The sequence below is a fragment of the Cornus florida genome, unplaced genomic scaffold, assembly GCF_030987335.1.
Source record: "Cornus florida cultivar Cherokee Brave unplaced genomic scaffold, ASM3098733v1 CherokeeBrave_3.0.0_Hap2_Chr01, whole genome shotgun sequence".
Taxonomy (NCBI): domain Eukaryota; kingdom Viridiplantae; phylum Streptophyta; class Magnoliopsida; order Cornales; family Cornaceae; genus Cornus; species Cornus florida.
The window spans coordinates 106879264-106950760 of NW_026775571.1; the positions used below are offsets into that span (position 1 = coordinate 106879264).

General features: G+C 34.5%; 8 protein-coding genes across 11 annotated transcripts; 4 read left to right on the plus strand and 4 right to left on the minus strand.

The window, feature by feature from the left end:
• Nucleotides 1–3471: 3471 nt before the first annotated feature.
• LOC132279885 (berberine bridge enzyme-like 23) lies at nucleotides 3472–5025 on the minus strand. The gene has a single exon (XM_059781940.1). It carries the CDS (start codon nucleotides 5023–5025, stop codon nucleotides 3472–3474), a length of 1554 nt encoding a protein of 517 aa, XP_059637923.1.
• A 4868-nt stretch (nucleotides 5026–9893) lies between these two features.
• LOC132312363 (berberine bridge enzyme-like 8) lies at nucleotides 9894–11748 on the minus strand. Its single transcript, XM_059810709.1, has one exon. The coding sequence runs from the start codon at nucleotides 11704–11706 to the stop codon at nucleotides 10093–10095; it is 1614 nt and encodes a 537-aa protein (XP_059666692.1). The 5' UTR covers nucleotides 11707–11748; the 3' UTR covers nucleotides 9894–10092.
• A 5993-nt stretch (nucleotides 11749–17741) lies between these two features.
• Nucleotides 17742–23058, minus strand: LOC132312374 (tetrahydroberberine oxidase-like). The gene is made up of 2 exons (XM_059810720.1): nucleotides 22909–23058; nucleotides 17742–19504 (listed from the first exon to the last, which is right to left on the minus strand). The coding sequence occupies exons 1-2, from the start codon at nucleotides 23053–23055 to the stop codon at nucleotides 18032–18034; spliced, it is 1620 nt and encodes a 539-aa protein (XP_059666703.1). The 5' UTR covers nucleotides 23056–23058; the 3' UTR covers nucleotides 17742–18031.
• A 4111-nt stretch (nucleotides 23059–27169) lies between these two features.
• Nucleotides 27170–28729, plus strand: LOC132279893 (transcription factor bHLH52-like). The gene is made up of 2 exons (XM_059781953.1): nucleotides 27170–27823; nucleotides 28493–28729. Exons 1-2 carry the CDS (start codon nucleotides 27170–27172, stop codon nucleotides 28727–28729), a joined length of 891 nt encoding a protein of 296 aa, XP_059637936.1.
• Nucleotides 28730–30277: 1548 nt separating this feature from the next.
• Nucleotides 30278–34854, plus strand: LOC132312380 (pentatricopeptide repeat-containing protein At4g20770). Of its 3 annotated transcripts, XM_059810748.1 has the most exons (3): nucleotides 30278–33164; nucleotides 34164–34234; nucleotides 34300–34854. In XM_059810748.1, the coding sequence occupies exon 1, from the start codon at nucleotides 30376–30378 to the stop codon at nucleotides 32857–32859; it is 2484 nt and encodes an 827-aa protein (XP_059666731.1). In that variant the 5' UTR covers nucleotides 30278–30375; the 3' UTR covers nucleotides 32860–33164; nucleotides 34164–34234; nucleotides 34300–34854. The 3 variants fall into 3 exon arrangements, with proteins under 3 accessions (XP_059666731.1, XP_059666722.1, XP_059666713.1); XM_059810739.1 differs by having other exon boundaries at nucleotides 34164–34854; XM_059810730.1 differs by lacking the exon at nucleotides 34164–34234.
• Nucleotides 34855–37279: 2425 nt separating this feature from the next.
• On the plus strand, nucleotides 37280–39714 carry LOC132279902 (uncharacterized). The gene is made up of 3 exons (XM_059781965.1): nucleotides 37280–37758; nucleotides 37965–39081; nucleotides 39196–39714. Exons 1-3 carry the CDS (start codon nucleotides 37280–37282, stop codon nucleotides 39712–39714), a joined length of 2115 nt encoding a protein of 704 aa, XP_059637948.1.
• A 1929-nt stretch (nucleotides 39715–41643) lies between these two features.
• LOC132312410 (non-specific lipid-transfer protein D, cotyledon-specific isoform-like) lies at nucleotides 41644–42117 on the plus strand. Its single transcript, XM_059810780.1, has one exon. It carries the CDS (start codon nucleotides 41770–41772, stop codon nucleotides 42115–42117), a length of 348 nt encoding a protein of 115 aa, XP_059666763.1. The 5' UTR covers nucleotides 41644–41769.
• Nucleotides 42118–43096: 979 nt separating this feature from the next.
• On the minus strand, nucleotides 43097–49291 carry LOC132312398 (uncharacterized). 2 transcript variants are annotated; one of them, XM_059810759.1, is made up of 6 exons: nucleotides 48980–49291; nucleotides 46549–46701; nucleotides 46131–46224; nucleotides 45872–45954; nucleotides 43651–43807; nucleotides 43097–43565 (listed from the first exon to the last, which is right to left on the minus strand). In XM_059810759.1, exons 1-6 carry the CDS (start codon nucleotides 49139–49141, stop codon nucleotides 43330–43332), a joined length of 885 nt encoding a protein of 294 aa, XP_059666742.1. In that variant the 5' UTR covers nucleotides 49142–49291; the 3' UTR covers nucleotides 43097–43329. The 2 variants fall into 2 exon arrangements, with proteins under 2 accessions (XP_059666742.1, XP_059666750.1); XM_059810767.1 differs by having other exon boundaries at nucleotides 43651–43804; nucleotides 48980–49288.
• Nucleotides 49292–71497: the final 22206 nt, after the last annotated feature.

The following is a 71497-nucleotide window of genomic DNA, read 5'->3' on the forward strand; positions in this document are numbered from 1 at the left end:
TAAAAGTCTTAATTACATTCATCCAAAGATAAAATTATATTTATTTAACCTAAAAACTTCATCCCTGACCCAAACATACATTATTATCCATTCACAATTATACATACATCATCATGTATCAATAAATTAAATCATACATCAATATATATATATAATTTGGTTCCATGATAATGATTTTGATAAAAACATGATCTCTAGTAATGAATCAAACCATGCTCTAATACCACTGTAGGGAAACGTGCAAGTTTTAAAAATTGTTTGAGGGATTTTGATTCATAGATCTTGATTCATCACATAGAAACAAGTTTTATACAAAAATAAAATATGATGTATCATTCAAGTAACAGATTGAATACTTATATCAAAGGTCTGAGTAAATCTTTAAATCTTTCCTCTAAAGTGAATATTCTCACTTATTGTAGATCCCTTAGCAAGATGCCTTCTCCTTGGATCTCCATCTTCTTGGTAATTGTTTTGCCTTTAGGAATCACTCATAAGCCTCCATGAATGACCTTGGAAAATTAGGCTTGTGGGAGCCTCCATTAGATGAGAACATAAACCTTAATTTTCTAGAGAGAGAAAATATATTCCTTTTTCCTTCAACTAAAAAAACACACCTAAAATATACATAGACCATGTATATTTATAGGCAACATAAAGATAAAGAAAAGGAAACAACAAACCATTCTCAATCTCTAATTCACATGTCTCAAATCTAATATGATTCCAATATCAAGTTGGGCTATGAGTGAGAATCCATTGGGCCTATTATTTTATTGGCTACAATGAATTAATAATTGGCCCGGTCCATGGACCCAATTCAATTAATCCATAAATTAATTTCTACTCCACTAAAAGAAATTAATTGATGTCCAATTAAATAATAAATAACCTCTAAGTCAATATTGCACTTTGATCCCTCTATACATAATTAGTTATCGGATAAATAAAGCCATCAATCCGACTACTTAATTAATATATTTATTTTGGTACCATTGATTATTTTTGGCTCGATCGCAATAAAACATTTGTTTGACAAAAATAATAATTTAAATAAATAAATATATAATAAATCATTTTGTCTAAAAACATACGAAGGCCTTCGAATTTACTTTGTGATCAATCATAATCAATACAAAATAAATACAAGTAGCAATGATGCAAATATTGAAAATATAACCCTCTAACTATTAATTACATAATTACCCAAGGTGTCGGTCTAAGGATCCCGAAGTATCCGCCGAACAAAACAAAGTAATTATTAATTAATAAAAGAGTTTATAATTTTCTCATACTTAAGAGTCAAATGCCATGATGGTGATAGAGAGCAATTGCATACGACGGCTCTCGCAATATATCTTAACCTAACGTGGATTCAGTTGAAGTCTTAATTAATTATGAGTCCATCCATAATTACCGACTATGAACTATTTATGATTACTATTTATATTCATGTATTGATCGCCATCACATACATATATAAATTTTTCTTATAATCAAGTGGACACTATCAATTCTATAATGAATCGAAACATAATACATTGAATTCACTAATTGTATAAAACATAAATATTTCAGAAACGTCAGGAACTTATGTCACTTTAATCTAAATAGGAATTTGCTATGTTAGGGCATATAAATCCCAATAGTTACTACTAGAGTCCAAGAGTTAGATGGACTACAATTGGCAAGGATTTAGTCGACTACTACTTCTAATAACTTTTTCATTCCGTGACTGGGAAGCCAAGAGGACTAGTTCCCTAGGTGGACATTGTAAAAGGAATATCCATGACCCCCTATGAAAGGAGGGGTCAGACAACCTACTAAGGTAGACCATAAATTTCATATTTAATCAATTTTTGGATATTCAATCATCAAGCTGTTGACCGGCCGGTGCCGATCACTATTTCTCTTGTCTTGCAGGAAACGCTCCTTACTCCAAACCGTACAGATTTTTGCATCTAACAAGGCTATTGTCAAATTGAGCTTCTTGTACAATTTGGCAATAGCCTTATCTCAACCTACAAAAACTATTGTCAAATTGTTTCAAATATCATTGTGGTTGATACCTTGCCTTGGAAACTGGAGGAGAACAATGCCCTCTACCAGAAGCCCTTGAATTTAAAAATAATCCATCAATGAGAGAATTCTAATTGGGGGTTGATGTTGCTTCTACACAAAATAAAAATATTTAATTAATTTTTTTTAAAAAATTAAGTCTTAAAATAATAATACTGTAGGTGCCAAAAAACACCAGGACACTTACATGAATAATTATAAAAATCGAAGCGATAGAACTATGAATGAATTGAAACAAGCTCGGCAAAAGAAGTATGAGCAGATAAAAATTGATGTTTTTCTCTTCTCATTGATCGCTTATTTATATATTCATACAGAGCCTTTCTTGGGGCAGTTTATAACGGTTTTAAATGTGGGTAATCATGGTCCCTAATTTTCTGCGATCCCTTATTCATGACAGACGTTACGGGATGTTTGAATGTGCTTGGACTGGGCCACGTTCTTCTATTTGGGTTGGCTTGAAGATTTGGTGTCTTCTTTCATGGGCTCTTAACTGCATTGGGTTTCTGGACTAGTCATTCCAATGATGGGCCTTTCTTATCTTGTGGACGCGTGATGTGCTGTGATAGGTAGGAGAATTTCCCTTCACAAATATTTAATTAATTATATTTTTATATCTCTTTGCATGTTTGTTATGATTGGTGTTTCTTCCTGGCATTATCCTAGATAAGTAACATGTTAGTTTGCTTCATTAGTGAAATTGGAGATCTTTGGTCACATTAATAAGCAATCTTAGTCTGTCCTCTCACACACAATACTTTCATTTTGATTCTAATTTTATTATTTATTGTCTTTCTACACATCTATCTCAACATCCCATACTATGATCACACTCATTTTGTAAACATAATAGCTCTTGCCTAGCTAGGCAAGAAACATAATATATTACAAAAGTTACCATATGGTTCTTCTCAACCTCCAACCTTTTGTCTTATGGAGCGATTGGTTATTTTTGGGCATACATGTGATTGCATATTACATTAGAATACTTTGAAATATTCGGCTTGATAAAATAAGTATGTGGTTTGATGAGCATAATAAAGTACGGCCGGTTTCTCAATCATATCTTCTATATTTATTTTGTTTTGAATAGTATATTGTAAGCAAAAATGCTTGAAAAATAATATACAAGAAAAAAAAAAAAAATTAATTTTTTTTATCTAGTTATTTATTTTTCAAACTTGCAACAATTTTTTATGAAACATGTACTGTTTTTGCTTTCAGAAATCTTACAACAAATATACATATAGTATCAAACATTATTCTTAATGATAGTGGACACACTTCAAAATGTTTTGGGTCAAAACAAAGGCAGAAAGCTAATTCGGTTGCCAAATAGACTATGATCATTTTTCTGGTAAGAATTCTCTCTGAGTATTGGCCTATTCTTGATTAAGGAAGAATTGGAATACTCTGTTCATTTCTGAAGAAGTTGGTTGGATCAGTGTTTGTCTTCACTCGAATCAATCTCTCAAAGTTACCCTTGAAGTACTTTATACCCCAAACCTTTGCTTCTGCATAGCTTGCGTTACCCTCCTGGTTGATCCCCAAATCCAAATCTTTATAATTGATATAAGCAGCTCTAGGAGAGTTGGAAACAAATGGCTTCATGTACTCGTAGATGTTTCTGATCCAGTCTACATGTTTCTTAGTTGCTGTGTCGTCGTCCACGACCCATTTCACCATGTGTTGTATGTTGTACAGATTGCCTTTTCTATGTGGAAAGGGGAGCTCGGATTCTGAAATATCATTCATCCTTCCGCCAAAAGGATCCATTATCATGAATGGTAATTCTTCTTCCAAGAACCTTTCCCATATCCCTTCCAGTCCACTTTCTGGTATTGGTTCCTTCACAAAATCAGATTTTGCCTTGAAAAAGCTTTGGTACTGGTCAGTTCTGCTTAGCAGAACATCCAGGGAATTGCTTTTAGGGTACCCTGCAGAAACGAGAACAGATTGAATCCAAGTCATTTCGGCGCAGTCTTGTGCCCTCAAACCCAACTCGGGGAAGCTCTTGTTCATCAATGGTATTAGCTCCTCTATTCTCCCAAGAAACAGCGATTGGAATTGAGCTTTGACTTTGTTTTCTCCGTCACTTTGGATCAAAATTCTGACGAAGAGATCTTCAGGAAATTTATCCGCAACATATTGCCACCTGTGGACAATCTTGATGGCACCTTGGTCCAGCTTCTTATCGAGAGTGAAAGCTGTCACTGTAGGTGGGACTTGAACCAGTTTGATTCTCCATGAAACTATGACTCCAAAGCTTGCTCCTCCACCTCCTCTGATGGCCCAAAACAAATCTTCACCCATTGTTTCTCTGTTGAGAATTCTTCCATTGGCATCAATCAAATTGGCATCTATAACATGATCGGCTGCAAGGCCGTACTTTCTCACCAGAGTCCCAAATCCACCTCCACTGAAGTGCCCTCCAACCCCTACGCTAGGGCATAGCCCTGCTGGGAACCCGTGGACCGAACTTTTCTGTGCAATGCTATAGAAAAGCTCTCCGATTACAGCTCCAGACTGAACCCATGCAGTTTCATCCTCCATGTCAATGCTGATTGACCGAAGGTTGATGAGGTTGATGACAATGAATGGGGTTCTGCTGCGGTATGATAGGCCTTCATAGTCATGTCCCCCACTTAAGACCCTGACCTGCAATCCATGCTTTGTGCTACAAAGAATGGATGCTTGGATTTCAGCTTCGGAGTTGGGGGTGATGAAGAAAAGTGGTTTTCGGACGGTTGAATTCAACCATCTGGGATTTTGTTGAGAAGATTTCATGAGAGATGAATATGAAGGGGAGGTTGGGGGATAGATGTAGTTTAAACTCTCGTCGTCGCCGGTCGACATGCACTGAAGAAAGTTTTCAAGGGCTGCATAACAAGTTGTCCATGAAAGTGAAAACAGGACCAGAGAAAGTAGTACTGCAAGGCAACCCATCTCTCTATCTCTCTCTTGTTGTAAGGGTAGAGGTTAAGTTTTGTTACTTTGCTTGCTTGGTTTTATAGCTACAAAATGCTGTATGTCACCAATTGATAGTTCCAATGTGTTGATAGCTCAAATCAAACAATACTTTGTTGTTGTTGTGCATTTTATATTTAGTAACCTTTGTCATGCTAAAAAATAAAAAATAAAAATAAAAAATAAAAAAAGCCTATCCATTAACTCCTTTCCTTATATGGAATGGAGATAACAATGGATGGATGGGATATTCTTAGAGAAGACGTATTTCTTTCTTTTTATTTGGTTGAATAGAAAAGAAAATAATAAGCTCATAAGAAAAAGTTTTAATTATTTTTTCTGTTATATCCAATAATATTTATAATATTGTCATTTATAAAAAATAATATTGTAACTTAAAACTTGTAGAATTTAGAATAATATTTAATTTAAAACTTCGATAATAAATTATTTGTCTTCGTTCATTTCTTCCGCGCATTTTTAGACAGATAAAAAATTGTAATGGAGAAAGGATGAGTCATCCTTCCTATTTTATTTTCTTTCCTTGTTATTTTCTCTGCACACATCTTTCTTCTTTCTTACCGAACATTTATGAAGATTAATGAATTATGGTAAATATGAATTAAGATTATGTATTGTGATTTAGAAGTCACTGGTAGTCTGGTTCCAAATGGCAAATCATCTCTTCCTAGTTTTAGATTATTGTTTCAAATTAATGGAGTGTAACTCCACCTTTATAAATGAAGGTTTAATGAAGACTTAATGAAATCTTAAATCTGTGCTAATTAATTTAGTTTATTATTATTATTATTATTTGGTAAGTAAGTATATTTATTAATATGTTATTTATGAATTTACTTTAAAGTTTATTAAATGTTTAGTAAAATATCATAAATATGTCTTTTATATATTAGTATAAATAGATATCTTACAAAAGTCTACCAGACTTAAATTTGAGTGTGAGTATTATACTTTGATTTAATTGGATAGTAAATTAATACATAGCTTTATAACGAGAATTGCAACTTTCTTCATACTCAGTATATGAACTTAGTTGAATTTCAAAGATAGTATTAGACGGTCATATATAAGTCACATATAGGCAGCTGTAGAAGTGAGAACGTTGTCAAGATATTTAGTGGTTATATTATCCTTCCAGGTCCAATTGAACTAACTTCGTGATAAGGATGGGTTTAAAACCTATGCTAATTTATTTAGTTTATTATTATTATTATTATAATTTTTGGTAAGTAAGTATGTTTATTAATCAGTTATTTATTAATTTAGTTTAAAGTTTATTAAATGTTTAGTTAAATATGTCTTCTATATATTAGTATAAACAGATACCTTACATAAGTCTAGAAGACACACGTTCAAAACAAGTGTTTAGGGAGAAAAAGAGTTTTGCAAGAACTTTGAGAAAAATATTTTTTAATTATTGAATTTGATTGTGAGAATTATACTTTGATTTGATCCAACGCAAATAAATACATAGTTTTTTTTTTTTTTTTTTTTTTAATTAAAAAAATTGTAACTTTTTTGAACGTACAAATTCAATATATGAACTTAGTAGAATTTGAGATTAGCATGTAATAAAGATTTTAATTATTTTTAAGAAGTGAGTAGATTTTACATTCTCATGTAAGTTAAATATAGGCAATGTGTGTTGTAACGACCATATATATATATAAGTTAGATATAGGAAGCTGTAGAAGTGAGAACGTTGAAGCTATTTAGTGGTGGCTGCCAAGGAAAAAATTGAATAGAAAAAAGAAGCTAATTAGTGATTATTATCATTCTAGATGATGGCTCCAATTGGACTAATTTTGTGATAAGAATGACGAGTTGTGCAATGTGGTTCTAATCTAGGGACAATATGATATGTGTGGGGAAAATAAGAAAAAAAAAAAATAATATCATTGTTTGAGTAGATGGATCATAAAAATTAATGTTGATAGCGAAAGATTAATTATTTAAAAATTTCTAGATAAAATTATATAAATTAATCACAAGAAAACAACGAACCCTGAAACTCAAACATGGCAGCGCCCACCATTATTAAAAATAAAGCCAGTGTACCCACTCTAATTAACTAGTAAATTATTGTTATTATTTTTATTTTTATTAGATTAGAAATTCTTTTTTTTAAAAAAAATATCTAATATTCACATGTACGACTTAAACTCCCACCCTCTCTCTATTAGATAAAGAGAAATTATACCTTTGGATTCGAATCACTTTGATAAACTAACTCTTAAATTCAAATGCGTAAGACCATGCTTCGTGCATTACCAAGGGTATACACTAATTCTTATACTCCGACCTTTTTGTTTCATATAGCGACTGGTTCTTTCGGCGCATATGTGAATGTGATTGCATATTACTTGCATTAGATTCTTTTTTTTTTTTTTGGCAAAATTACATTAAAATATACGTTGGAATATGTGGCTTTGATTTGGCCTTCTGATAAAGTACTGATTGGTTGAGTTAACAGAATGAAATACATAATCTCAAATTTAATTTTGTTATTTAATAATAATATTATTTAATACTAGATGAGTTGTGATCATGATCCATTTCACGCTTTCAATATTATTTTTATAATTTTTAAATAATAATTATAATTTTCAATTCAGTATTAATTAAATAGTAATGTCAAATTTGACATTTCAAAATTCATTTATGTCACTAGTTTGAAATAACTTGATAAATTTTATTAGTCTAAGAAACTTTTTAATTTTACAAGAGCTTTTATTTTATGCACGATTTTACAAGTTAGGCCTTTCTATATCAATATGAGGGCCATTCTTCTGGTACACAAAGTGTTTCTCTATGTGTGTTGCGTTTTTATTGATAGAATACTTTGTTCAATTCTAAAGAAGTTGGTTGGATCACTGTTTCTCTCTCACTCGAATCAATCTCTCAAAGTTACCCCTTTTACCCCAAACGAACCATTGTTTGTGTAGCTATTGTTACAACGGCTCTCTCTTTGAATTGTAAGGGTTGGGTTAGCTTCCTTGTGGGCTTGGGCTACTACTATGTGGAGTCTTAAAGGTTTGTTGAATTTTAAATGCTGTAGGCTAGTCTTGGGCTAGCCCACAATTTCCTTCCATTTATGGGCCTGTACATGTGTTTATATATTTTTATATACATGACATTGACATTTAAATAAAAAAACGAAAGAGGACTGTCAAATTTTTAATTTTTTTTTTGGAATTTCAGATGGAGATCGAAAATTCAGTTGTTCCCAATTAGTAGTTATTTTAATTTAGTCATTAGGATCTTATCCATATTTTTGCGTAATTTTTAAAAATAATGCCAATTTGTGCTGTCAATTTTTACTATTTTTGAAACTTTAGTTGGAGGTCGAAAATAACTCAACATTTTCCTAATTAGTAGTTATTTTAATTTTTTTTTTCAAAAGAAATGTTAAAAATTAGATTAGTAAATTACTAGACGTAGAGGGTCAATATTTGACAATTCAGATTGCACGGGAGCCACTAATTCACCAGGCTATTGAGAAATCTAAAAAGATTAAAATCTTATTCCTATTTTGGAGTAATTTTAAAAAATAATGCCAAATTCGGCCTCATTTTTTTTTTTTTTTTTTTAAATAGTAGTTGTGGTATTAATTAACTATTAAACAAATTACTCTCCACCTCCTATTTAGAGACCAGAAATCATCACCATTCAAGTCAATGTTCTGGTGGTAATTCATCAACTTATCATTATTCATAAAAAAAAATAAAAATAAAAATAAAAATCAGATCAAGTTTGGTCGCTTAAAATTCTCATCCCACGAATACCATAGGATGAGAGGTTTAATTTATATGTCAAAGATTTAGCGATTAATTAATCACAGCAACCAAAGTTTTCCTAGTCAACTAAACCAGGTTTATGAGACTAAAACGGCTTTGGTCATTAAACACATGCGATGTGAGTAAATGGTTTATTCCCACCGTATTCATCGTAGTTTGTCATTCGGAGTCTAGCTGGATCTTAGTATTTTTGAGCTCAAAGTTAACGTCAAATAAAAAAATGATTCATAGATTTCAACTTTGGTTAGAATATAAAATATTTCTTAAAATGAAACTTAAAGTAAATAAAATCAAGCCTAAATGAAACTAAAAGTAAATAAAATCAAGTCTAAGAGTATCTCCAATAAAAAAATTTTGAATTATTTATTTTTAACTCCCTATTGTTATTTTATACTTTTTGTGTAAAAATATATTCCCAATAACAAATTTAACAACCAACCAGTGCTATGCTCGGATCTCACATAAATTTTACAAACGTACTCAATGTAGGGTTGATTAGTTAACAAACTATTGGAGATAAAAAAAAAAAATTACAAATCTTACGTAATAGTGTATATTTTATACAAAAATAAAATGAACATGATAATACTCCTCCATCCTGTTGTTAATTTTGGATTTAGAAGTTTTACGAGGACATGCAATAAATGCATTGCGCTTTTTTAAAAATTTTAATTTGTTCTATTGAATTTAAATATGTATATAACCAAGTTCAAAAAAATTTCAAATTTTAAAGAATGATAATATAAAGATAACATTATTTTGTTTTGACTTTTTAAATGAGACAATTAATTTCGGACATTCTAAGTAGAAAAAAATGCATTACTTATATACAAAGGAAATATGAATTAACATATACTAAATAGTAATAGCATTATATCCATTGATCTATAGTCATCAAAAATTGACTGAAAATGAAAAGTCCAAACAAATACAAACCCTGCTTAATTTTTTACCGACAGAGGTAGGTCAAAACCGAATTTTAAAAATACTTGATGGATATGTAACAAGACCAAAAGATGAAGACGGAACTAATAAGAAGAGAAAAAAAATAAACATTATTCAATTTCAGATTTCGTATACATAACAAAGCTTTGTTTTGAAATACAATAAAAAAGCATCAACTTATTTTTCTAAAAAGCAATACCTTTCAAAAAAAAAGAAAAAAGAGAGAAGATGAAAAGAACAATCAAGGACACAAATAAAATAAGCTATATATATATATATGTAGTTACTTCCTCCTAGAAGGAAGAACTGGGATACTTTGTTCATTTCTGAAGAAATTACCAGGATCAACCTTAGTCTTCACTTTCACCAACCTGTTGTAATTACCCAAGAAATATTTAACCCCATAAACAGCTCCTTCCAAGAAACTGTTAGGACCATTGTGATTGATACCAATATCAAGATCCCTATAATTAAGAAATGCTTGCCTTGGAAACTTGGACACAAAAGGTGTCATGTAACCATGAAGCTTTCTTGTGAGGTTTACGTAGTGATTGGCTATCTCCACTCCATCTTCATTCCAATTCGTAGCATACTGTATTTTTGCTATGTTCCCTGCTCGATGTGGGAATGGTTTTTCAGACGCCGGAATCTCACTCATCCTTCCTCCATACGGATTGAACGTCAAAACCGGCCTCTCCAATTCGATCATCTTCTGAAATATGAATTCCAACCCATCTTTTGGAATTGGTTGCTGCAAATAATCAGACTTTCTCTTCAGATGCGTGAGTACTTGAGGAGTTCTACTGAGCAGTATATCAACCGGTGTTCCGCTGGCGAAGCCTGTCCAGTACAGCACCGACTCCGCCCAACTCATTTCGATGCAGTCTGTTTGGTTCAACCCCAATTCAGGGAAGCTCTGGTTCATGAGAGAGAGCAGTGTTTTGGAGTCTCCAAGAAACAAGGAGAGGAATGAAGCCCTTATCGTCTTCTCTCCGGTTTTCGTAGTGCTGTTCACAACATCAATGATCATTCTAATGAAGATGCGGTTGTCCAATTTGTCTGCAACTTGTTGCCACCTGTAGACTACATCTGTTGCATGTTGTTCATAAGTCCTCTCCACTGTGAACACAGTTACTATACTTGGGACAACCACTAGCTTGATTTTGTATGCTAGAACAACCCCGAAACTTACTCCACCACCACCTGTGATGGCCCAAAACAAGTCTTCTCCCATTGCTGCTCGGTCTAGAACTCGTCCATTGACATCGATTATCTGAGCATCGACAATGTTATCGACAGTGAGGCCATATTTCCTCATCATATTACCATAGCCACCTCCACTCAGATGGCCTCCAACACCGACTGTGGGACACACCCCAGCAGGGAAGCCATGGGTATTGCTTTTATTAGCAATACCATAATAAACTTCCCCTAGAGTTGCACCAGATTGAACCCAAGCAGTCTCATCGCTTATATTGACATTAACAGATCGGAGATTGAACATGTCAAGGATGAAGAAGGGGCTGTCAGACCAGTACGACACGCCCTCGTAGTCATGGCCTCCGCTTCGGACTTTCATCTGCAGGCCATGGGTTTTGGCGCACACAATGGCTGCTTGGATGTGAGACACATCCAAGGCTGTGAGAATGAGCAATGGTTTAGGGGTTGTGGTCTCATTGAATCTGAGGTTTCGTATGTAAGATTGTAAAACAGATGAGAATGAGGAGTTGTTTGGTGTGTAGAGTACTGCAGAGATAGGGTTGGAGGGTTGAGATTGGTCGTAAAGGCATTGGAGGAAGGCCTCATGAACTGAATCATTAGAAGAAGTTGCACATGGAATAGATAGTAGGAGGAATATTGAAAGCAATGAAGCTATTGCTAAGATTGAAGTTCTCATTTTGGTGTCTGATTAGGGTTGATGTGATTTTGTTTTTTTGATCCATGGGGAAGCAGAATTTATAAGGACATGTTAGGGCATATAATAGAAATAATTTTTTTAAAAAAAATTAAATGGATAGGAAGATTGTGTACAAAATCTCCACATCATCTGGCCTTTGAAAATTCAAAGTAAACTGAAGAAGCGTGGCAAAATTAGCAGTTGACATTCCGGTTGGTAATAATAGTTAGTTATTTATAAGATGGTCCACCTTTAATTTAATTTAATTTTTTTTTTATTTTTGGTCACAAAGTACTACTTCAATTATTTTCTTTGTTATTATCTATTATAATTGCTGTTGTTATTGATGAAATTCTTAAATAATTGGTTAATGATGATATTACATAATGTCAAATAGGATGCATTAGTTGTTGATGCAAAGCTGGCCTCAGGTTAGGAAAAAATTGACTTGTGCAAAGATAATGTCAAAAGTAAAGACAATCACAAGCCAACCCCATCTCCAGCTGGACAACCACCGCCAAACCCAAACATAAAAAGAAACCCACCAACCCAAGCCATATATCATCAACAACAAAATAAACAACTTACAACCTAAAAACCAATTTTATAGATATGATTAATGTTACATTGGTTGCCGAGAAATCCTTAAAAAAATATAACAACCTAAATTTGTTAGCCCTGTCTTTTTTATATTTAGATGCATTCATCAAACAAGCTTATTTCAATTATTAATTAATTAAGTCTATGACAAAACATACAACATAGATATACATTTTGGCCAATCAGTGTGCTAACCATCTTCCAAATGACAACTTTTGACCTTTTTTAGAGAGTCACGTAAATCTATTGGATTGATTAGGCTATTCATTCGAAGCGGCTAATCGAATGAGTCGAAATGATATAATTGGACTGACTACTACTACTATTATTATTTTTTAATGATAAGATGATAGAATTATATATACATTAATTTAGTAATAGCAAATGCTTTAAAAATCCGTTTCCTTGCTAATTGTTGCAAGTCTGTTAGGGACTGCCATGCGGCGAGCACCACTCCTATTCAGTGTGGTCGTCACAGCGAGCCCCTGCTTGCCAGAATGTAATCATACCGACGCTTTCAAATTATGCACGTGTTACAAGATGACATCATTATATGAGTCATTAGCTTAATGGTATAATCTCTCCTCTTTCAAAAGGCTGTAAGATTTTAAGTCCCATAACGGGTAATTGTATTAGTACTAGTAATTAGCTAACCCAAAATGAAAACTTCATATATGTACGTCCTTGTAAACTCATTTTCATGCAGTAGTATCTTGCAGTGACAATCTGAAAAGCAGGCTGTAAAGCTACATAATCAGCTTTGTACAGTAAAAAATCCAATTTTTTTTGAAATGACAATCCAATGAATAATGGTAAAATTGATATGTTAAACCTCCTCACCAAAAAAAAAGATCGATGTTAAACTGTCATGGGCTGAAATGCCAGGTACTGGATATATTCTTTACCAGACAAAGCACAAAATGGACCACCACCATATACAATCAAGAGTATATAATCCAGTATTGATAAAGGTGTGTTTGGTTCAATTCTTTCTGTTTTTACATATATGAAAGATTTTTATTTTTATTTTTTATATTAAAACTATGTGTGTTTGTTTTTTTTTTTTTAAACTTTCTTTTCAAGAGTAAAGTTAATATTCAAACAAATGCTAATGGAATTAATTTTTGAACTTAAAAATAAATTTTCCATTCTTAGAGAACCAAAAACTCTAGCTTCTATGAAGATGATAAAAAATGAATATATCTAATTTTTATGCTATTAAATTTTATGACAGAAGTAAAATTATACGCTAATGATTTGACTAAATCAAAGATGTACCTGTATCATAGTTTAATGTTGACGTGTAGAGACGAGGATCAGAAGATCATTTTAGACCAATTAATTATTGTTTTAAAAAACAATCTGTTCTTGAAGGGAGGTCAAAAGAATTAATAGGGTTTGCCGGCCAGCTTGACTTGGTGACCTTAATGAGGATTGTGTTTATCAATTCTTATCACAATTTTTAAGAAGATTGAAAATTTGGAACAAAAGTCTTGAAAAAAAAAAACCTGGTCCACAATTTGGTGCTAATTAAATCACTAGCTTGCATTATCAAGCAAGAAAGATTAATCATATCGTTTTTGCTACAAACACATTTACACAAAATAGTCCAGCCATAGTCTAGAAATTCTCATTTTATGTACGTCTGCGTGTAAGTGTGTGTATATATCTATACACATCAAATATAATATTTTGATATATAATACATCAAATCTTTTAGTTGATCTACCAAGTTGATTTAGTTTTCGCTATTAATGTATCTATCCGTTTATTCTGGATTATGAACAACACACACATATAGATTGTTGGAATCAAAACGGAAGTAGCTTATTTAATTAATTTAAATACAATGCAGACAGCAAAGAAGGTTGATCTTTAATGTCATGATAAATTAATTCCAAGTGATTTTTTTTTTCTAATTTAACAGTATTCATTTTTGTAGTAAATATGATAAAAAATAAATCAATCTTCAATTTTTCTCATTTAGGGCCTTTTGTATAGACAGTTTTCCTAATTTATTAATTTAATTTACTTTTACATCATATGTTTAATTACCTTCAAAAATTCATTCTAGTCATGCATATATACGTCTCATGTAAAACATTTATATATATATATATATTCTATGCTAAATCCGTATTTAAATGGTTTAGGTATGTTTTGACGTTTCAAACACGCAGTGGCAAGAAAGAAACCATTTGGAAGATTTGATGGGTACGTAACACTGTTCTCTCCCATGTGATGTGGCAATCTCATCATCCCTGTCTAATTTCTCTTCTGTTTTCTTTTGTATTGCAGCCTTTCTTCAACATAGCTTCTGCCAAATGGAATTCAAACGACTGTTTATAGCTCTCTCTCTCTCTCTCTCTCTCTCTCACACACACACACACACACACACACACACAAATATTAATATCATCATCTCATGATCATGAGATCCATCTGTATAGAAAGAGAGATTATTTAATTGTAGACCAAAAAAAAAAATCAGAGAATGTGAAATGAATTTTCAATTTCTGTAAATGGAAGAAAATGTCTAACAGTAGTCATTTGATATACATATAGATATACATACTACTAGCTAAGTCAAGTCAAGGCTTTAATTGATGAATTTTTTTATGTTTTATTTTTATGCCATGTTGTATCAGCATTTTGTTGAAAGGAATTTGTTTAGTTGACTAATTGAAGCACATATCTAGATATTGATAATACTCTAATTTATAATATAAGATGGTCAAATCTAGATATTGATAATACTCTAATTTATAATATAAGATGGTCCAAAGGCAGTGCCTAGCTAAATGATAAACCTACAATACAGTATTGATTAATTTCCACACATTAAACATTTTTGACATTAATATTTACCTGAAGTTCGTAGCTACTAATTACTTCAATCTGAAATTATTGTACACAATCGTTTATAAAAAATAAAAATATAGTTACACCAAAATCATCTAAAAGGACTTATATATAGAGTTCATGTCAACAACGTACATTATAATTGAATAATAGTTAATCCTTTAAAAACGATTCACTCCAATGCATTTCAGTACAGAAACAAATTAATGATTCTTATTTTAATTACGTACTACTATTCATTTTATACTGGTCCACTTCAATACATTCAATAGATATATTAAATCTAGCTCTCATCTCAATTATATGTTCTCGAAAGTTACAACATTGAATATTATTGTTGGTTAGTCAGTTTATTTGTAAGATTTGAATAATATTATTATGTTTTTTATTATATAGTTAATCCTTTAAAAACGATTCACTCCAATGCATTTCAGTACAGAAACAAATTAATGATTCTTATTTTAATTACGTACTACTATTCATTTTATACTGGTCCACTTCAATACATTCAATAGATATATTAAATCTAGCTCTCATCTCAATTATATGTTCTCGAAAGTTACAACATTGAATATTATTGTTGGTTAGTCAGTTTATTTTAAGATTTGAATAATATTATTATGTTTTTTATTATATATATAATTATGAGTGTGTATCTGCGTGAGGCTGGTTTATGAAACTTGTTAAAAAGTGATGGTTTTGTTTGACCCAATATTGAGGCCGGTAAACTTGCAAAACTCAACTATGACGTACCTATATCCAGAAGGGACGACCTTCATTCATTTCAACAAAAAGCGCTAACGCAATTGTCCAACAACAGTCGCCCTAATAATTAGTTAAAAACTAATTCAAATACCCAGAGACTCTTGTGCTTAATTTTCATTCAATCACATCAATTATTGTTTTTTTTTTTTTTAAAAATTAAAATAATAATGGGTTGAAAATCAATCACAAGTAATGATTATCCAGAAGATTAATTCTCATTTGCCAGTCTGTGTCCATCATTTAGTTTCAATTTGGACCACTTCATGAAAATGTGTTTGTCTCGGAAATTTTACTATGTATTCAATATTTTTTTCATACTTCAAAACACATTTTGAACAAGTTTTAAATATTACAATACGACTTCTAACAATTATAATATAGTATAATGATTAAAGAAAGTTCAAAATTTATTAAGTACTAACTAGAAATACTTGATTGAGTTGCTCTCCGTATTTGAAAGCCCGTATTCAAGTCTTGCATCATTTCCCTCTCTCTTCACTCTAACAATTAATTACTAAACACTAATATTTTTGCCATGAAAAAACATAAAAATAAAAATGAAAATTGACTACAAGAATAAAACTCATCAATGTACTTAAAGAGGACACCCTTAATAACATTACTCTTTTATATATCATGTTTGCTCGAATAATATCATCCATTAACCTTATTTGCAATTTGTTCTACTAGAACTAATGATGTTACATACCAAAAAAAAATTAATGTGTTTCATCATCTATTTCCAATAGGAATTAGGATGCCTTTTTTGGTGTAGCACTTGGAAGCTTCAAAGGTTATTTTTCTATTAATAATAGAGGTTGCAACTTATGCGACAACAGTACAAATAATTAATGACTTTTTTTTCGTGTGAATTTTATAAAATTAATATTAATATACTACTTGTTGCTTCCTCTACTAGATAATGCCACCACATCATTAGAGCAAACCCAAGCTTCACCACGGTATTACTCGAGCAAACATGGTGTGTGTGTGTGTGTGTATATATATATATATATATTTTTTTTTTTTTTTCTGCGCTAAAATTACCATTAGAAAAAAAAAATTGGGTGGGCTTCAAAGTAAAATTTTTTATTTTTTTTGGGTGGGCTTCCGCCCTATATATGTAAGAGTAATTTTGTCAAACACCACCTTAGCATTAGCAAATTGAAAAGCTAGTGGGGTACAGGGTCGTCCAAGCAGCTACATGTTCAAATTCAGTTGGTCCAGCTCAAGGCCTGTGTAGTTCAACTATTGTTGGTGGGCTTGTAGTTGAACGATGTTGAGTTGGGCCTTTCCTCAAATTCAACACTTAATCAGAGACCGTGCTGGTCACATCTTGGCCCACTCAAGAGGCCCTGCACTGCAGTTTCTAGGGTATAGAACTATAGATATTCTTGAACTTCAGTTTAATGTAGGTTATGCTTCAAAAGGATTAATAACTTTTTTATGGATTTTTTTAATCCTAACTTTTTTATGGATTAAACATATGAAGTTTGGTTTTCAATTTTTGTTTGATATCTGAAGATTGATTTCATCATTTTTTTAAATGACTTTAGGGGAGATACATGTACTTCCATGATTTGTGTGTGTTTGTATGTGGGAGAGAGAACTTCCAAAATTATATGCCTGCCAAATTCTAAATGCTGATGAAATAAGTGTCGAAACTTAAAAAACACAAAAGTGAAAATCAAGAAAACTTAAGTAAATGTGAATATTCTAACTTTTTTCTTTCTTTCTTTCTTTTCTCTCTCTCTCTCTATATATATATATATGACCGAGTTTGGGGGCACGGAATTGATCTTGAGAATAAAATCAGAAAAAAATTAATTTAAAATTTGAATTAAATTTTCTCCAATTTAAATTATAAGCATCAGTTTGATGCTCTCAATCGCAACATAATTTGAAACTTCATTTTAAACATGAGTACCATATAATAAAACTAAAAAAAAAAAAACAACTATGCAATATCCCTGAACCTTTTTTGATCCCTACATTACACACACACACACACACACAAAAGGAGGAAAAAAAAACACATTTAATTTTGTTACAAACTCTACATAGCTAGCCAATTTCTTTTGTGCCCAAGGACCTTTAATTAGTCCTCTTTCTTCTCCCTCCATGAAGTTAGAGGTGGAATGCTTTGTTCATGCCTGAAGAAGTTCCCAGGATCAACTTTGGTCTTCACATGTACCAATCTATGGAAGTTATTCTTGAAATACTTAACACCCCAAATGCTTGCTTGTTCATAGCTTGTGTTCCCATTGTTGTTCACTCCTATGTCAAGATCCCTATAGTTGACATATGCTGCTCTTGGACCCTTTGAAACATAAGGAGTCATGTACCTATACAACCTTCTCATCCAACCTATATGCCTCTCAGCTGCTTCTGCCCCTTCTTCAACCCAATACACTATGTTCTGAATCTTGTATATATTCCCAGCTCTATGAGGAAACGGAATTGCAGACTCGGCAATTTCACTCATCCTTCCTCCATAAGGGGTCATGATCTGAGCAAACTGAGCTTCTTTCTCGTGGAACCTTTTCCATATCCCTTTTAGCCCGGTTTCGGAAATTGGCTCCTTCACATAGTCTGATTTTGCTTTGAAGGAAGCTCTAACCAGAGGTGTCCTGTCCAACAAAACATCAATGGACTCTCCAATTGGATAATCTGCAAAATAGAGGACAGACTCAATCCAACTCATCTCAGTGCAGTCTTGTTCAACCAAGCCCAACTCAGGGAAGCTTTGTTGCATCAATGGAATGAGCTCATCAATTCCACCAAGGTACAATGAATTGAATGTGGCTTGTGTGGTTTTGTTCTCAGGTTGACTAAAATTCACTCTGCTTATAATGACTCTGATGAATAGGTTCTCATCAAGCTTGTGTGCAATGTGTTGCCATCTATGGACAAGCTTGATTGCATTTTGCTCTACGGTCTTGTGGATTGTGAAAACTGTCACATTTGATGGAATAGGAACTAACTTTATTTTCCATTCTAGGATGATTCCAAAACTAGCACCCCCACCTCCTCTAATGGCCCAAAAAAGGTCTTCTCCCATTGATTTTCTGTCTAGAATTCTTCCATTCATGTCCATGAATCGAGCATCAATGACATTGTCAGCAGAAAGGCCGTGTTTTCGCATCAATGTGCCGTACCCTCCCCCACTGAAGTGTCCACCAACACCTACTGTAGGGCAAAGGCCTGCAGGAAAGGCAAGAGTTCTACTTTTCTCAGCAATTCTATAGCTGAGTTCACCAATAGTCGCACCGGATTGTACCCACGCCGTGCTAGTTTCAACATCAATGGTGACTGATCGGAGGTTTGCTAGATCAAGAATGATGAATGGGATTTCAGAAACATAGGAGAGGCCTTCGTAGTCATGTCCTCCGCTGCGAACTCTGATTTGAATGCCGTGTTGCTTGGAACATGATATGGCTGCTTGAATGTGAGACTCATCTAATGGTGTGACAATGACTAGAGGTTTTGGGGTGGAGGTTGTGTTGAATCTTTGGTTTTGTATTGAGAAGTGCAAGATGGATGAATATGAAGAGTTGTTTGGTGCGTAAATGTAATACCCCGATAATTTTAAAAGATTTATTAATTAGGATTAATTATTTTATTTTATTTTTCAATGATTTATTTTATTTTATTGAGTGCTAGATTAATTATCTTATTTTAATTAAGTTATATTTCGTAATTATGTATGATGATTGATTGTTTGTGTGGTTGATTATTGATTGAATTATTGGTGTGTTGATTTTATTGGTATTATATGACTTAGTTGTAAATTCTTGTTTGTTTATGAGCTTCATGTAATTAGTTATTTTAATTTCTGTATTTAATTAATTATCTTATTTATTTAAATTAATTGGATTGGGCTTAAGGAAAGTTGGACCAAAAGATGTGGTCTTGGGCTTGTATGAAACCTTATTGGGTTAATTAATGAAGGTCCGTGGTTATTTAATTATTTAAATGATCACTTTTGTATCAATTATATATATATATATATATATATATATATATAATTATATATAAATATAATTAATTAATAATTGTTATGGAAAGATATATATATAGATATATATTTATTGATATTTATAAGTATATATGATTTAATTAACTAATGAGTTAATTATGGAAGGAATATATATTTATATATATATATGTTTATAGATATAAATTATTTAAAGATTATTATTTTAATTCATAATACTAGTTGGAATAGGATTTGGAATTTAAGGTGTATAAAAATACACATAAGGCTTTAGGGTTAAAGGTTTTACACGTTAGAAAAATAAAACAGACAGAGAGAGAGGAAGAAGAAGGGCTGACAAGGAGGAGGTCGGATCTGAAAAGGAGGACGTCGGAATTGGAAGAGATAATTAAAGCTTAAAGCGTCGGCTTCGTTTCGAAACCTTCAGGCGAGTTTTCTCTAACTTTCCTCTTAGAACTCATAAGGATTTCACCTTGAGTATCAAGGCTTTAATTAAATTTATTTGTTTAAAAATTATGGTTAGATCGGAATAATTAAAAAGTATAAACTATTATATTTGATTTTTAGATTATTGGATTTTAATTGATATATATAGGTGTTATGTATATTTTAAAATCAATCTATAGGTGGATTTGTGACCCAAGAGAGTTAATTATGGTTTCTTTATTTTCTAGAATTGTTCTGTAATTTTCTGAAATTTTTCTGATATTTTTAGGAATTTATTAGGATTTATTTTCCTATTATTTGTTAGGAAAATAATATATATATATATATATATACTAGGTAACTGGCGCATGTGGAGCGGCGGCACAATAAAGAATTGATCCAGTGCGGCGCGGTGTAGGATAATAGGGTGTATACGCCAATTAGGGCCATTTGATTAATTAAACTTATGTGAATTGATATGGTGCATCGCGGCGCATAAAACTTTGGTGCGCATGTGTATCTGGACCATAGAAGTGGTCTGGTCAACTATGGGATTATTTGGTGTATTGCAGACCATGAGAAGATGGTGCACTCGCTGATCTGGACCTTAGATCTATTATAGTTAATAGAAAATAATCTAGTGTGAGCGTGTTCATTTGCGCACTCATTTATGACCATTGGATGCGGCATAAAGGAAGTGATGGATTCAGTGGGGTGAGCTCACGGTAGCTGAAAGAGCTTAGCCAATACCAGCACACAAGGAGGCTTGAATCCAGCGCGTGCAAGTGCATAGTAAGCACGTGGGCGCGCGTGGGAAACTATGTTGGCCTAATTCGACACTAGAAATTAAAACGGTCATAACTTAGTCATTTTAAATCGAAATTGGGTCATTCTTGAGCTCAAATTCAAGGATTTTTCGTCTTCTTTCCAATGGTACCAATTTCATTATCAGATTCCCATCCTACTAGGAGATATTTATGTTTTAGTGAGAAAGTGTCGGAAAACTATTTAAACCAATATGGAGTATTTAAAGGAAACTATTTCTGACATATTTAGTTACACTAATTTGTGTAAATATAATAAATTAATAATTTGTTATGGAAGGAAGTGTGTGTGTGTATATATATATATATATATGTATGTATGTATGTATATTGATTTTAAATAATCAATGATTATTAAAGAAGGTGTTAAACACATATATATACATTAAATAACATATGTGTAGGTATATATATATATAAATCATTTAAGATGATTAATATTATCATTCTTATTTGGCATATCTTAATAGGCTGGTTGTTAAATTAATGATATGCGTATAATATGCATGTGATGGCTATGTATGATTTAGCGTATTGTTAATTTTAAAGTTAATTCATGGTTAAAGTGTGGGCATGGATGAATTGTCAAATGATTAAATATATTACCTAAATATTTGTATGAATAGAATACATATATGGAAAGCATGGATGAATTGCTAATTAAATGTATGAATAAATATACCTGTGGAGGCATGGTTGAATTGCCAATGTATAAATATACATACACGGAGGCATGGTTGAATTGCCAATGTATAAATAAATATACTTATGGAGGCATGGTTGAATTGCCAATATATAAATAAAAATATTTACAATGGCATGGTTGATTTGCCAAAGCATAATTACGTTGTTATGTGTTAGATGATTAAAATATCATCTATGGTTGTTGTATGTATGGATTGGATTAGGGTTAGATATTCTTAAATGAGAATAGTTTAGTACTTACTGGTTAGTGTATTATTTTACATTAATAAAATAATATTGGGGAAGACGTGGATGATTTGTCAAAATTTGGATTTTGGATATGTGATTTAAACAATTTAAATCATTATCGGGTTGGGATTAAATAGAGTATTTCTTTTATTATAATTTGTTGTTTAAATGATTAGACAACTGACTAGGATGGGATTAAGGTCAAAGGAGTTTTTATAAAATGAAATGGTAGATTGGTCTAGGTATGAATATTATTTTAATAATTATTTAATAGGTATGGAAATTTAATAAACCTATTAATGGATGTGATTAGTATAGTATATATAATTATATATAGACATGTATATCGTGCTTTATTAAAGTTAAAACTTTATTAGGTTTGGTTTTGATCAGAGATGATCTGCTTATTGGTTTTCAGAGGCCTGGTAGAGTGAACTTGCTCGTAGGGTTTAACCCACGATTTATTTTTCAGGTTATTAGAGGTTCCAGTCTCGAGGTTGAGGATCCGCAGCTGGGAGACTGTCATTCGTCTATTCATCTTGTGTACTTTTAAATAGTATTGGATTATTGGATAATGTTTTAAGGGGTCCTTGAGTTATGGGATTTCCGAATTGTAATTGTTGGAGAATCATTAAGTAATATTTATTTATTAGTTTTCTTCAGCGGTTTATTTATTCTTTATTATTCATCTTTGTATTCTGTGCTTGTTAAATACTTAAATTGTTTTGATATCCCTTGATTTTGTGCGCGGACTTGATCAATCCGTGTTCCAAAATTAGGGGTATCACAGTAAATGACTTTGGAGATTGATGATGTGGAGTTTTGAGATTGCAGGGAAAGACATTGGAGAAAATCTTCATGAGTATGTGCTAAAACTGTCGATGAAATTGAGAAGATAAAAACAAGAAGCAGAGAAAGCAATTTAGTAGTTGGAGACCTCATTTGTTGATATAATGGTAGTTGGATATAATGGTCTGCTATTTATTGTATTTTTGTAAAAGATCGTTTGAAGACCAAGAGAATGTGAACATGGGTTTAAAACCCTTTGTGTTTTATCTGCCATAATGTCATAATTCAAGCATCTAGATTCATGCACATCCACATGAAATGAGGACAAAGAAAATTTCAAAGAAACACAATTCAACACTTCGCTTCTTGTATTTTCATAAGAAGTGGAATATATATCGTTATCAACCGATAGTTGTACATTCTATGTAGACTAGTATTATTGAAGAATGAAGTCTAAAAATTGATAGCAGTTTTGAAAAGTCGATGATGAGAGGTCCAAAGAATAATCCAACAATCATACCAGAAATTTGAGGACACTCCGAAGAGATTTCAAACTCCCTGCCAAACGGTCATATGTACGTGCATATGTATATGAGTAATGATATATAGTTAGATAGTCAGATATCTAATTAAATTTATGTAAGTAAGAAATGATGTCATCATATATAATAAAATCAGCTCTACTCACGTTAAACAATCCGATACATCAGACTTTTGAATTTCGAATCATAATGAACTGATTCCGCCATTTGCTGAGAATGATTGAAAATGTACTCAAAAGGAATCAAGATACCAACCGGAGCTTCCATGGAATCCTAGAATTTTGCCATTTATGAATGGAAATTTGAAATATTGTCTGTTCTAAATTGTCCATATGTTGTTATATTGCTTTCAAATGTGAGAGGTTGAACAGAGTGAAGTGCAGAATCTGAACAATAGTAGCCCCAGATTGAAACGAGTCATAGTCAAGTGCAGCCTATAACAGTTATTGATACACCATAAAATACTGTCAAAATCATATGAATTTGTTTGAAATTTTTCTATCAAAATTAGGAATAATATTAAACTATACAACTTCTATATCTAATAAAGATAGATAAACTAAAGCAACACTTCAATACTCTTATTTTTCTTTTCCTTTTCATTTGATAAAATATTGTAAGAATCACAAATTAATTATAAAATATTTTGTGGTTCAAATTCATTTCTACAATTGGAGCTTGCATGGAAGCTAACCTTTGGCCCACCATTTGAAAAACTCGCACCAGTTTTGCATGCGCGGAGATCAACTCGATCTGTTAGATTATATTCTTCTAGTCCACTTTTGAATACTTATTACGCTGCAGCACAATCAGCATGATTACAACACACGAAGATTCAAGACTTGTTTGTTTGGTGTTTTATTTTTATATTTTTATTGTTGTCCTATGTTATAGCAGTGAATATTGAATATGTTTAGTAAAAATTATTTTATTTCTTATTATATAAAAACAGTATGTAAATAGTGACTAAAGTTGAAATATCGTGTTTTTATACGTTTCATTCCATATTTTCCTTTCAAACAAAAAAAACTTCAAAAGATTGCCTTATTTGATATTCATAGCTTTATAATAGGGAACTTCATCCTTAGTGAATATATATATTTATATATAATAATAATAATAATATTTAAAATTTCAGTGTGATCATGGCGAAATCTCAAAGGGCGGCCTCATTTGATATTATATAACGGGAGGAAAAATATTTACCCTTCAAATAAACAGTGAATTTATTGGATGAATTAGGCATACAAGTCATTGGTGACCTAATAATAACGATATTTGGAATGAAGAACTAGATATAATTGTTTGATTAAATATATTTACTTTATTATTAATGCTTGAGATAAGGAAGTGAAGTATTTCCATTTTTTAAAAAATTTTACACGCATTGATCAATTAAAAATAACAGAATTACCAATTCTGCCTAAATTTTTAACTTAAATACTAAGTGAAATAATAAATTTGTAGTTTAGTGATAATTTTTAATCTTTTAAGATAAAAAAATTGAAGATTAGAGAGTTCAAATCTTCGGGAAAAAAAAAAGTAAGAATTTTTTGTTAAGTTAAATAATAATTCAAAATAAATGAATAATCTAAATTAAATTTAATAAAAACTCTCATAAGTTGACAAAATAATAATAGTAGTGTGTAATTATGGTTAACTTATAACACGTAATATTATATCTTTATTTACACTTATAACACGTAATATTACCTTTAAGCAAAATAAATCAAATATAATGTTTTTTTAATATGCCATAAACTAGGTGTGACCGTATGAGGTTTTACAGGTTTGGAAAATAAAAAAGATTACGTTTTGTATACTTTGACGAATTTACTAACAAAATAAAAAGATTAAGTTTTAGTATTTAAAAAAGATAAATAAATGTGTAATAGTGTAGCACCCAATAGTATTTTAGTTGTAACCTCTATCCAATAAATTAGGATTTTAGGTTGTTAGTTGCTACCAATAAGCTAGGTAACAGTTACTTTATCGAGAAAAATCTGAAAAGCGCGTGGCCAGCATTGTCTTGACACGTGACAATCAGTTAGATTATTGTGCCAAACTTATCGTTCCAGTCGTTAATAAATAAATAAAAATGATTTTTTTAAAAAATTTCCGGCAAATAAAATGAATGACACTGCTTTTTCCTGATTAAAAAACCCAAATACAGAGTACAAAACTAAATAAAACAATGTCGATTATTCTTCGTGTATTTTTGGGCCAATAAATGGAACAAGAAAATCTCTGGGTTGGTCCAAGTCCAAACTGTTTTTGGGAGTGGTATTCCAATGAGACATCTTGTTGACTCTAGCCCAAGCGCTCTTGGGTCTTGGCCATACCATCAAATCACTTAGTCGTATCGGACCTTGGGTTTCACTTATTAAACAATACTGGTTGTAATGTTGGACTTTTTGGGCCTAGAAATTTTTTTTTTAATTTTTTAATTATTGTTATTATTATTATTATTTTTGGGCCTAGATTAAATACAACATTTATTTCTTCTCTACTGTCCATTTTCTCATTTTGCATTTTTTTTTTCCTTCATATTTTTCTCTTTTGCATTTATTTGAAAAGAAAAAAACCTAAGAAGATGGATTTGACTGCAAAATTAGTCATGTTGCATAAAATAACGCTATATTATTATTTGAGCGGATATGAGTCGGAATTTGTCAAATTCTACATCTTCTTTTTCCATTCATATTTGTTTTGAAAATTATAACCAAACATGGAAATAATTATAATGGAGGGTAAGGATGTTGGTGGAAATAATTTTTTCAAGTTCTTATTTTCATATTAAGAGAACATGAAACGACATGCAAAGAGAGCAGCAATATATGAGAAAATCTAAAAGGGCAATATTGTCTCTCTCGGGTCACTCGTGTAACTCCCAAATCATTGTTTTTTTTTTATATTTGGTTTTTTAATTTCACTAGTTAAGTAACGGCTGGGTTAATAATAATAGACTAGTAATTAGAAATAATGAGCCGCCAATAACCATACAAAAAGGCCCGTAACCTCCATGGGATTAAAACCCTAGAGAACACAAAAAGGATGCCACGTGTCCTCCTCATTATTAGGAGTTCAGTTACCCTTTCTGTACTTATCACCACCACCTCATTCATCTCCCACCCTCACTAACTTCCCCACGTTCTCTCTCTCTCTCTATCTCTCTCCTCTCTCTCATTGCAGTGTTAGTTTGTGTAGTTTGATAAGGTTAACTTCTATAGGTCCACTGTCATTCAACAAACAATACACAACAAATTAAGGACAATATCTTCTCTTCAGGTATCTCTCTCTCACTGTCTAATGGCTTTCTTTATTTTTATTCCATGTCTTTTCACTTCACTACACTAACAATGTCTATATTTATCATATATATATATATATATATACACACACACACACACTTTCATCTTTCTCATCTCATGCCTATTTATATATATATTGTCTATATATATATGCAGTACTTCTGTATTTTTATCACACCAACTACTCTTCTTACTTAGTAAATTCGCTAACAATACTCAAATTATTGGCACACGCTGTGTTTTGCTTAATTATGAGTTGTATGAAGCTTTGTAGCAACTTCTTCTGTTAGAAGAAAAGTTTTATCTTCAATTTCATATATCTTCAACTAGTAAAAGATTTCAATTCTCTGTTTGTGTATCGTATGTAGAATGATAGTCAATTTTTCTTCTTTTTTCTCAGTTTCTATTAATTTCATGGCTTTGAGCTATTGCTCCAACTGGGGACATCTGAATCCAGACATGAGTGTGTTTCCACAAGCACAACCAGAGCTGCCCATAGAACTACTTGGCTTCTATGACAGCCTTGAAGTGTCAGACACTTGTATTGATCCGTTCTTCGAGCACGACGATCAGTTTTTTTATTCAGATGAGACCCATCTCCTGCCGTACTTGTCTTCTCCAATGGACCATATCAACTCTCTCACTCCTGAACTCGTTCCGCTACAAGAATTCGAGCACTATCCGTACCCAAAACGCCAAAAGAGCTATGAAGACTGCTTTTATTCGGACTTCGTGAATGGTTTCTACAATGGGTGTGTTCCAAATCCGTGTTTGCTCTCACCGGAACTTTTTGTTCCGTTACCGGAGTTTCAGAGTCCTCCTCCGTTGGCTAATAATTGTGGGAGTAGTGTTGAGAGTGTGAGGAAACCGAATGGAGGGAGCTCGACCGCGCAGAGCGTCGCTGCGCGGCAGAGGAGGAGGAAGATAACAGAGAAGACTCAAGAGCTTGGGAAGCTTATTCCTGGTGGCCACAAGATGAACACTGCTGAAATGTTCCACGCTGCTTTCAATTATATCAAGTACTTGCAGGCACAAGTTGGAATTTTCGAATCCATGGCCTCATTTCAGGTAATTTTGTTTTTATTTAATGTGTTTTGGTTTTATTTATTCTTAATTTTCAGTAATTATTTCCATGTGTTCCATTCCAATAATCTTTTTAAAGTTACATGTTATTTAATCTAATGAAGCATTAAATTTAGTGTTATAAGATCGTGTTGCCGAAGTGGTTGGGTTGCTTCCCGTGTTTGAAAGCCTATTTTGAAGCTTAATACAATGTCATAGGATTGTGTTGTCCTAGTGATTGGGTTGCTCTCCTTATTTAAAAGCTCATCTTCAAGCTTGCAACTCTCCCCTTCCCTCTAACCACTTATTCCTACCATTTTTACCATCAAAAATGAAAAAGAGGACTTTATTTTATTGTATTAGCTAACTTCACATTTGATCAAAATTAATTTTCAGCTAATGAAAAGGAAAATTATATGAATTAGCTAAATTTTCTGAATCATTTTCTACAATTTTTCGATCCAAATTTATCTATCATTGTTAAGTTTAATGAAAAATTTGAGGTAAACAAAAAATTAAGTCAAGATATTTGTCAAAAGACTTGTGACAATGTACACCCACATATGTGTATATATATATATATATTCCTGTTCTTTATAGCAAGTTTGTAAAATGATATTTACGCGCAATTTTTAATCTACTAATATGAACAGCATTGGTGAATTCTTTGTGCAGACAAATGAGGAACCATTGGATACACAAGAACTTCAAAATCTTGTGGCATCACCATTAATCCAAGAGAAGTTGTACTCAGAGGAGAAGTGTTTGATTTCTAAACAATTCGTTGAAACCCTAGCACATGACCATGGACTCCAATCAAACCCTATGATCTCGAAGAACATCAATCAGCTCATCCAAACTGATGACGGATATGGAATAAAGAGTGAAGCAGACAATGGAGGAAAATTTTGATTTTTGTTGGTTTTTCACCCTTTCTATCATTTTGTTGTTGTTTTCCACTGTTGTTTATTAAATTTCTAATCTTTTTCTTGTAAATTTCTCTTTATCAAGAAATAGATTAGCTTTATTTCATTTATTTAAAGAATTTGGAATTTTTTTATCATTGTTTCAATTTGTGCCCAATTCTCAGACTTGCATTGCTACTTACATGTGAGAATTTCAGAATAAAGAATGCAATTATGCAAAAATTTGGCAATTGTAGATTTCATGGCTTGAAATATGGCGGGCAAAAGAAACAAATAGTAAGCAAGACTGCAATATTCTAGTTGTACAGTACTTGTCCTCGTCCTGTTTTCTTTATTGTCCATTTATTATTTTTTTAATTAGAAGATTTCTATTTTTTTTTTTTTTTTCACAAATCACAAAGATTCTTTTAATTTGAAAGTTAAGAATAAATGAAGAGTTCATACTCTTATCATGATAACTTCAGTTTTTATGTTGGTAATGATTTTTAGACCTATTTATATAATAGATGACTATCAAAAGAAAATTTTGTAAGGTATTGTTTTGATATTGATACGGGAAAAATGATAAATATATATCTATATATATATATACATATATATATTTTTTATCAATTAATAACATAATAGTTAAAATGTGTTACTACGAATTATAAAATATCTTAAAAGTATAATTATAAATACGTTTAAAAAGTATCCAAAATGTATTAATTTGTGATTATCTCAAAAGTATTGAAATTCGACACGTATATGGGTACCATTAGCTTCTTAGACTATAGGTCTAGTGCTACCCTAAGTCACAGGATTTGTTTAATTGGGTGACGAGTCAGAGTTCCGTACGCGTATTTGCGAATTGGGAGCGAAAACGGCATAAATTCGCGAACTCAGTTTTGAGAATTCGTGAACTCATTTTCAAAATTCGCGAATCCGTACAAAATCACAGAATTCGCAATACTTTTTTCTTCGTAGAGATGACCATCAATCTATAGTTACCTCAGTTATCATATCAGAAAGAGATCGAGATAGCATTCTCTTTGCATATGGAGTTTAAGGTTTCCATTGCAAAGTGATAGCCTCAGAAAGGAAGTTGCAGTGGTTGTGGGTCCTGTTGTTGAAGATGGAGTTCAGGGATTTTGTTTCAAATTGGTTGCCGAAGGAAAGGTGTTAGCAGCGGGATGCTCTTCGATGAGGTGCCGACCCTTTCTTTGGCCATTTGGGGTGGCTTCAGACAGTTGAAAAGGGTGTAGCTTCATTAGGTGTGGGATTTTAGGGTTCTCTATAACTCTTAAGTAGGAAAGTGATCCAATGGTTGTGATTAAACTATAACTTAGGCTATTGGGCTCTTTAGTTAATAAAATGAACTTCTAAATATTAAATTATTAATTGGGCCAATAATATAATAAGTAGCATGGGCTTAATTTGCAGCCCTTAATATACTTATATTTCAAATAAAATAATTATATAAATATAAAATATATAATATACCGACGCTCTCAAGACACTCTCGCTCTCAATTAATTTTATATTTCGCCGCTATTGCGCTCCCGTATTATATGGCTTAGGTGTTACCATCTTGAAAGAAAAATAATAGTATAATTTATAAATTATCCATAATTTTTTTTTCTTAAATTAATAATGTACATTTTTATTTTGTATAAGATGGTTTTGGAAGGAGTGAACAAGAATGGTTTTTTTTTTTATTTATTTTTTATTATTAAAAAATTATTTATTATTTATTTTTTTGCTTTTCGCGTAAAAGTACAACAACAATGTCGATATAATGTGCCAACATCTCTACAATTTCAAATATGTACCCTGGTTCATCATCTAACAATGGAAAGCAAGACTATCACCTATTTGTCAAACCTCTTGCAGTCTTGCATAGACAAGAAAGCCCACCTAGCAGGCAAGCTCCTCCATGCCCGTATCCTCCGTATTGGCCTCTTCGCCAACACCTTCCTCTTGAACCGCCTTGTTGAATTCTATTCTAAATGTGGTCAGATCAATACCTCTCGTCTCATCTTCGATCAAACGCCCCAGAAAAACATTTATTCTTGGCATGCTATGTTACATGGGTACTGCGAAGCAAAGAGGTTAGAAGATGCACATGAATTGTTTGTTGAAATGCCGGAGCGAAGCACTGTTTCGTGGAACACATTAATAAGTGCATTAGTTCGAAGTGGGTTTGACCGGAAAGCGTTGGATGTTTATTATATGATGAACATGGAAGGTTTGATTCCTACCCGTTTTACGTTGGCTAGTGTTTTGAGTGCCTGTGGTGCTTTGGTAGATATGGAATGTGGTAGGGAGTGTCATTGTGTCAGTATTAAAGTAGGTCTTGACAAAAATATGTATGTGGGTAATGCTTTGTTGTCCATGTATGCAAAATGTAGGCTTATTGGGGATGCAATTCGAGCGCTTGAGGACTTGCCCGAGCTTAACGAGGTTTCTTTCACAGCAATGATGGGTGGGTTAGCGGAGACTGATCGAGCTGAGGAGGCTTTTAATATGTTTAGATTGATGCATAGAACTGGAATTTGTATCGATTCTATTTCATTGTCAAGTGTTCTGGGTGTTTGTGCGAGAGGAACCCGAGAAGTCCCTAATCAGACTGATGGGTTTTCGAGTTCTCTTCATGGCCAACAAATACATGGCCTCACGATCAAACTTGGATTTGAAAGAGATCTTCACTTGAATAATTCATTGCTTGATATGTATGCAAAGAATGGGAACATGGACAGTGCCGAGATGATTTTCACTAATTTGCCAGAAGTTAGTGTTGTTTCTTGGAATGTTATGATTGGTGGGTATGGCCAGAATTACCAAACTGGCAAAGCCATAAAGTATATGCAGAAAATGCAAAGTCAGGGTTTTGAACCAGATGAGAGAACCTACATTAATATGCTAGCAGCATGTATCATATCTGGGGATATTAAAACCGCGCGTCAGATATTTGAAAGAATGGCATGCCCGAACTTGAGTTCATGGAATGCTCTACTCTCGGGATATTCCCAGAATGAAAACCACAGAGAGGCAATAAAACTTTTTAGAGAAATGCAATTTCGAGGTATCCAACCTGATCGGACTACTTTGGCTATTATTCTCAGCTCATGTGCGGGGTTGGGGCTTCTGGAGGGTGGAAAACAGGTCCATGTTGCCTCATTAAAGGCTTTCCTTCATACAGATGTGTATGTTGCTAGTGGGCTCATTGGCCTGTACTCAAAGTGCAATAAGACAGAGGAAGCAAAATGTATCTTTGATAGAATGCCTGAATTGGATATTGTCTGTTGGAATGCTATGATATCAGGTTTATCACTCAATTCTCTGGACAAGGAAGCTTTCACTTTCTTTAGGCAAATGCTTGGACAGGGGATGTTTCCTACTCAATTCTCTTATGCTACAGTGTTGACTTGTTGCTCAAAACAATCTTCTTTGTCTCAAGGAAGACAAGTTCATGCAAAGATAGCCAAAGATGGATACACAAATGATGTCTTTGTGGGGAGTGCTCTGATTGATATGTATTGTAAATGTGGAGATGTAGATGGAGCCCGGCAATTTTTTGGTATGATGCCCTGTAAAAATAGTGTTACTTGGAATGAGATGATATATGGGTATGCTCAGAATGGACGTGGTGATGAGGCTGTTTGTCTCTATGAAGACATGATTGGATCAGGTGAAAGACCTGACGTCATTACCTTTGTTTCTGTTTTAACTGCTTGTAGCCACTCAGGTTTAGTTGATACTGGGATCAGAATATTCAATTCAATGCAGCTAGAACATGGAGTGGAGCCACTTGTGGATCATTACACTTGCGTAATTGATTCTCTGGGCCGTGCAGGTCGGTTCAGTGAAGCAGAAGTATTTTTAGATAAGATGCCTTGTAAGGATGATCCAATTATATGGGAGGTCCTGCTTAGTTCTTGTAGAGTTCATGGTAATGTGACCTTAGCGAAACGAGCAGCAGAGGAGCTCTTCCGCCTGGACCCGCAAAACTCTACCCCTTATGTTCTTCTGTCAAATATATATTTCTCCTCAGGAAGATGGGATGATGCATCGGCTGTTAGAAAAATGATGATTGATAAGCAGGTCATCAAGGATCCAGGTTATAGCTGGGGTTGAAAATAAGAATGGGAAGCAAACAAGCCGTTATTTTTTATGATAACCATATAGTGGTTGATGATGAATTTGAATCTGAAATAATGGAACAATAAAGGATTTACAAAGTCACAACAGTTTGTTTGGCATTATTGTTTGTTAAGGAACTCTTGTTACATTTAGTAATGTGACCATCTCTAAAGCAAGAGTTCCAACTTGGCTTAACTCATTGGTTGTCTATGAAGAAAGATGGCCGGTTTTCTTATGGAAGCTTTGGGACTCCAAAGAGAGAGAACTCATGCATCGTAATCCATTACAATTCTGTCAAGGTATGTTTTAATTAAATTTCCAACAGTGATATCAGAAAGCAATAGTAAAATTTACTAAAATATGAATGATTTTCCTTTCTTTTTTTTTTTTTTTTGGGGTGAGTGCGTGGGTGTGTGAAAAGAAGCAGTCCCTTGCAAAGTTGAAGCTTGTCCCCTTCTAAATTTGGAAGCAGCTTGAATCAGGAACTAAAATGCTAAAACACTCGACGCTTGATGAAACAGGCTTTTAAGTTTCTATTCTTTCTGGATTTATAGTATAGCCTGGAAGCATTCTTGTGATGACACTTTTGTGAATTGCTCATGATGAATTTGCTTAGTTTTATGTCTTTTGCAATGAAATTGAAGAAATCTTATTTTAATGTGAGAATTTACAGCCTCATTCATTCATTCCTATAAGTGTTCATATAAGATACTATCACCATATATCACCATCATCACAATGGGACTTCCGACATAACTATTAAATTGTTTTGGTGATTCCATTCTACTGTACCATTTAGCGAGTTATAGTTGTTACTCTTTCATTGTTAGCAGGCTCCCACTTATTCAGATTTACAATCTTTCGCAATAAAGTTCTATTAACTGTAGTTTTACCAAAATCTGGCTGCTGTTCCTCTTCTGATATTTATTTACTGAGCCATTTAGCTTAACTAGAACAACTTTATTTTATCAGTTTGCATGCTCGTTTGCTGTCCTGGGACCATTTGGTGAAATTTGGATGAATATTTGAATGTGATAGATGAAACTTTGGTTTGGCAGGTTCAAACTTGTTTTTATAGGGTTTTGTAAAGTACTGTAATTAAGGGAGAGGAACATAGATTACTGATAAATTCTTTGGTAGTTGGATGCATATTGGAACGAAAGATACAATGCAATAATCCACAAATTTATTACATTAAAGTATTACAACTTATTTTATTTTTACTTGTTTTACCTATGCACAATCTGTAAATGACAATAAAAATGAAATTACTAATCATTTGTTTTTTATTGTTTCAGGTATAGGCTTCATTTGACTTAACGGAAGCTTTAGTCCTAAATAATTGAGGCTGGCCATTCGTGTTCAAGAGGTTTAACTTTTAAGTTAATGCATTTTCTGTTTACAAACTAAAACTCATTGACCTCCTTTTTCTAGGTTTGGTTGTGGGAAGGTAAGACATTAAGCCTAAGCTGGATAAAATTTTGGTGCCAGAGGCATGTCCAGGGAGGATTCAATTTCATGAACTCTAGAGACTTGCATATTCAAATTACATGTGGATGGTGGGCAATTTATTAATAAAAGCACTGATTATAAGCCGCAGAGGTGCATGGGGTGGTGGGGACTATCAACGGCAGGTCATTGACAACAGAACACATCGAAGCTTTAGCAGTGTGCTTGCTTTTGCTCAGGATCTCGGGTTATTGAAGATGGAGTGCGAAGGTGACTTTCTGAAAGTGCTCAATGCTATTGCATTATCAAAGACATCTGAATTGCTAATTGTACTGTTCTATGATCTTACTTCTTCTCTACTTAGATGAAAAAGAAGGGAATGAGGTAGCCATGGCCTGGCCAGGTTTCCCTTTTTGCTAGGGTTTAGTCTCTCTCACAGTTTCTTAATACGCTTGGCCAACTGGACCTTGTATCAAGCCCTTTGTTTTATTCATTGTCTACTATTGTACTTGACTGCTTTAATATATTTAACATGTGTTATTTGACTGATTTAATATATTAACATATGCATAAAAGATAAATACAAAATTTCTATTTTGTTCAAAGAATTTGATTAAAATTGCAAGCGAACGGTTGCATAAAAGAACATACTTCACCAGTAAAGAAAATACTTCTTCAGTATTAGAGTAACTGTGGAATTGAAGTCCAAATTATTCCCCCGACCCCTCACAGACATGTCTATCTCCTTCTTATTGGCTTCTCTTTCCAAAGGACTCTTTCGCACCTTTTCTCTTAAGGGCATCACTGCTCCATCCTCCTCCTCGCCTTTGTCTCATTTTTCGTGATAAGTTCTTTTTTATCACACGTCAATACTTCATCTCATATTATATTTAATTTTTTACAATCATTTCTAATTACTTCCTCCCATATGAATTTTGATCAGCCTCTTTATCTCTTATCTTTTATGCAGACAATTGTTCATTTTTGGCGCATTTATGAGTCTACGTTGTATATGACTATACTACCTGAGTCTAGTATCTAAAGCGCTGCTACTACTTTTCTCTCACGCATTGATTACTAATTTATCTCTTCTAATCACTTCTATAATTCATCTTGGAATTCTTATTAGATTGTCTTTTCAAACTCTACTTTTAGTTTTTTGGGCTTGGAAGCTATTTTGAATAGTATTTGACTAACTTATTAAAATAGCTTTTGAATCTTGGAAGAGCGTTTTGGAGAAGCTGGTACCCTAGCCTTTCTAAAACGCTCTTTTGAAATAACACGGGAAGAGTTTTGGTGTTTTAATGAAATTTTTTAAAATGACAAGCGTACCCCTTTTATTATCAAATAAAACAATATAATCCCAAGCGTGTCCCTATAAAACGACCTTTAATTTACTTTCCAAACTGCACAACTCGCCTCTATATTTCCCTTCAAACTCGAAAGATTATAATCGAGCCCTTAATCGGAGGAAATCCCAGAGCAATATACAGCCATATACAAATATATATATATATATATATATATATAAAATTGAGCCATACTTCGATTCATACAAATATATAGAGACATTGAGTCATAGTTCGATTCATAATTCATACCGGTTTTACGGCCTTGTGATACCTTTATGAAAGGTAGGTTGACAGGGGCGGAGGGAGGGGTGGGCCAGCAGGGGCCTGGCCCCCCCAAAAAAAAAAAAAATTTTTTATTAGTATACACATAAAAAATATATATATATATATTTTAGTACACTGGCCCCCCCACCCCTCTTGCCTTGCCCTAACCCTCTTTTCTTTACCTTCTCCTCCGCTGAGACTGTTTGTAGGAATTGATGAATTCATTGAATTGGTACACTACTTAGCCTCTTGATCTTCACATTTTCTGATTTCTCTCTTCGTCAGACTCTCGAATCATGATTGATTACCTGGTAATTCCAATTCCCACAGAGAACTCACATCCATTATAATTTATTCTGTTATTTTTTCTTTTTCAATTGATACTTTGATAGTGTTTCTGTTTTATGTAACCGTTTACTGGCCCGTTTGTTCAATATTTTTCGAATCTTGTTTGGTATACAAATTTTGCATAGCTATTTCATCAAAGTCTAGGGCAGTAGGGCATTGTTCACTTGTTCTTAGCACACAATCTTGATGTTTGCTTTGTTGAATTCATGTATTCTGCCTTTTATTTGTAGTTAAATGACAGCATTAGTTAGCATATATAGATAAAATGAAGGAGTTTAAATGTTTAATCGGACCCACTGTGGGACTTTGAGATTGTTTTAGAATTTAGACTTGAGTCTTGAATTGCTTTATTGTCCACTGTCCACAAATCTTGCTTTATTAAATTATTGTCCACTGACCACTGTCCACAAATTTTGGAAGCAATTTTGTTATTTCTCTTACCAACTTTATTGTCCACTGTCCACAAATCTTGCTTTATTGTCCACTGTCCACAAATTTTGGAAGCAATTTTATTATTTCTCTTACCAATTTCTCGATGGTACTGATGTTTATAACTTTTTTACATCTCAGGAGTAAAACTGCATAATATTCCGAGGGAAACTATCATGGACTGACACGAAGACTTTGAAAATCTTAATTGGTACACACTTTTTTCTTCTAAAACTTATCTCTTCCTATTTTTTCTGAAATTCACTTGAAATTAGTCATGTAAATGTCGCTATATATACAAATTCTAATCTCACTTCACAGGCGAACAATTTATTTTTTAGACACTTCACAGGCGCACGATTTATTTTTTAGACACTGTACAGATACACAATTGTGGGTGATAACTTTTTTATATTTTAAATTAGTTGTTTTATATGCAACGAGGGTGCAATATTTTTTTTACTCAATTATGCTTATTAGGAATTTAGGATCGGTGGTTTAAATTACAATGTAAAACCCTAGGTATTAAAAGTTTATATTTGAATTATCCTCTTTAGGTACAGTGTTATACGATGGTGAAGCCAAAAAGAACTATTGATTGTTTTTTTCAAAAAAATGATGTGCCTTCCGTGGCTTCCGCCTCTAATGTCGATGTTTCGATTCATGATAACCAGCATCCTTCAAAATCTCTAAGAGTTGAACATACAAAAGTTGATCCTACCTTTTTAGAACGTGATCCAGGATTACGTCGTCAAATATGGGATTATCCTGTTGACGAACGTGATGAAGTTCGACGAGCTTATATCAAAGCGAAACCATATCAAATTGTGCTTTCAGTATATCCGCTTTCTGGATCGGAAAAGCATCGTCGTCGATTTCAATCATCTTGGTTTAAATTATTTCCTACCTGGTTAGAGTATTCTCCTTCAAAGGATGCTGCATATTGCTTACCTTGCTTTCTTTTTGGAGCGAAACCAACGGGGCGTCCTGGAACCAATGCATTTACTAGTGAAGGATTTCGAAGTTGGAAGAAAGTTAATGATGGCAATAGGTATGCTTTCTTAAATCATGTGGGAGGAAGTCCATGTTCTGCTCATAGCATTGCTGAGAGAGCATGTAAGGACTTAATGAATAAACCTTGTTATATTGATACAATGATGGTTAGACAAACTTCCGAACAAGTTTCAAATAATCGATTGAGATTGAAGGTCACAATTGATGCGTCCGATGGCTTACTTATCAAGCTTGTGCTTTTAGAGGGCATGATGAATCCCTTCAATCAAGTAATCAAGGCAATTTCATTGAAATGGTAAAGGCTTTTGCGTCATATAATGATGATGTCGCTAGAATTGTTCTTGAAAATGCTCCAAAAAATGCCAAGTATACCTCACCACAAATTCAAAAGGAGATTTTGCATATTGTTTCTAGAAAAGTGAGAAGTAAGATTCGTGAAGATATCAGCGATGCCAAGTTTTGTATTCTTGTTGATGAAGCTCGTGATGAATCTAAAAGAGAGCAAATGGCTCTCGTTTTAAGATACGTCGATAAGGATGGTTTTTTACAAGAACGTTTTTTTGATCTTGTGCATGTCAAAGATACAACTTCATTGAATTTAAAAAAGGATCTTTGTGCGGTTCTTTCTCACTATAATCTTGATATTCACAATCTCCGAGGTCAAGGTTATGATGGTGCTAGCAATATGCGTGGTGAATGGAATGGTTTGCAAGCATTATTTTTTAATGATTGTCCTTATGCATATTATGTGCATTGCCTAGCTCACCGACTACAACTAGCATTAGTTGCCGCATCTAGAGAAGTAATCGTTGTCCATCAATTCTTTTCAAACTTGAACTTCATTATCAATAACATCGGAGCTTCTTGCAAACGAACTGATGAATTACATTCTGCTCAAGTTATGGAAATTGCCCATTTGATTGATCTTGATGAACTTGAAACCGGTCGAGGAGCTAATCAGATTGGTAACTTACAACGACCTGGAGATACTCGTTGGAGCTCCCATTTTGATTCTGTTTGTAGTTTGATAAGGTTATTTGGTCCAACATGTTCAGTTCTTAACAACCTTGTTGAAGATGGATGTAATTACAAGATCCGGGGAGATGCTGATACTGCCTTTAATACTCTTAGATCATTTCAGTTTGTGTTTATTTTGCATTTGATAAAAGATATCATGGGAATAACTAATATCCTTTGTCAAGCTTTGCAACAAAAAGATCAAGACATCGTAAATGCTATGCAATTGGTTTTGAGTACAAAACAAATCATTCTGAAATTGAGAGAAAATGGTTGGAACAAGTTACTTGATATTGTTAAATCATTTTGTGAGTGCCACAACATTGATGTGCCTGATTTAAGTGTTCCTTATACCAAAAAAATTAAGGGTCAGTAACGTCACCGACAAGAGAATATTACACTTGAGCACCACTATCGGATTGATATATTTTATGGCACAATTGATTCACAATTGTAGGAGTTGAATAACAGATTTAGTGAAAAGGCAATGAAACTTGTTACTCTCAGCTCAGCTTTGGATCCTAGAGATGGTTACAAGTTCTTTAACGTTGAAGACATTTGCACGCTTGTAGATGAATTTTATCCTCAAGATTTCACGGACCAAGAGAGAATTATGTTGACATTCCAATTGCAACATTATGAGGTTGAAATGCCTGTTCATTCATATTTGAAAAATATGTCAACGATTTCTGAACTATGTAGAGAATTAGTGGAAACAAAGAAGTCAAAAATCTACTTTTTGATTGATAGGTTGATTCGTCTTGTCTTGACTCTTCCCGTTTCCACGGCAACTATAGAAAGGGCATTTTCAACTATGAAACTTTTCAAAACACAACTGCGCAACAGGATGGAGGATGAGTTTCTTGCAGATTACTTGAGTGTCAGTATTGAAAAAGAAATTGCTCAGACTTTTAGTACAGATTCAATTATAGATGATTTTTCTTCTCTAAAAGATCGTCGAGCTCAGCTTTTGTAGTAGTTGTTTGGTCTTTCAGGTTTCTTTTTGTATTTATCTTTGTCATATTTGACTAGATATAGACCAAGTATTATTTTGTAAACAAATTGGCCAAATTTTGGCTAAATATATTTTTGTATGCATCTAATCGATCATGAAGTACTTTTGACTTAAAATATTATTATATTATATTAGTAAAACTGTTCGGCCCCCCCTTACTTTGAATCCTGGCTCCGCCCCTGTAGGTTGATACTTGATACAGAACTTTCATTTGTGAGAGGGACTGAAAAATTCATATGGTAAAAAATTGCTCTTCAAGCTTGACTTTCATGTTTCCTGGGATTGGCTTTGGTCCTTGATTCATCGGCCAAGTTCATCTCTCTCTGTAAATAGAGACAAAAAGTCTCTTTCTTACTCCATATATATATATATTTCGCTCTTAGCAATCTGTAATTTGATTCATTCTTGGTTTTATTTTCTACCAATTACCAGCATATTCTTCTTGCCTTCATATCCTTTTTGGTCTTCAATTTTATTTTGTCTATATTTGCTTGTCTAAATTTCTTAAACCGGTCAATGGTTTTTGCAATCAATTATTATTTTTATTATTATATATGGAATATGAATAAATTTTATTATATTGAATAGTTTATTAGTATATATTTAAAAAGAGTGGTATAAAAAAATAGTTAAACTACTTTAGGTTGACAAATGATAAATAATAAATAAATAAATTTTTTTAAGGGCAAAATAGTTATATTAGTAGTAGAATAGATTTAATAAAAGTTTTGTCAAATAGACAAAAAAATCTCATTTAAGATAAAAGCTTTTCTAAGATGTAGTTTTCAAACACTAATATATAAGCCAAATATAAGTGATAGCTTCTACTTTTTTATTACTTTCTGTTTAAAAACAAAAGTAAAAAAGTTATGTCAAACGGGTCTTAAACTGTATGAATGACATTGTTCTTATTTCTTTTTTAATGCCCAACTATAGCTGACCCACTAACAGTCTAATAGAATGTATATGTATATATATATAATTTAGTTGATATTCGTTTGTCACATAGGATTGCCATCTTTCGCCCCATTTCTTCGAATCACTCCCCATTGTGTTTCATAGCTGCTTTTTGCATAATAAGGCACCCAAGAAAATATTTTAAACTCTACCCAGAAGCTGATTATTAAGGAATTGAAATCAAATGATGGATCCATTTGTGTTTTCATAAAGCATTTCTAGGTAAAACTGTATAAATGCATCATTTACATGGGGGATTATCATAATGTATTCAAAATGAGAGAACTTCTATTTGGTGACTGTTCTCTATTCCTCTTGAATTTTTAACTCCCCACTTTTTACACTTACCTTTTCCTTTTTACTACTCCCAATCTGTTCTGCTATTTAACCAAGAAGTTGTTCATTATACATTCTGCCGCCACCACCCCGCCTCTATTTCCACCACCACCATTACCGCCACAAGCAATGGTACTTCACTATAGAAATGCCACCATCTTCCTACCAATACTTTACTGCCAAAACAGCTGCAACCGTAAGCATTTTACCACTCTACATGGTCTCCAAGATCAGTAACTGTTAGTTTGTGGATTATACGATTATACATCAAAAATCAAACTTTAGAGCCAAATTATTATATAAATTAACAATAATAAAATTACATTTAATGGGTGAAATTACTGGATCAGCAGATTGATATGTTGGTGCCCCCAGTGAATTTTCTGAGATAAATTACTGATAAAAAAACCTTTGCCAATCCCAAGAACCTAAAATTTTCATTTTCCCAGACATCAACCACATCTAAGAATCTAGGCTTCAAGTGTAACAACAACATTTCACTTGGTGTCACCAACCCCAATGAAATACTAACTTGGGAGCTTATCTATCAAATCTCATTGGGAAACTCAAAACTCCCCACAAGATCCTAAGCCCTAATGTTCCATTCCTTCTCTATATAAACCTAACAACCCCAACACCACTTTCCATCAGCCCAACAGCCTCCCAAGAGCAAAGCAAAAGAGTGTCCTCCATCAATTGATACAGTTACTTCAACAGTTAACCATGAAGAACATCTACTTCTCTGTGGTCTTCCTCCTCTCCCTCCTCTTCTTCTTTGCTCATGTGAGCGTCGCAACCATTCCATGCAGCACGGTTGAAATGAAGGCCGCATCTTGTGTGACCTATGCCACTGGCAAGGACGCCAAGCCGTCCCCTGCATGCTGCAATGGGCTGCAGCAGCTTGCTCAGAGCGTGAAATCTGTCAATGACAAGAAGACAATCTGCCGGTGCCTCAAGGACGGCGTGAAAAACGTTGGTGGCGTACAGGACAAGTTCTTGAGCCAAATCCCGAGTGTTTGCAAGATCAAAGTTGGGTTTCCTGTCTCACTGACCACCAACTGCGAATCGTGAGTCCATACACACTTGAAAAATCATTCAAATTTTCTATAAAATTAGGACCCAGACAGTGTGTGTGTACACACACACCTTACAACTGATTATGACTGATTATATGTACTTTTGATTTCGCAGGATCCACTGAAATGGTTGAGTTAATCATGCAGTGAGTGACTGATGTCATGTTAGAGATTTAGAAAGGAGTAGAATAAAACCATTAAGGCAGTGTTCTATGGGGTTCTATGAGAACCTAGCTTGTGCCTTGATAATGTAACCTTTAATTGGTTCAATGGATCAGTGCATTTAACTCTCCTTTTCACATTCCATATATTTTATTAGCAAAGTAATAAAAATCCATAAATTCCAACCAATATCACACCGACTACCGCAAAATCAAACTGAAGTAAATCAAAATAGTAACATGTTCCATCTTTTTTACTCAGTTCTTGCTCTCCTGTTTATGACTATGAACCTCAAATTAAAGGGCCTCCTCAAAAGTTGGCTTTGAAAATATTTCTCTGAAATAGTCTAAAGAAATCTGTGGCCATCGCTTTTAGGTTACAAACTAAAAATAAACTAATATTTCTCTGGTACAATCAATTTCAATATTTTCACAACCAAATTAGAAACTTTGGTAAAACTGTGCTCCCATTCAGCTCAATAGCCAGTTTCATTCAATTAATATAAACTAAAATCACATTCCAAGCTATATTTGCTGCAACACCGACCATCTTCGGTCGCATAATTTCAAAAGCAGCTGCTAGTACTAACCACATAGAAAATCATTCTTGTGTTTATGGTCATTTTCCCCCAACTCATTAAAAGGTGCAACTTCAGTGTTTGAATTATGTCACCAAAAAGAATAAAATAAAAAAGAGGAGGCAATGGAAATCCCTTATTAACCATCCTGAGTTGCATATAAGCATTCCTTATTTTCCTCTACTCGACCCAGCATTCAATTGTTTACGCTTAATGGTAAAGCAAACGTGACGTCTAAAAGCAATCAAAAAATATTCTACTCGTTTACTGAACATGTGTGCTTCCAATAAAACAATTAAATTTACATCAGAAGAAATATAGATGAACAGTAGTTAATTAATATGTACCTTCTCTAACCAGAATGGTTAAACAGTTTGATTAACAGTGTCTTTCATGACCGTATGCATGCAAAGACCAGGATATTTTGAAAAACTTGACCAAGAAATTTGTTCAAAATAACGCGACAGATTACCAAGGAATTTCCTGGCCGTCCCAGGCAAAAAACTTGCCATTATCATGCCTCTTAGCATTGTTGATGATGCTTAAGAGCTTCTGTACTGAGAACTCTTTGGTGAAAAGCTTGCTTTCGGGAACATTTTTCTGAAAAGGCCTAGAGAGATCTGTGTCCACTGTGCCCGGGTGCAATAAGAGGCATATAATCGGATCCTTCCTTCTTGCAAATTCCAATGACACAGTTTTTGTTACTGCAAGCATCAGCAGACAAGGATTACAATAAATGCAGACACAACAGTCAAAATATAATACAATCAGACATTAAAGGAATCGTACACTGATTAAGAGCAGCCTTAGAAGATCGATATGAATGCCAACCCCCTAAACGATTGTCCCCAATGGATCCCACCCTGGCACTTAAGTTGGCCACGATGGCAACATCCTTTTCAGTCCCAGAGCCTCCTCCAGCCTTCAATAAAGGCCACATGTGCTGCTATTTCAAATTCCAAGTATAATATTGGGTCATATTATAAATCATTGAGCAAAAAATGATTCAAAAAACATGAGATGTATAAAATTTCTATCACGAGCTAATCTTGAAGTTAATTGATCTTCAATCACATTTATATAACAGACTTTTATATCTACATTACTTGGACTTGGTGAATGCCGGGTGCATATAGTTGTCTAAGAGTTAACATTGTCTGACCTCCAAATTCTGAGATGGGACCATAGCCAAATTGTTCTCACTTTCAAACTTTCTTTGCTACACCCCCGTTAAGCTTAAGCATTTGTGTGACATATGATGCACATGCAATCCATTAAAAGTTTGCTCATTTTTTCAAATCCACAAAGCATATTTTACATGTCAATAAAATTCACGCAAAAAGTTGATAAATGATGGGGGAAGTGCAAAAACCCCCCCAATATATAGGGTTTGTGTAGAAATAGTCCATACTTTTTGAAAATGTGAATTTTAGTCCATAAAATTCAAAAAAGGTGCAAATAAGCCCCTCTAACCACTTTTTGGTCAAAATTAACATAAAATAAATTTAAAAATCCTATTTTGCCCTTTTCTCTTCCTATTCTACCCTTTTCTAAAATAAGTCTCTCTGAAATTAGGATTGGGGGTTTTAGTTTCTAGAGGCGTGGTGGAGAATCTGATGTGGGTTCAGTGGATCTCAGGAATTTGAAATTTGGAATTTGTATTGTGGACCTCAGGAATTTGGAGACGAGAGCGACGGAGGGGTGGTGGGAGAGAGGGGGGCAGTTTGGTGGCAGGCCAAAGGTGGTAGTCGATGGTTCGATGGAGGAGGTCGGCGGAGGTTTGACCAGTCGTGGGGTTGAGTTTTGAGACGAGAGAAAGGGAGTGGTGGTGGGTGCCGGCGAGGAGTTCTTTGACGGGAACAGAGACAGACCCGATTTTTCAGTGGCCGAGGACGCCGTGGTCGGAGCGGAGTTTGAAAAGGAGGAAGAGGTCAATGGGGTTGGCCAAGTTTCCAGCTATTTTCATATTTGCCGATGTATCTCTATCTTCTATTTTCCGGTTACTTCCATATTCATGGATTCACACGGTTGTCAATACCAGATTTGCTTTCTCTCTACGATGCTACTAACAAAAAAATCTTATTATTGATATATATGTATAGAAGATTTCAGATTACCAAAAATAGAAATAAAGAAAGAAAATATCAGAAGACAAAAAAATTGAAATCAAAGGAAGAAATAGACGTGACCTCAGATTGGAAACTTCTCAGATTACCAAGAATTGAAAGGAATAAATAGACATAATTATTGCCAAAAATTACAATTAAAGGAAGAAATAAACACACATATATATATATGTATTGATATATTATATAAGTATAGGTTTTGTGTGAAGAAGAGAAGGAGAAAATTTGGGCAAAATGACATAGTGTCTTTAGATAATAAAAGGGTAAAATGGTCATTTTACATAGCTTGTATTTAAACTTATTATTTTATTCTACTGAAATGAGGGTATTATCGTCATTTTAAGTCTTCAAGGGGCTATTTGCACCAAATCAATAGTATAGGGGTGTTTTACACTACACAGGGACTATTTTGCACTATATTGATAGTAGAGGGGATTTTTTGCACTTAAACCTAAATGATGTGTTTCTCTTATTCTTTCGTTGGAAATGCGTAAAGAATGTGAGCATTGTAGGCGTTCTGGATGTGTATCCAAAACTCATGTCATGTTGTGTTTCTTATGATTTTAAACTAATGTCATGTCCAACATGGACCTTAACATTTTTTTTTTTTGATAAGTATGCCCAACATGGACCTTAACATGTTTAAAAGTCTCAATGCAATTCTAACAATCACAAAATGGTAAATCTCTCTACGCTAGAATCATACATTGCACCACTAAAAAAAAATGAGGGCAACATACTGATTTTATTAGCACTCAAAATATAGATTTTCGGCTGGGATATAATTTCAACTAAAACAAAATGAGTAAGCTACAGGTACAGATCACCATTTCATATAATTAAATTTAACAATAAGTTATGACTTGGAAGCTGAGTGATCATACCTTCGTCACTAAAATAGGACCCACTGCATTAACCTCATAAGCAAGCAACAACGATGACTTCTCAATCTTGCTCAGGGTTGTTTCTGTACTGAAAATTGAAGAAAGTAAGTATATTCAATTTGCTGACTCAAGCAAGGAAAATAAAACTATTCTACTGAAACATTTGAATATTTGTTCACTGTTAGATTATATATATAGCTGATCTGAAGTTTATTGTGATGTTGAAATTCTAAATGAAGCAAAGAAGCAACAACTGTACCTGGTTGTAAGACATCAGGTATTGAAAGGATGCCAGAAGCATTAATAAGAAGGTTTAAAGAGCCATATGTCTCTGTTAACGATTTAGCACATGCCTGATATATGATTATTATATCAAGTGACTTACAAAAAAGATGTAACTATAACAAATAAAAATACACTATTTTTAGAATGAAAGGAAAGAAAATTTGGAATCTTATAGTAATCACCAATCTGAACTCAAATGGCTGTACGATTCCAAGTTTTCAGTGCACTCACCCTCTTCTTTGACTCTAGTACAAGCCACTACCTCAACCAATTCATCTATACTACAATATTTCCATAAACTGAACTTAGAAAGGTAGATACCTCTTACTTAGTTTCATTTTGATTTTGAGGAAGTGACAAAAACTAAGTACAAGGGGGACGGGAAAAAGTACCTTTATGGTTTTTTCAACGGTCAGGTCCAGCTGTTGAATGTTAAGGCGTTCAGCAAACTTATCTTTTAGTTCAAGAAGCCCTGTTGCCCCATCAGGATTGCGGCACGTTGCAATGACATGCCCATTCTCATTTTTCTCCAGCAATTGCTTAACCTATATAAAACAGAAATCCAGTCACAAATAAGTAAGGAGAATTACCTGACTCTCTCACACAATTTATTCAATATGTCAGTTTCAGAAAGTAATTCAACAACTAGGATGCTTATTACTAGAACTACAAAAATCATCTCCACCATTCAAATTAGAAGCATGATAAAGAATCTACTGCAAACATCAACATAGAGATATATATATATATATATATAAATATATTTTTCCTGAATAACAGAGAGATATATACATAGGCTACATGGTAACATGGCACAAGTATCACATAATTGGGTACTAACTTTAGACGGATTGCTAGGACCCAAATGATACTGACTCCTTTAAATTGGGACAATGATGTTTTCTATAGCTAGGGGTATATCTTAGTATTTTACAATTTTTTTTTTTTTTTGATAAGTCTATCTTAGTATTTTACAAATTATGACACTATGATAATTTTTCTCAGTTTTCCAATCATGATAACTGGTGCTTAGTTATAAGTTTTATTAAGACCTTTTCTTGTTTGAAATTTACAATTAATCGAGTCATAATCAGTTCAAGAGATTTATTTTTCTTTTATAGTAATAAAATAAAATAAAATAAAAATTTCTGTAAAAGCAAGTCTTGCAAAGACAACTTAAAAAATTTCAATAATGAATTCTCTAAAGAATTTTTCTTTTTCCTAATAGTGTGCCTTTGTTGGTTTTGTCTAGGTGAGATTTCTATAAGGCCTTAATGAGATCCTAAGTATTATCATTCATGCCTTTCTTCTTCTCTTCAATATTTACTTTAATTTTAGTAGTGCTGAGCATTCGTAAATACCACAACTAGCCCTTAAATAAGGGCCTTATTCCCAATACCATAAACCTTCAATCACACACGCCACATGCTAATTTACCACCATTCTTGCCCTAATACCTTGATTGACCATCACTTCTGAAAAATTCTACTATCAAGTTGTTTTTGCCTCACCACATACTATAATGCCAATTTGCTACCGTTCTCAACATAGCATTTAATTTTTCCTAACTTTTATAAAAATTCTAGAAAGATTTTCTTTTCAATTCTAAACTAAATTACTCATACATTTCAACCAATTTAACTGTAATTCCATTTCTAAAACCTACCAAGCCCCTAGCTCCTTGTCACTGTATTTGTGTGTTGCCTTTTTTTTTTTTTTTTTTTCTTAGTTGGTACTCACACACACACGCCTCCACTAAGGCTTGAACCCCTAACCTCCTTTTGGGAAGTAGGGGCCTGATACCGCTAGGCGACTGGCGTGTTGGTTTTGTGTGTTGCCTTAATTCCTTTGGTTAAGACTCCCTCTTATATAGCATACATTATTCACAATAGGGACCATCACAAACCATTGGAGCTATAACCACAACTCATGTTCTAAAGTCACATATAGACTATAGTACAAAATACAAGGAATTCTTTTTTATTTATGGCACATCTTGATGATGCAACTTTTTTTTTTTCCTGCAATGAGGCCTTTCATGTTGGTGTATTTGTGCATAAATATCCGTAAAACAAATTGGAGTAATTCAGTTTCAGTGGACATACAAATGTACCTCAAATAGACTTTTTAATTTACTCACATAATGATGAGCTATAAGTACTTAAAAAAAAAGAAGAGGAATAGAATTCAAGAGATATCACAGAGGCCTCCATATAAGAATCAAAGTCGACCGAGTGAGAAAAACCCACAGTTCCATCCGGGTGGGTGAAGTATCAATGGTATATTTTGTTGCTATAAGAATGTGAAATGGGGTGAAATTTCACTTGTTTGAATTTTGTTACTATTTGCTTACAGGCGAATTTCATACCATTATAGTAACGAAATATACCATTGATAGTGATGAACTTCACCCACCGGATTTCTCTCAGATTTGAATCCATATAAAACCCAAAATTTAAAAATTTGACCAATCGTTATAAGTAGAGTATAGAATATAAAATGTTTTAGCGAATAAGGCAACCTATACACTTTAGAAAGAACTGCACATGAAATGGGTATAAACAATTAAACATGGGTCCTCCCCAAATCGTGGTAAAGAGAAATCAGAGCAGTTGTACATTGCAAAAAGAATAGACGGAAACCCATCTTTGAAATAAGAAATTAAAATGCAATAACATAAAAGAAAGAACGAAAAATTACTCACAAAATTCAAGGCCTGAGAAATCGGAGCAGTTGAACATTGTTTAAAGAATATACCAAACCCATTTTTGAAATAAGAAACTAAATGCAATAACATAAAAGAAAGAATGGAAAATTACTGACAAATTCAAGGCCTATTCCTCTGGAAGCTCCTTGCACCATAGAAACCCAACCTTCCCATTTCGGTGCAGATGAAGAAGTACAGAAAGAAGAGACCCTTTTGATTGATCTGAGATATGTCGATGCCATGAACTGGCGATAATGAGGAAGAAGATGAAGCTTCATGCTGTATCGTTACTATTCGCCAAATCCAACAGATGATGTGTGTGTGTGTATATATATATATATGTGTGTGTGCGCTCTTATATAGAGAGGGAAATTGGGTAAGATGTGGTTTTGTATATGCAGAGCATTAAATTCTGGTTGGGCAAGATGTGGTTTTGTTTGTACCACATCGATTGAGAAAGTATCATTATTAGATTATCGCTTGGTGGTATAATTGCTTGTGTTGCCGCTTCTCACATGATTTTTTCTGAATTGAAATTCTCTTTTTCTTTCTTTAAAAAAAGAAAGAATAATAACTATAATTTCTTAAGATTTTTTTTTTCCCCAGTTAAAAATAATCACACACCCCTCCCAAAAAATTAATTCCTAGAATAAGTTCTTAAATTATTTAAGATTTATCACTTAATTGTTATTCATATTCAAACAAATAGAAAATTTTATACTTTTGTTGTTAGGATTATTTTTTTTTTTCCGTATATAAAATTTATTAAAAAACCATACAAAAATGTTAAAAAAATATAATAATAAAAAAAAATAAAAATAAAAAATGAGGCCCATGGACCAAAGAAAGAATCCAGGGAAGGATCCAAACGAAAGAAAAACGCATCACATTTCACAGAAACAGAGCCCAAAGAGAACCCAACAAAAACAGCAGCTTTTGGACAAATATTCTTTTGAGGTGAACTTTGGAGTCTTTAGTTTTAGTTTTATTTTTCATAGATTTATAATCATAATTGTAGGCTTTATATGCATTAGTTGTAAACATGGGAATATAGAATTTGACAAAAACAAAATTTCTAATTACCAAAAAAAGAAAAGAAAAAAAGAAAGACAAATCTTTTTGATGTGAAGACTAATTTCTCTCTGACCTAATATCTCTACCGGTGCACCTAATTTAATATCACTATGAAACAAAATCACCCTGATTGATTTTGAAGATTTTTTAACAAGCCAGCTAGCTTGCAATTAATTTGCATACTAAAACATAACAATTTATCAATTGAGATGACACACATTCATATTTTCACGGAGGCATGAACTCCTAATCTCTCTTTTGAAAAGTACGGGCCTGTCCCCTAACCTCCCCTTTGAATAATAAGGGCCTATATTGCGGAGAGAGGAGATTGATCCACCTAAAGACTACATTCATAAAAAGTGTACGTTGCTATCCATGACGAGTCTCCATTTATAGCAAATACTTTCTTCCCAAATGAACACATCTCAAATAGTGAAAAGGTGTAGGGATAGTGATAAAATCGTGAAACCAATTTAACATTTGAAAACAGAGACGATGTCCAATCCTGTAATTGACTTGATAATCTCAATTACACAGTGCTGTTACATATTCACGCTCTTGAAAATTATGGACTTGTGCTGGTACCAATGATGGGATAACACCATGCTTATTATGAATAATTTGACATACATGCGTGGAGACATCAAATGTGTTTTATATGCCTTTTTTTAAGGTGTAAGACAACAAAACTCAAATCATAGCACCGATTATTGGGTACTAAAATTTCAAAAGAGACTAAATTAATGGTGGTCAAGTTTTAGGTTGATGTCAATTCCATTGAGTCCATAATGTGCTTTCTTTTCCGAATCATGAACATCACTATCGTCATTCCAATAAACCCAACCCAAATGTGGAAAATTTCAGTCTAGCACGTAATGATTTTTGACTAAAATGAGGAACCCATTTGGGAATTTAGACCGGAATCCTGCCTAAATGAAATGAAAAATCAACGGATTTGACGGAACTTAAAGGGCACTATATCTACCTGGAAAATGTTGCTTCCATGAAAAGATAAAGAACAAAATGTTGCTTCTATATATGATCAAAGGTGGTACAAGATGTCCATGATTTTGAAGATAAATTTGACATTTGTAGCAAGGACAATGTTATATTATTATTATTACTTATTTATGTTTTGGTAATTTAAAAAACATGTTCATTTATTATTGATCTAATGGCATACATTCTCATCAATAAGGATATAAATATTATTGAAAAAGGAGAATAAGAAACCTACAATAACCTATCTAAACTTAGCAGTTTTTATTGTCCTTTCTCGGTATATTTTTAGCAAATTATGGTGGATTAAATTAAATGGAAAGAACTTAATGCCAGACATTTTTTTTTATTATTATTTCTTTATTTCTGCTGCATGCTAGTTAATTAACATGCAACTTATAGCTGATCAAAATTGTATATAAATAATCAAAGGGCCTTTGGCCCCAATGGTATAATCTCCCATCTTCAAAAAAGTGGGAAGAGGTTCAAGCCCTGACGTGGGCAAAAAAACATGTGTGTGTTTGTTTTACCATCCAAAAAATAATTCTAACGAGGAAAGAGAGTGAAATTTAATACAATCTAATTATATTACGTTAAGCTTATATTGTGTTTGTTCAAGCCCTGACGTGGGCAAAAAAACATGTGTGTGTTTGTTTTACCATCCAAAAAATAATTCTAACGAGGAAAGAGAGTGAAATTTAATACAATCTAATTATATTACGTTAAGCTTATATCAAAATTTTATATTATAGATGTTAAAATTCTTAAAAATATTTTTTAAAAAAATTCAAAATGCACTATTAATACAACATTATTCATGTGACTTTGCTAAACCTAAACTAAAAAGTGTTATTTTTGGTAATTAAAAAGATTGTCAAGTTCGAGCATGGCCAATATTTATTACAAGCCAGATATATAATTATATAGTATATAGTTATATTCATTTCATCCAACATGCATGCATGCATTAATTCGAAAGAAATCAGCAAGAGAATCAGAGAAGATGAGACTAATTAAATATATAGTACATTAATCTAAAGTAAATTATCCAAAATAGACAAAAGTTGTGTACGTGGACATTGAACAAACAGAAAGCTGAGGAACCCAAAGATTGTGTATCTCTCTTTTGCAAATCACTAGAGAAGACTGATCGATATGAAAAGTCCAGCTTTTCCAATGCTTTTTCCCTACTGTTATACATACAAACATATACTCCATATGTGTGTGTATATATATAGGTATTACACATGACCAAATTAATGCATGGGTCCGGCTTGAATAATTTAGTCCACTGATCCGAAAGATAAGAGAAAGAGTTCCACCTTACATCAATCTCTTCACGAGCTTTCAGTCATGTCTCTGATAAATGTACTTGCATGTTTTAACTGTTCAAATGTTCTGTTCCTCAGCTTTCTGTCCCATCCACAAATATTCCAAAGGAATGTGGGACTCTCATTAGGTCTGCCCCCAATCAACCTGCACCCTCTCTTTTTACTCCTTTTCCTAATCCCACTGATTGTTCTGGTAAATAACAACATCAAGAAAAGGTAAGAAAGTTGATAAAAAAAAACCTACCTTGCCCACTAGAAATCCCGTAGTTGGGATCCTCTGTGATACAATATACTAATTGTATTACAATAAACAGATCTCAAGTTATTCGCGTGGGCCTTATACACATGCAAATATAGTCAGAATCCTTTCTAGTGTGTAGTACTGCATCGAGTGACTCCCAAGTCAAGTAGGTGTGCTGGAGCCAAGAGCCATCTTATGCAGTATTCCACATCGGATCCCAACATGTGGATCTGTCTATAACATAGGATCCCAACTATAAATCTCAAACTAGAATGAAAAGGCCTATAAGCATGACCATAAACAAAAATTGCACCATATATAGATGACTAACCATATAAGAGTCTGTTTTAGTGGGGTTTTTTGTTGTTGTTTCAAAGTAATATTATAAACCCCTCTTAGCTTCTCCAAATGATGTGTTATTGTTTTTGTTTCCTGTCCAATCAAAGATACTGAATGGATCCAAGGCCTTGTTGTTGCTTTCTCTCTCCTCATCTCCTGCACTGAATCCTTGAGTGAACAAAAGATTTAGAGGGTCAGCCTCTATTTCTCCTAATTTTGTAAAGAAGTCCTCAGACTGGTTGGAGTAGTTGTCCGACAATGCTGGCCTGTAAGTCTGAGGAAACCCTTCACTGAACTGATCACCATCATCTATGTCCATTTGCTTATGATCAAGCTCTTCCATCTCCTCTTTCACAAATGGACCACTTGTTGTGGAACTTTTAGTGACAATGGACGACGACACATTGTCGGTAAGGCTCTCCTTCTATTTCTCATTCAAGCTTGTGGTCTTTTGGGACTAAGAAGATGGAGAATTCTTTGAAGCTGCAGTGTTCTTTGATGGTTGGGACCGAGTTGAACTGGCAAGAGCATTTTTCTGAGGGTGGTTATGACCAGAATGACCTTCCTTTAGCTCGAAGGGCTAGAGATTACAGAGTCACCACTACTCTCCCTTCATCTCAGATACCCATTCCGGAGAGTGAATCAGCCAGAACTTCTGTCTCTTCACCAGCAGTGGTCCCATGGTGCCCCTTACTCAAACGGGAGGATGGGTCAATCATGACCCCCACAGATACTATGTTCAAGGATCCTGTTACCTCCTTTGCTTTCTATAAGGGCATTTGGACCCCTCTAGACATTGAGCACCAGGAAAAAATGACCTGCAATGAAATGTACCATCGTTTTCCTACCGCCGCTGTTGAGGTTGCTCCATTTTCTTTTGTACTATCTTTTATTTATTTTTCCTATTCAGATCACCTTGCACTTGTATTTACCAGAACGCTTATGTTTCTGTGCAGACCTTATTTGGAATGATCACCTTCCAGAGAAATCTTGAGGTGGCTAACAAGAAAGTTAAAATCCTCTCTCTTGGACTCGACAGATCTGTTAAGGGAATGAAGGCAGCAGAGGCCAAAAACACAGAGATGTTGGTCAAGCTGAATGAATCAGAGAAGGAGATAGATGCTCTGAAGGCTGAGAGGGATACTCTGAAGAATAAGCGAGATTCTCTTCACTATGAGCTGGATGTCTTGAAGATAGAAAAAAATGTCATGCACACTGAAATAGATGCTCTGAAAGTTGAGAAGGGGGACCTTCAACGCACTTTAGTTGCTGAACGGTTGATCCATTCCATTTCAAAAGAAAAATTCTCAAATAAACGCACCGCTCTGCTTAATGTCATAGGCAGAGTTGATAGTGGTATGAAGGCTCTTCATGCCCGTTTTTCTCAAATCAGGGCTCTCAGATATGTTGAAGGGTATAGAGATGGTTTTCTTGACCGATCTCTTCCCGAAGGCGAATTAAGTTCTTGCGCAGGTCCAGATGAGCTAGACGCGTCTCTAGATATTGACCCACCGAACGTTTACAAGGATCTACTCGCTGCTCCTACAGAGAATATATTCGTTGAGTGTAATAAGATTACAACCTCAGGGGTCATCCCCCCTGTCGTCCTCTGAGTATCTCTCCCATTACCACCATTGTCCCTCCAGCCATTATCTCAACTGAAAGAACTCTGCCAGCTGAGGAGGTTATCCATCTTGACTCTCCCTCCAGAGGTAAGGAAACAATCAATGATGATGAAGGAGATAGTGAACTGGCTGGTGGTGACGAGGCAGCCAATGATGCTGAAACGGGCAATGGATCAGGCCCAGGGGAAGATGTAATAGAATAGAGTTCTGCTGGTTTCCATACTTGTTTCTTTTCATTTCAATGTCAATCATTGTGTATCAAGAATTCTTCTATGACGATGAATGAAAAGATAATTTTATTTTGCAAAGCATCCACACTTCAATATATGCTTAAATGAGCTAACAATTTTATTTTTCCATTTGATTTTTATTTCACGCAAGTGTTTGGTGTTCAGCTTATAGTGCCGTTTGCTACTTACTTGGTTAAGTTCTTGGCACTCGGCAAAAATGCCACTTGCCACTTGACTTTTTATTTTGTGCAAGTGTTTGGCGTTCGGCTCATAGTGCCATTTACCACTTACTTGGCTAAATGATTAGCACTTGGCTAGAATGTCATTTGCCACTTGACTTTTTATTTTGCGCAAGTGTTTGGCGTTCGGCTCACAGTCCCATTTGCCACTTACTTGGCTAAGTGTTTAGCGCTCAGCTAGAATGCCACTTACCACTTGACTTTTTATTTACGCAAGTGCTTGATGTTCGGCTTACAGTGCCATTTGCCACTTACTTGGCTAAGTGTTTGGCGCTCGGTTTAAATGCCACTTGTCACTTGACTTTTTATTTCACGCAAGTGTTTAGGGTTCGGCTCACAGTGCCATTTGCCACTTACATGGCTAAGTGTTTGGCGCTCGGCTAGAATGCCACGTACCACTTGACTTTTTTATTTTGTGCAAGTGTTTGGCGTTGGGTTCACAGTGCCATTTGCCACTTACTTGACTAAGTGTTGGGCGCTCGGCTAGAATGCTACTTGTCACTTGATTTTCTATTTTGGGTAAGTGTTTGGCATTCGACTCACAGTGCCATTTGCCACTTACTTGGCTAAGTGTTTGGCGCTCGGCTAGAATGCCACTTGCCACTTGACTTTTTATTTTGCGCAAGTGTTTGGCGTTCGGCTCACAGTGCTATTTGTCACTTACTTGATCAATTTTTGAAACAAAATGAACTCTTTCTATAAATTTCGACGAATCTATACATTTGTAACAGCACAATTTTAAATGAACATCGTTCAGAATGAGACTCAATCTTTACTGGTAGTACCTTTTTAGGGACGTGGCATTCCATGGTTTATTGACCAATCTTCCTACCATGGTCTCTAAACTGTATGCCCCATTTCCTATGGCCTCTGCAACTCTGTATAGACCTTCCCAGGGTGACATCATCTTTTTTGACAATTCCTACCTTCTTTTTCAGAACTAGATCACCAGGTGCAAAGTCTCTATACTTCACTTTCTTGTTGTGGCTATTCACAAGCGTTTGCTGATAAGACGCGAGTCTTAATGCTGTTGCATCTCTTTTCTTTTCCAACAAATCGAGGTTAAATTTTAACATACAATCATTCTGCTCTCGATCCTATACCAAACTTTAAACAGTCAGAACTAAATGTTCGACCAGCATTACCACCTCGGTGCCATATGCCATAGCGAATGAACTTTCACCAATCGGTCGTCTAGATGTTGTTCTATAAGCCCTTGTTCGTGGGCCTGACCCACTCTTATATTTTTCAGGTATTGGACAGTTCCAATCTTAGGCTTGATCGTGCTGAGCGGAGACTATCATTCACTCTACTGACGACGTAGAATTTCATTCCATGTTTTAGACTGGGTTTTATTTCCAGTTATTTTATGTTCAGTTGGGATTTGATTTAGGGGTCCACTAGATGAATTCCCGAGTTGTACTCTTAGAGGTTTTGGATAATTAGATTTTATAAATCTTTAAGTTTAGAGGATTTTATATTTAATTTTTCTTTCAGCTTCATTATTTAAATTCTTAAATCTTTTTATATTTTGTGTTTGTTTTAAAATATTAAATGTTTGATATTCCCTCGGGTTTGGGCTTGGGTCTGATCAACCCGTGTCTCGGATTCGAGGGGTATCATAGTTGGTATTAGAGCACTCCAGATTCAAGTGTCTCTAGGATGTTTCATATTAAGACTTCCGCGTAGCGTTCTCTCTTGATTAGAGCTTAAGTTTAGGATTCATTGTATTCCGTTACGGTCCGTTTAAAATCATACTGATGTCTGTCTTCTATGTTAACAGAATGGTTAACGCTAGAACCAGACGGAATCGTAGGCAGCAAAGGGAAGCGGCACGTAGGAAGTAATATCTTCTACAGTGTCAGCAAATGGGGGAAGAGCAACAACTGCCTAGGTTTCGGGTGGAGCAAAAAGAAGATACTTGGTTGTAGATAGAGCATGAGAAAGTTCAGCATACTCAGGAGTCTCAGGATTGGGCCTACAATCAGGGCAGGAATCCAGAGTATTCTCCTCAGTTAGTTTACATCATTGTTCAGGCTGTAGCTGCAGGCGTAGTGACTGCACTTCTGAATCAACCACACGCTCAGCAGACACTAGAAGCAGTACCCGTGGTGCGGAATATGTTTAAAGGTCATTGTTTTGCCTGCAGAGGTTATGGGCATACATCTAATGAATGTCCTGGATTAGCTCAGAGATAGCAGAATGGGGTACCACAGGCAGGACGGGGTCAGCCACAGGCAGGACGGGGTCAGCCACAGGCTAACCAGCAAAGGATGCCATTTGTTATTTTTTTGGGTACTTGCTATACTTGTGGCGAGTTTGGACACACTTGGAGGCAGTGTCGTAGAAAAGGAGATATCACAAGAATGATTGCTCTTTTTAGAGTGGTATTTAAAACTAGTAAGAGTGGAAGAATTATTTAAAGAATAGTATTATTTAAATTGCACACATTAGTATTTTAAAGAATATTTGACAATTTTTCTTTTGGAGGTTTGTGATTTAAAGAAGTTCTTAATAAAGTGAATTAGCGGGTTTGGCTGTCTTTATTGTGTTTTATGGTAGCATTTTTGTGATTTATACACATATGGTTCTATTAAACTGTATTAGAATATGTATGTTGCAATAATAAATGACTATCACAGTGGAGTAGTTGGTTTAGACAGACAAACAAGTATTTGCGTACATGTACGTTGTGTTGAGATGAGACGATTACCAAGAAGCTTATAAACGAACTTGTGTAAATCAAAATGGTAAGTTTAGTAATAAAAGAAGAATTCTCAGGATAGAGTGATGTTCTAACTATGAGTTGATTTTGGAGTATTTTGTATACTTTCTGTGTTTTGCTCTCCGGAGTTTTCAGCATTCTGGTTTGGATAGTTTAGTTGGTGACACTAGATATTTGCAGGCTCAGATTTCTAGCCAATCTAATGGTCCTGGACATACACACATATACGGTGTTACTTGGGATGGATTGGTTATTTCACTACCATGTCCAAGTTAATTGTTATGATAGGTTTATCGTGTTCACTATACCTAGTCAGGATATGTACGTCATAGCTATGCCACGTTCTAACGGGGGCACTAGCACTTATTTGTTCCATATGGAGGAAACGGAGGAGGAGATTACTGTATCTTTGGATAGCATACCAATTGTACAGGATTTCCCGGATGTTTTTCAGAAGATTCCAGGGTTGCCACCTAGTCGAGAGATTAATTTTGTGATTGACTTAGCTTCAGGCACTACGCCTATTGTTTGGGCACCTTACAGGATGGCACCAATAGAGATGCAGGAGCTGAGGGATTAGATTCAGCAATTACTCAGCCAGGATTTTATTCATAAGAGTACTTCACCCTGGGGAGCACCAGTTCTATTTGTGAAGAAGAATGGTGGTTCACTTCGCCTGTGTATAGATTACAGGGAGTTAAACAAGGTTACTATTCATACTAAGTACCCTTTTACCCAGGATTGATGATCTTTTTAATCAGTTGAAGGGAGCTACATACTTTTCTAAGATTGATCTTCATTCTAGATATCATCAACTTCGGGTTCGGGAGTAGGATGTTCCGAGAATAGCGTTTCTCACTAGATATGATTCTTATGAGTTTCAAGTCATGCCTTTCGGACTGACTAACGCACCTGCGGTTTTCATGGACTTAAAGAACATAGTCTTCAGGGCTTATTTAGATCAATTTGTCATTATTTTTATTGATGACATTCTGATTTATTCTAAGTCAGAGGACGATCATGTTAGATATTTTTGGATTGTCTTGTAGACGCTTCATGAGCACCAGTTATATGCCAAATTCGAGAGATATGAATTTTAGCAGTGGGAGGAAAAGTTTCTGGGTTACATGGTGTCAGAAAGAGGAATGGTGGTGAATCCAGCCAAGGTTTCAACAGTGGTTGAGTGGGGATAACCTACTTCACCTACTGAGATTCAAAGTTTCCTCGGATTGGCAGGATATTATCGTAGGTTCATCCCGGGGTTCTCGAATATAGCAGGACCACTCACTCATTTGACTAAAAAGGGTGTACGATTCGTGTGGGATGAACACTGTTAGAAAACTTTTGATGAGCTAAAACGCAGGTTAACTTCTGCACCGGTTCTGTCTACTCTACAGAGTGGGATTGAGTATCTTGTCTACACAGATGCTTCTTTGCAAAGTCTTGGATGTGTTTTGATGCAGGAAGAGCGACCGATTTCGTATGGATCTTGGAAACTTAAGCCTCACGAGCTTAATTATCCAACACATGATTTCGAGTTGGCAGTTGTGGTCTTTGCCTTGCGTATTTGGAGGCATTATTTGTTGGGTGAGTTCTTCAGATTATTTAGCGATCACAAGAGTCTGCAGTATTTATTCACTCAACGAGAACTGAATATGAGACAACACCGATGGTTAGAGTTTGTAAAGGACTATCAATTCTCTACACAATACCATCCAGGGAAAGTGAATGTGATGGCGGATGTACTCAGTTGCCGACTTGTTACTAGCATTTCTGCTCTATTCACTACTAAGTGGAATGCGTTGAAGATGGTGGATGAGTTGTCGAATGTTTTCATGGCTTGCATGGTAGTTACACTTTCTATCATTCACAAGGTTTTGAAGGCACAACTCACGGATCAACAGTGCATTGACAAAGTTGCAAAGATAGCTTCCGGAGAGGTCCCATATTTTTATGTTGGGGCTGATGGAGGTTTAAGGTATAATAGACGGTTAGTGATACCTTCTGCTGACAATTTGAGGAAGGATGTGATGACTGAGACTTATCATTTTGAGTTTTCTATTCATCCAGGAGGAGACAAGATGTATCAGGATATGAAGCAGCAGTTTTGGTGGGCAGGTATGAAACAGGACATTGCTATGTTTGTCTCTCGATGTAGTACTTGTCAGATGGTCAAGATTGATCATCAGAGGCCGCTAGGAGCTCTACAGCCACTACCGGTACCAGAGTGGAAATGGGAGAGCTTTTCTATGGATTTTGTAAAGGGATTGCCTAATTCTTTTAAGGATCACAATTCCATTTGGGTCATCGTGGATAGGTTGACTAAATCAACTTATTTCTTGCCTATTCGCACTGACTTTACTTCAAAGCAGTTGGCGAGACTTTATATTTCAGAGATTGTAAAGCTGCATGGCATTCCATTGTCTATTATATCGGATAGGGATTCGAGCTTTGTGTTAAGATTTTGGAAGAGTTTTCAGCAGGCTTTGGGTACGGAATTGCATCTTAGCACTGCTTATCATCCTCAGACTGATGGACAGAGTGAGAGAATTAATCAGATCATGGAGGATATGCTTCGGTCATGTGTTCTTGATTTCAAGGGCCACTGGAAGGATTATTTGCCACTTGTGGAGTTTGCATATAACAATAGTTTCCAGAAGACTATTGGGATGGCACCATTTGAGGCATTGTACTGGCGACCGTGTCGATCGCCTGTTTGTTGGATGGAGGTTGGCGAGAGCAGGTTCTTGGGTATTGAGTTCATTAAGGATACTTCTGAGAAGATTGCTCTTATTAGGGATCGCATGCACACTGCCCAGAGTAGGCAGAAGAGTTATGCGGATTATCGTACACGTGCATTGGAGTTTCAGGTTGGGGATCAGGTGCTACTCAAGGTGTCTCCTATGAAATGAGTAATGCGTTTTGGGAAGAAAGGGAAGTTGGCACCGTGGTTTGTCGGTCCATTTATGATTACGGATTGAGTTAGAGTTGTAGCTTATCGGTTGGCACTTCCGAATAATTTGGATCGCGTACACAACGTATTTCATGTTTCTATGTTGCGAAAATTTCTGCGAGATGAGGATCAGTATCAGTGTATCGATGTTGGGGAGATTGAGTTGCAGCCAGATGCAACTTATTTGGAGCCACCGTGTCGTATTGTTGACCGTCGGGATCAAATTCTTCGTCATAAGGTTATCCTTTTGGTACGTGTTCAGTGGAGTCATCATAATGAGACTGAGTCTACTTGGGAACGGGAGGATGTCATTTGCTCGCAGTATCCTGGAATATTGAAAGAAAGTAAGAGCGAATTCCGAGGACGAAATTCCTTTTGTTAGGGGGGAAGAATATAATACCCCTAATTTTAAAAGGATAGTCCTGATATTTTAATAAATTATTTAAGTGCATTTTTATTTGTTTAATTGTTTATTTGTGTTCATTATTTGAATTAATTGATTAATATTTGTTTAATTGTTTATTTGAGTTTACTATTTGAATTAATTGATTAATGGTTTTATTTAAATATTGTGTTTTTATTTTCTTTAATTGTCTATTTGTATTTTCTATTTAGAATTCACTTGTTTAATTAGATTAAATTAGTATAACTATTATAATGTCAAAAAGTAGGTTTAATTCTTAGAATTTACGTTATGGCCGACTAGGATTCAAATTAGGGTTCTATCTCTAATTATACATGGCCTAGGGTTTTATTGTTCTAAGCCTATAAATATGTCACTATGGTGGTTTAGGGCTTTAAAACAAAAACATAAACATAGCTGTGTTCACGTAAGAGAGGGTTGAGAGAACAGAGACACCATAAGGGCTATAAAGGAGGAAAATAGAGAGGACCAAGGAGATTGATTATGGGTTAAAGCCGGAGCAGTAGGAGGCTTGACGGTATTCAGTAGTTGTCAGAAATTTAGAGACGACGCCGAGATTTCATAACTGAAATCACAGGCAAGTTCTTTTCTTTCTCTCTCCCATTGGCCTGTGTTCTATACATACCTAGATAATCTCTAGGAATTTAATGGGACGTTAATTGAATCTAGCATGTGTAATATATGTTAAATTGATTATCTGTTGTGCGTTGAATTTTATCTGAATTAATTCTTGCAAGTATAAGAAATCGTCGTCTGTTTTTAGCATAACAAGTCGATACTATTTTAATCATTGTTATTGAGTCTTACTATTATAAACAAAGGTCTGGAATAATACTAGATGAGATTTAAGACCCTTAGGTTCAGTTTAGATGAAGAACAGTAAGGCTGGAAGTGGCTGGAGACGAAGCAGACGGTTAGGAACGGAGGAGAATTGGACCAGAGGCTCTCAGAGGGGGAGAGAGCCAGCTCCATGGAAGTGGGAGCCGGCTCCCACACCCTTAGAGCCGGCTCCAAGATGCATGGAGCCGGCTCCATGCATTAGGGAGCCTACTCCTAAGTTCATGGAGCAGGCTCTCTCATTTTTGTTCATTTTGTAATTTTTCTACGGTTCTAGTTGTGCGTTTGGGTCTGTTCTGATTGGTTTTGGGTCTTAACTGGGGGTTTTAATTTTTAACTTCAGTGTTCTTAAGACTTTTAATTGCATAAATTACCCCGTGATATTAATGGAATGAACAGTGTAAAATTTAACAACTTTGTATGCTGTTAACAGTTGGAAATAAATAAATTGCCTAGTTAAGTTTTGGCAATTTAATGAATTATAACATAATTTTAAATCATGTTTAAGATGCACAGTAGGGTCATATTTAACATATTTGACCTATACATGCTCTGGATTTTAAATTGCTGAAATATTTGTCTCTTTACTGCAATTTGCATGAGTTAAGGATTAGAATTAACTGCTGAGATATTATACACTATTCTGCAATTATTTCGATTATGGTTTTGGGATTTTAGATGTTGAACTGCGGTTTATGAGTCTGTAGTTTACATGGTTTTGCACTTAAATTGCTGAACTGTTATATAGGTTCTGTAATTTACATGGGAGCTAACTTGGATGTTTAATTGAGGAATTAATAGTTTATATTCTGTCAATTACATGGATTTATATGTGAGATTTTAATTGCTGAATTAATACGTTAAATTTTGTCAATTATCTGGATATTGTGGATAGTATGCACCGGTATGGGACGGTGGCATACTGGGGACGGCTTAACTCAAAACGCTAAGACCTAACATATTGGAATAAAGGAATGGATTGTAAAAATTGAATTCTACTTATATTTAGGTCAGATAAACTAACTGAATAAGTTGGGTGACTAACTGGATTATAAATCGTATGTCCGATCAATGAACAATTGAATGACATACTCGGTTTCGGACGGACTTTAGATATATGATTATGGTACCACGATATGAGCTTGAGTCTCAGAGTCGTTGGTTAAGGTGCGTATATGCAGTGGATGCGTAGCTAGCTATGATAGGCTGAGGTGTACCCTGTTAGGTCTAGGTACTCATGCCCACCTTCGGGCGCGTTTTTGCATGTTACCTTCTATTCAGGTTGAGACCCCCTTCATAGTCCAGTGAATGTCCTTTAGTGTGGATATATATGTATTTATGGACTAAATAGATATTGTGAAATATCTAGGATGTATCTGCGTATTGGGTCACTGTATGGATTGCAGTTAGATTAGAACTTGTTCGTGCGCCTGACCCACTCTTATATTTTTCAGGTATCGGATGATTCCAGTCTTAGGCTTGATGGTGTTGAGCGAAGACTATCATTCACTTTACCAACGACGTAGGATTTGGGTTTTATTTCCAGTTATTTTATGTTCAGTTGGGATTTGATTTAAGGGTCCACTAGATGGATTCCCGAGTTGTACTCTTGGAGGTTTTGGAGAATTGGATTTTATAAATCTTTAAGTTTGGAGGATTTTATATTTAATTTTTCTTTCAGCTTCATTATTTAAATTATTTAATCTTTTTATATTCTTTGTTCGTTTTAAAATATTATCGTATGGCATTAGTGGAGTTAGAAGAATTGAAGAAATAACTTGATGATTTGAGGATGAAATGTTTTATCCGATCGAGTGTGTCACCGTGGGGCGCACCAGTCTTGTTTGCCAAGAAGAAAGATGGTTCTTTGAGGTTGTGCATTGATTACCAAAAGTTGAATCATGCCACCATCAAGAACAAGTATCCTTTGTCAATGATAGATGATTTGTTTGATTAGTTGAGGGGAGCAAGTTATTTTTCGAAGATTGACTTGAGATCAAGCTATTATTAGTTGCGGGTTAGAGATGAAAATATCCCAAGGATAGTGTTCCGTGCATGGTATGGACATTATGAGTTCCTTATTATGCCCTTTGGTCTGACTAATGCACCAGCGGCATTCACGGACCTAATGAACCGTGTCTTTCACGATTACTTGAACCAGTTTGTAGTAGTTTTCGTAGATGACATTCTTTTGTCACGATCTAAGGAGGAGCACGAGATCCATTTAAGTATAATGTTGTACATTCTACGGGAGCACTGTTTGTAGCCAAATATGAAAAGTGTGAGTTTTGGCTACAAGAGGTGAAATTTTTGGGGTATGTTGTCTCAGAAGGTGTAATACTCCTAATTTCAAAAAGGCTAGTTTTGGTATTTAATTTATTGTTTAAGTTGCATTTTATTTATTTATTTGTTAATTTGGTTTGTTTAATTGATTATTTGATTTCTTGTTGTATGTGAATTATTTAAATTATTTAGATTATGACTTAATTGTGTTAATTATTTAATTGTTTTAATTGAACTTATTGTATTAGTTAATTTATTGTTTTAATTGAAGGAATTTATTGTGTTAGTTAATTTATTGTTTTAATTGAATCTCTTTAATTGAATTTAATTTTTGTTCTTACTTAGCGTTACTGTATTTGTTGTTACGCTCATATAGTTACACATTAGGTTTAAATTTCACGTATATGCCGACATGTTTATATCATAGGCTGGTTTATGGGCTAGGTAAGTCGATTAGGGTTTAAACTGAACCTAGGATTTATTTGGCCTATAAATATACGATGACTGCTCTGCCTAAGGTTTAAGATTTTAGTCACGATATAGTAAAGGCAGAGGAAATTTGGAGAAGGCTGGGAAGCAGAGGGAACTAGTTACGCCGGAAAACTTAAGAAGACGACGTAGAGATTTTTATTCGAAATCTCGCAAGCAAGTTCTAATCCTAACTCATTCCCTTTGCCTCGTGTTCTTTGCATGTCTAACATAACTCCAGGGAACCATTAAGGATTAAAATTAAACTGGATTTATTGTACTTCTGTTGATTTAAAACAGACTGTAGTTGTAACGTGTGTACTGTTTGTTTAATTTCTTCCTTATGTAACTTCTGTTTTGATTTATGTAAATTGATTAATTATGAATTTAATTGGTTCTATAACATGTTGCGAAACACTGGAATTAAGATAGGTTGCAAGATTTATTTGCTAAAACAGTTGATGATCATGCATGATTAAATTACGCGTATTAAATCTTTTTTGCAAAACTCATGTTTTAACTGATTTTGGTAACTGAACAAAGGATTTAATGGATTCTGGAACATGTTGGAACTTAATTTAAAACATTTAAGAATCCTAGGAATTGCAGGCAATTCATCAGAAATTCACCGAAGTTGAAAACGATGAAAAACAAGAAGAGAGACGACTCACAGGTTGAAGGAGTAGGCTCTTGGAGTCCAAGAGCCAGCTCTTGGGGGCCTTGGAGCTGGCTCCAAGGCTAGAAGAGCCGGCTCCAAGCATACTAGAGCAGGCTCTTTCTTTTAGAGAGCAGGCTCTTTCAACGGGTGTTCAGTTTTTCGTTTTTCTGCGACTGTATGGGCTACGGGGCTTGGATTTTCACATTTTCAGATTCTGTTGGAAATTGTATTGGAGTGTTTAAAGATGCTCTAAGCCTTGTTAAACTTCAAGAAGTTGGTTAATGCATAATAAAGTAGCAGATGTTCATAGCTTGAACAGTGGTTAAGTCTGGAATAAACTGTTACTAATTCAGTTGGGAAGTATTTTAAATCTATTGAGCCTTGGTTTAAATCATTCTCTGTAAATGAAATTTGATTAATTTGGGATTATTAACAGTCACATGGAATCAGTAGGTTGAACAGTATATAATTTTAAGTATATATGTGAACTGTTCTTGGAGATAGAGGATTTATATTGCATAACTTTTTGTGTAGCAATTTATCTGTGAAGGGAATTATTGTTTAATCATGTTTCTATGGTATAATATAAGCGTGTTGGATTACGGAATGATTATATGCTTATAATGGATAGATTTACTGATACATATGTTAAATGTATTAGCAAAACTTGGATAACTGTGTAGTAGTGTAAAGTAAGCATGTTCAATTAAATATTTTGACTCTGCTTGTTATGAATTAGTTGGTGTTTACATTCTTGGTCTGTATTATCAACTTCTGGATGGATGGGTTGTACGCACTGGTATGGGACAGTGACATACCAAGAATGGTTTAGAAAATACTAAATTCAACCTGTATTGGAATAAGGGAATGGATTATAAATAAATCCTACTTATATTTATGCTAAGTCAAAGAAGCTGCACAAGCTGAATGACTAGCTAGATTACTTGTTATTTATGTTAAGTCATAGCAGCTGCACAAGCTGAATGGCCAACTGAATTTCTTATGGATGGATAGGATAGGACTTTAAATATATTTTTATGGTACCACGATATGAGCTTGAGTCTCAGAGTCGTTGGTTAGGGTGCATATATGCAGTGGATGCGTAGTTGTAAATAGCAGATAGGTGTACCCTGTTAGGTCTAGGTACTCATGCCCGCCTTTGGGGTGCGTTTTCGCATGTTGCCTTCTATTCAGGTTGAGACCCCTGTTGTAGTCTAGTGAATATCCTTAGTGTGGATATACATACATATATATATATATATATAGTTATTGTTGAGTTGGTTAGAGTGTATATGCGTATCGAGTCTCTGCTTGGATTGTAATAGGATAGAACTTGTTCGTGGGCCTGACCCACTCCTATTTTTTAGGTGTATGTCAATTCCAGGCTTGAGCTTATTCGTGTTGAGCAGAGACGATCTTCCATTCTACCGACGATGTAGGACTTCCTTCCAGATATTGGATTTGGATTTTATCTTTAGTTTTACTTTCATTCAGTTTGGGATTTTTATTAGGGGTCCACTAGAGATGGATTCCCGAGTTGTTTTACTTATGGATGTTTTGGATTATTGGGATTTAAGTATATTTAATATTAAAGGATTTTATATTTTAGTTTCTTTCAGCTCATTATATTATTTCTTTAATCACTTTGTATTCCGTGTTCGTTTTAACATGTTAATTGTTTGATATCCCTCGGGTTTGGACCTGGGCTTGATCAACCCGTGTCTCGGATCCGAGGGGTATCACAGTTGGTATCAGAGAACTCCAGGTTCAAGTGTCTCTAGGATTCTATCGTATAAGACTTCCGCGTAGTGTACTCTATTGTTTAGAGCCTAAGTTTAGGATTCATTGTATTCTGTTACGATCTATTTAAAAGCGTACTGATGTCTGTCTTCTGTGTTAACAGAATGGTTAACCCTAGAACTAGACGGAACCGTAGGCAGCGAAGGGAAGCGGCACGTAGGAAGCAAGATCTTCTACAGCGTCAGCAAATACGGGAAAAACAGCTACTGCCTAGGTTTTAGGAGAAAGAGCAGGAAGAAGGTGGTCAGTTACATATTAAGCAAGAGGACGAACAACTAACTCAGGAGTCCCAGGACCGGGGCTATAATCAAGGCAAGAAACTAGAGTATACTCCTTAGTTAGTCTACACCATTGTTCAAGCTGTAGCAGCGGAGGTAGCAACTGCACTATAGAATCAGCTACACGTTCAGCAGACACTAGAAGAAGTACCAGTGGTGCAGAATGTGTTTAAAGGACATTGTTATGCCTGTGGCAATTATGGGCATACAGCTAGACAATGTCCTAGGTTCGCTCAGCGACAGCATAATGAGGGACCACAGGTAGGATGGGACCAGTCAAAGGCTAACCAGCACAGGAGACCGTTTGGTACTTTTTAAGGTACTTGTTATACATGTGGGGAGATGGGTCACACTTTCAGGCAGTGTCTCAAATAAAGAGATATCGGGCCATCCAAGCAGGAGGGTACCGACTCACAAGGAGGATGGTTCTTTTAGAAGTGATTGTAGTTATTTTTAGTGTTGGAGGTATTAATAAGAGTGTGGTACAGATTTAATCACACACACTAGTAATATGTTTAAGAATATTTTATTATTATGCTTTTGACAGCTGATGGTTTAAAGTATGTAGAGATTTCTTCTATAAATGGTTTATGGAACTATTTTTGTTGTTATTTTTGTTGCAATAATAAAGGATTTATCACAATGGAGTGATTGGTTATGGATAAACAAACAAATTTTTGTTTATATGTATGTTGTGTTGAGATATGACGATTACCAAGGAGTTTATAAACGAACTTGTGTAAGTCGATATGGTAGTTTTGTTTCCGAATGATGAATTCCCAGGATAGCACGACAATCTAAAAGGGAGTAGCATCGGAGTACTTTAGTTACCTTACGTGTTTTGCTCTACGGAGTAATCAGCATTTTGGTTGGATAGTTTAGTTGGTGACACTAGGTGTTGTAGGCTCAGATTTCTAGCCAATCTAGTGGTTCTGGATATGCACAAGCATGCTGTGTTACTTGGGATGGGTTGGTTATCCCACCTACCATATCCAAGTTAATTATTACGGTAGGTCTGGTGTAATACCCCTAGTTTAAAAAAGATAAAATTAGGAATTAAATTTCATTCTATGTGCATTTTTGTCTGTTGATTTTTGTGGCTATGTGCTTATGTGTCAAATTGGCTATTTAATTAATTATTTGCATGTTTAATTTATTTTATTTATTTATTTGAATTAATTGTTTATGTAATTGGATTAATTTTGTATTTGCTTTAATTGGGTTAATTTAGTTTTTTTTTTTTTTTTTAGTATTGTTTCTCTGTGGGTTTTATTATTGGTAAAGTGGAATTAGGGTTTAGTCTCTAATCATTCATGGGCTAGGGTTATTATTATACCCCTATAAATATCAGTAACTGAGGTTTAGGGTTTTGAGAAAAATAAACGTGAATCCTGTAAAAATAGGACCGTGAAATATAGAGTGAAAACAGAGAGGGGTTGTAAGGACAGAGCATGGTAAGGTCTGTAAAAGGAAGAATAGGGAGGATCAAGGAGGTATGGTGGTGGACTAACTAGAATCAGAGGAGGCTTGATAGTGGGTTATATTGCCGGAACAAGTAAAGTCTGTACAGGCAAGTTCTTCTCTTCCTCCTTCCCTTTGGTTCGTGTTCTGTGCACCTAGATATTCTCTAGGGTTTAATCAACCAGTAACTGGGATTTATATGTTTAATATATATTATATAAATGATATGTTTGCATTGAAATCAAAAATTGTTACAATTTCTGCATGGCACGTTTCAGTTTTATTTCTGTAAGTGTGTTAACTCTATTGTAATTTTAAGCTTGTTAATTGATTTCAACCACTGCAAACTGATCCTTGGGATGTTACTGGGTGTTACTGGGGTGATATAAGATCCTTAGGTTCAGTGGTAAAGAGGAACAAAGGGAGTGAAATAGAACTGGCGTTGTAAATCAGTTCAGTGTTGTGTTCTAACCTGTAAGTTCTATGGCTTTGTTTAAAGCTCTGTAATTGTTCCAAATTGTGTTATCAAACCATTAGCATGCTTCTTAGTATTAATAAGACCCTTAGGACCAGGTTTAGGAATCAACTGAAGGGTAGAAACATACCGAAAAAGAAGCATAAGGTCGGAACGGAGCAAAACGGGGACAGATGGCTCTCAAGGAGGTGAGAGCCGCCTCCACAGAAGTGGGAGCCGGCTCGCACACATGTGGATCCGGCTCATAGGTTATTGGAGCCGGCTCCCAAAGTTCTGGAGCCGGCTCCACCCCAAAAAGTGCTTCCTGGATTTATTTTTGACGCAGTTTTGAAGCTATAAGTGTCTGAACTGTTTTGGAAAAATTCTGGGACACTACAGAGTGTTTAAGAAGTTAATTTTGGATGTTAATAAGAATTTTAAATTGATTAAAGTTTAAAACAAAATTCATGAAGCAATCTGTTTAAAGCTTGGGCGCATTGTGTACGGTTAAGAGAGGGATGTAGATTATACGCTTAGGTTTTTCCCTGGGTGTTCCAGTGGGTTCTAATATATTTATAACATCGTTCTAAATATATTTTAAGGCCATTGATGTATTAGCTTGGAGGTATACATGCTTTGGAGGTTACTTGCTCAAGTTGATAAATCGTTCCCTGCAACTATTTGGTTTACTGTTTGGATTTAAATTGCTGGAACTTTATATATTTTGCTGCAATTGTTTGGATATTGGTTTGGACTGTAATGTGCTAAACTTTAATTTAGGTGTTGTAGTTTACATGGTTTGGATGTCAATTGTGAAATCTTATATATTATTCTGCAATCAACTGGATTAAGGTTTTGAACTGAAATTGCTATAATATTGTATAAACGATGCTGCAATTACTTGGCTTTGGTTTTGGATTCAAATTACTTACTTATTATATATATATATATATGTGGTAATTTACATGGATATGGAGGATTGTATGTACCGGTATGGGACGGTGACATACTAGGTAAGGATTAGTTAAAACACTAATCCTACCTAATTTGGAAGGAGTTGGATTAACCATACAAAGGTTAATTCCTACTTAAATGGATGTATATGAACCGGTATGGGACGGTGTCATATTAGGGATGGCTTAGTTCAAAACACTAAGACCTACCTATATTGGGAATGGATTAGCTCAAAACACTAAGTCCTACCCAAATTGGATTAAGGTATGGATTAATCATAAAGGTTAAGTCCATCACCTATTTATGTCATGTCTATCAAATAAATTGAATGACCTACCATGGTTTTAGGATGGATTTGTTATACATATATCAGACCACTATACAGGTGGATGATATTTTGTTTTAGGAGTACGGACTTTATATATTTATTATATGGGCCATCGTATGAGCTTGAGTCTCAGGACTATGGTTAGGGCACGTATATCGCCTAGGATGGATAACTGGACATAGGTGTTGTTCCCTGGTAGGTCTAGGTACTCATGCCCACCTTAGGGTGCGTATTTGCATGATGCCTTCTATTCAGGCTGAGACAGACCTACTGGACTAACGAGCGTCCTATAGTGTGTACTATATACATATATGGACTACTCTAGCTATTGTGAAGTACCTATGGTGTATCTGCGTATCGGGTTACTGTATGGATTGTAGTTAGATTAGAACTTGCTCGTGGGCCTGACCCACCTCTCTATTATATTTTTTAGGTGTTCGTCAGTCCAAGCTGTAGAGTTTGATCGTGCTGAGCAGATATAGTCATTCACTCCACCGAAGGCATAGGATTGTATTTCATGTGGTAGAATTGAGTTTTATTTCCAGTTTTTTTGAATACAGTTGGAATTTGAATAGGGGTCCACTAGATGGATTCCCGAGTTGTATTTGGAGGATCAGTTGTACCATAAAAGTTATTTATTAATGAAATTTTATTTCGAGGTTTCATTCAATGGATTATCATTTTAGTTTTCTATTCAGCATATTTTATTTATTCTTATTTATTTTAAATTGTACTCTGTGTTCGTTTATTATCAATTTGTTTTGATATCTTCGGGTATTCGGGCGTGGGCCTGGCCAACCCGCATTCGAAAATTCAGGGGTATCACAGTTGGTATCAGAGCACTCCAGGTTCTAGTGTCCTTAGGAGTGTTTTCGTTATAAGTCTTCCGCGTTGCGTCTTTTAAAAACTTAGAGCTATATTAGGATTCATAGT

What these genes read in the sequence shown, in the direction of transcription:
- LOC132279885 (XM_059781940.1), bottom strand. Translation starts at nt 5,025, where the DNA reads ATGGGTTGCCTTGCAGTACTACTTTCTCTGGTCCTGTTTTCACTTTCA.
- LOC132312363 (XM_059810709.1), bottom strand. Translation starts at nt 11,706, where the DNA reads ATGAGAACTTCAATCTTAGCAATAGCTTCATTGCTTTCAATATTCCTC.
- LOC132312374 (XM_059810720.1), bottom strand. Translation starts at nt 23,055, where the DNA reads ATGAGGTCTCCAACTACTAAATTGCTTTCTCTGCTTCTTGTTTTTATC. An exon ending in CATCATCAATCTCCAAAGTC is followed by an intron (nt 19,505 to 22,908) that starts ATTTACTGTGAT and finishes TCGGGGTATTAC; the next exon opens with ATTTACGCACCAAACAACTC.
- LOC132279893 (XM_059781953.1), top strand. Translation starts at nt 27,170, where the DNA reads ATGGCTTTGAGCTATTGCTCCAACTGGGGACATCTGAATCCAGACATG. An exon ending in AATCCATGGCCTCATTTCAG is followed by an intron (nt 27,824 to 28,492) that starts GTAATTTTGTTT and finishes TTCTTTGTGCAG; the next exon opens with ACAAATGAGGAACCATTGGA.
- LOC132312380 (XM_059810739.1), top strand. Translation starts at nt 30,376, where the DNA reads ATGTACATTTTTATTTTGTATAAGATGGTTTTGGAAGGAGTGAACAAG.
- LOC132279902 (XM_059781965.1), top strand. Translation starts at nt 37,280, where the DNA reads ATGGTGAAGCCAAAAAGAACTATTGATTGTTTTTTTCAAAAAAATGAT. An exon ending in AAAGTTAATGATGGCAATAG is followed by an intron (nt 37,759 to 37,964) that starts GTATGCTTTCTT and finishes TTGTGCTTTTAG; the next exon opens with AGGGCATGATGAATCCCTTC. An exon ending in TTGATGTGCCTGATTTAAGT is followed by an intron (nt 39,082 to 39,195) that starts GTTCCTTATACC and finishes TCACAATTGTAG; the next exon opens with GAGTTGAATAACAGATTTAG.
- LOC132312410 (XM_059810780.1), top strand. Translation starts at nt 41,770, where the DNA reads ATGAAGAACATCTACTTCTCTGTGGTCTTCCTCCTCTCCCTCCTCTTC.
- LOC132312398 (XM_059810759.1), bottom strand. Translation starts at nt 49,141, where the DNA reads ATGAAGCTTCATCTTCTTCCTCATTATCGCCAGTTCATGGCATCGACA. An exon ending in GAGGAATAGGCCTTGAATTT is followed by an intron (nt 46,702 to 48,979) that starts GTCAGTAATTTT and finishes TGTTTTATATAG; the next exon opens with GTTAAGCAATTGCTGGAGAA. An exon ending in GTCCTATTTTAGTGACGAAG is followed by an intron (nt 43,808 to 45,871) that starts GTATGATCACTC and finishes AATTTGAAATAG; the next exon opens with CAGCACATGTGGCCTTTATT.